The 72,089-nt window shown below is 37.7% G+C and overlaps 1 protein-coding gene across 1 annotated transcript, besides 2 other annotated features; it reads left to right on the top strand.

Annotated features, from left to right (window-relative positions):
* Nucleotides 1–36,842: 36,842 nt before the first annotated feature.
* On the top strand, nt 36,843–48,978 carry KCNV1 (potassium voltage-gated channel modifier subfamily V member 1). The gene is made up of 4 exons (NM_014379.4): nt 36,843–36,995; nt 37,422–38,686; nt 39,827–40,356; nt 44,015–48,978. Exons 2-4 carry the CDS (start codon nt 38,226–38,228, stop codon nt 44,524–44,526), a joined length of 1,503 nt encoding a protein of 500 aa, NP_055194.1. The 5' UTR covers nt 36,843–36,995; nt 37,422–38,225; the 3' UTR covers nt 44,527–48,978.
* Nucleotides 37,757–38,354: an enhancer, noted in NCBI's record as "H3K4me1 hESC enhancer chr8:110986489-110987086 (GRCh37/hg19 assembly coordinates)". NCBI's record gives its function as "activates a minimal SCP1, AML or CMV promoter by ChIP-STARR-seq in naive H9 embryonic stem cells {active_cell/tissue: H9 hESC(naive)}" and the evidence as "EXISTENCE:reporter gene assay evidence [ECO:0000049][PMID:30033119]".
* Nucleotides 58,295–58,796: an enhancer, noted in NCBI's record as "H3K4me1 hESC enhancer chr8:110966047-110966548 (GRCh37/hg19 assembly coordinates)". NCBI's record gives its function as "activates a minimal SCP1, AML or CMV promoter by ChIP-STARR-seq in naive H9 embryonic stem cells {active_cell/tissue: H9 hESC(naive)}" and the evidence as "EXISTENCE:reporter gene assay evidence [ECO:0000049][PMID:30033119]".

Below are 72,089 nucleotides of genomic sequence, written 5' to 3'. Positions count from 1 at the left end.
TCCATGCTCATGGTTAGAGAATAATCAATATGTTAAAAATGACCATACAGCCCAAAGCAATTTATGTGTTCAATGCTATTCCCATTAAACTACCACTGACATTCTTCACAGACTTAGAAAGAACTACTTTAAAATTCATGTGGAACCAAAAAAGAGCCTGCATAGCCAAGGAAATCCTAAACAGAAAGAATAAAACTGGAAGCATCATGCTACCTGACTTTAAACTATACTATAGGGCTACAGTAACCAAAACAGCACGATACTGTTACAAGGACACATAGACCAATAGAACAGAATAGAGGACGCAGAAATAGGACTGCACACCTACAACCATCTGATCTCTGACAAACCTGATGAAAACAAGCAATGGGGAAAAAATTCCCTATTTAATAAATGGTGCTGGGATAACTGTGAAGCCATATGCAGAAAATTGAAACTAGACGCCTTCTGTATTAGTCTGTTTTCACACTTCTGTAAAGAACTACGTGAGAGATAGTAATTTATAAAGAAAAGAGGTTTAATTGACTCATAATTCCATGCTTAACAGGAAGCATGACTAAGAAGCCTCAGGAAGCTTACAATCACACAGAAGGCAAAGGGGAAGTGAGGACCTTCTTCACATGGTGGCAGGAGAGAGGGAGATGAAAGGGGGAAGTGCCACACAATTTTGAACAACCAGATCTCATGAGAACATACTCACTATCATGAAAACAGCAAGAAGGAAGTCCACCCCCATGACCCAATCACCTTCCACCAGGCCCCTCCCCCAACACAAGTGGATTACAATTTGAGATGAGATTTGGGTGGGGGCACGGAGTCAAATCATATAATTCTGCCCCAGGCCCCTCCCAGATCTCATGTGCTTCTCAAATTTCAAAACATAATGATGCCTTAACACAGTCCCCCGAAGTTTTATCTGAGACAAGGCCAGACCCTTCTGCCTATGAGCCTATAAAATCAAAAGCAAGTTAGTTGTTTCCAAGACACAATTAGGGTATAAGCATTGGGTATTGGGTAAAGGGTCTCATTCCAAATAAGAGAAATTGGCCAAAATAAAGGGGCCACAGTTCCTATGCAAGTTTGAAGCCCAGCAGGACAGTCATTAAATCTTAAAGCTCCAAAATAATCTCATTTTATCTCCTTTGACTCCATGGCTCACATCCAGGGCACACTGATGCTAGAGGTGGGCCCCAAGGCTTTGGGTAGCTATACTCCTGTGGCTTTGAAGGGTACAGCCCCCACAGCTATATTAACAGGTGGACATTAAGTGTCTGTAGCTATTACAGGCGCAGGGTGTAAGCTGTTAGTAGATCTACCATTCTGGGGCCTGGAAGATGGTGGTTCCTCTTCTCCTAGCTCCACTAGACAGTACCCCAGTGGGGACTCTGTGTGAGGGCTCAAATCCCACCTATTCCCTCCGTACTGCACTAGTAGAGGTTCTCCATTAGGGCTCTGCCCCTGCAGCAGACTTCTGCCTGGATATCTACGAGGTTCCATACATCCTCTGAAACCAAGGTTTCCAAGCCTCAACTCTTGCCCTTGGTGCAACCTGCAGGCCCAAAACCACATGGAAGCCACCAAGGCTTGGGGCTCGCACCCTCTGAAGCAACAGCTGGAGCTGTACCTTGGCCACTTTTAGCCATGGCTAGAGCTGGAGTGGCTGGGATGCAGGGCACCATGTCCCAAGGCTGCACAGAGCAGTGAGGCCCCGGGCCTGGCACATGAAACCATTTTTTCCTCCTAGCCCTCTGGTCTTGTGATGAGAGGGGCTGCCATGAATGTCTCTGACATGACCTGGAGACATTTTCCTGGTTGTCTTGGCTATTAACATTAGGCTCCACTTTACTTACACCAATTTCTGCAGCCAGCTTGAATTTCTCCCCAGAAAATGGGTTTTCCTTCCTACCACATGGTCAGGATGCATATTTTCAAAACTTTTATGTTCTACTTCCTTTTTAAATATAATTTCCAATTTTAGACCATCTTTTTTTATGCATATAAGTGTACACTTTTAGAAACAGCCAGGTCGCATCTTGAGTGCTTTTCTGCTTAGAAATTTCTTCTGCCAGATACCCTAAATTATCTCTCTCAAGTTCAAAGTTCCACAAATCTCTAAGGTAGGAGTAAAATGCTGCCTGTCTCTTTGCTAAAACAAAACTAAAATAACATTTACGCCAGTTCCAAAGAAGTTCCTCATCTCCATCAGAGGCTACCTCAGCCTGGACTACATTGTCCATATCACCGTCAGCATTTTGGTCAAAACAATTCAACAAGTCTCTAAAGAGTTTCCACACCTTCCTGTCTTCTTCCAAGCCCTCCGAACTTTTCCAACTTCTGCCCATTACCAAGTTCCAAAGTCACTTCCACATTTTCAGTTATCTTTATTCCAATGTCCCACTTTCCTTGTACCATATTTCTGTATTAGTTTATTTTCACACTGCTATAAAGAACTACCTGGGCCAGGTGCAGTGGCTCATGCCTTAAATTGCAGCACTTTGGGAGGCCAAGGTGGGTGAATCACTTGAGGTCAGGAGTTTGAAACTGGCCTGGCCAACATGGCAAAACCCCGTCTCTACTAAAACTACAAAAATTAGCCAGATGTGGTGGTCCATGTCTGTAATCCCAGCTACTCAGGAGGCTGAAGAAGGAGAATCTCTTGAACTCAGGAGTTGGAGGTTGCAGTGAGCCGAGATCGCATCGCTGAACTCCAGCCTGGTGACAGAACGAGATTCTGTTAAAAAAAAAAAAAAAAAAGAAGAAGAAAGAAAGAAAGAGAGAGAGAGAGAGGGAGGGAAGGAGGGAGGGAGGAAGGAAGGAAGGAAAGACTACCTGAAACTGAGTAATTTATAAAGAAAAGAGATTTAATTGACTCAAAGTTCCAAAGGCTTAACAGGAAGCATGACTGGGAGGCCTCAGGAAAATTATAATGATGGCATGAAAAGAAGGGGAAACGAGGACCTTCTTGACATAGTGACAGGAGAAACAGCACAAAGGGAGAAGTCCCACACACTTTCTAACAACCAGAACTCATGAGAACGTATTCACTATCATGAAAACAGTAAAGGAAAAATTTGCCCCCATGATTCAGTCACCTCCCACTAAGCCCTTTCCTGATACATAGGAATTACAATTTGAGATGAGATTTGGGTGGGGACACAGAGCCAAACCATAACACCTTCCTTACATCATATACAAAAATTGACCGAAGATGTATTAAAGACTTAAATGTGCAACCCAAAACTACAACAACTCTAGAGGAAAACCTACGCAATTCAATTCAGTACATAGGCAAGGGCAAAGATTTCATGACAAAGATGTCAAAATCAGTTGTGACAAAATTAAAAAATGACAAACGGGATCTAAAAAGAGCTCCTGCACAGCCAAAGAAACTATCAACAGAGTAAACAACCCACAGAATGGGAGAAAATTTTTGCAATCTATCTGTCTCACAAAGATCTAATATCCAGCATCTATAGGGAACTTAAACAAATTTACAAAGGAAAACTAACAATCCCATTAAAAAGTGGGCAAAGGACATGAACAGACACTTTTCAAAAGAAGACACACAAAATAACACAGAGAAGGAATTCAGAATTCTATCAGATAAATTTAACAAAGAGATTGAAATTATTAAATAAAATCAAGCAGAAATTGCAGAGTTGAAAAATGCAATTGACATACTAGAGAATGCATCAGAGACTCTTAATAGCAGAACTGATCAAGCAAAAGAGAGAATAAGTGAAACTGAAGATAGGCTACTGGAAAATACAGTCAGAGGAAATTAAAAAAAAAGAATAGAAAAGAATAAAACACACCTATAGGATCTGGAAAATATCCTCAAAAGGACAAATCTAAGAGTTATTCTTTTTAACGGGGAGGTAGAGAAAGAAAAAGGTATAGAAAGTCTATTCAAAGGGATAATAATAGAAAACTTCCTAAAACTAGAGGAAGATATCAATATCCAAGTACAAAAAGGTTATAGAACACTAAGCAGATTTAACCCAAAGGAGACTACCTCAAGGCATTTAAAAAACAAACTCCCAAAGGTCAAGGGTTAAAAAAAAATCTTAGCAGCAAAAGGAACAAATAACATACAACGGAGCTCCAATACATCTGGTAGTGAACTTTTCAGTGAAAACTTTAAGTCCAGGAGTGGCATGACATATTTAAAGTGCTAAAAGCAAAAACTTTTAGCCTAGAATAGTCTGATGAAAAATTTTTTAAACATGAGGAGAAATAGAGGCCTTCCCAGATAACAAAAGCTGAGAGATTTGATTACCACCAGATCTGTCTTAAAACAAAAAAGGAAAATGGTAGAGGGAGTTCTTCAGTCTGAAAGAAAACAGCATTAATGGGCATTAAGAAATCATACGGAGGTACAAAATTCACTGGTAATAGCATACACAGAATATTATACACCAATCATAGTGTGTAAAATACTGTTAAGCAGGAAGACTGAAAGATGAACCAAGTATAAATATCAACTATGACAACTTTCCAGTTCATAGATAGTACAATGAGACATAAAGAGAAATAACCAAAAGTTAAAAAGTGTGGGAATGAAGTTAATATGTACTGTTTTTATTACTTTTCTTTTTATATGTTTGTTTATGAAATCAGTGTTTAGTTGTCATGACTTTAAGATAATAGGTTATAAGACAGTACCTGCAAGTGTCATGGTAACCTCAAATTGAAAAACATATAACACACACCAAAATAAAAAGCAAGAAATTAAATCTTACCACCAGAAAAAATCACCATCCCTAAAAGGAAGAAAGGAAAGAAGGAAGACCACAAAATAACCCAAAAACAAATAACAAAATGCAGAAATAAGTCCTCACTTATCAACAAAAACATTGAATGTAAATGGTCTAATCTATCCAATCAAGATACATAGAGTGACTGAATAGATTTTTTAAAAAGCAAACCTTAATGACCTGTTGCCTATAAGAAACAGAATTCATCTCTAAAGATTCACATAGATTGAAAATAGATGGAAAAATATATTTTATGCCAATTGAAAAAAGAAGAGCAGGAGTAGCTATACTTATATCATACAAATCAGATTTCTAGACAAAAACTAAGAAGAGAAAAAGAAAGTCATTATATAATGATGAAGGAGTGAATTCAGCCAAAGCACATAGCAATTGTAAATATATATGCATGCAACACTGAAGCACCCACGGACAGATCTTCCAGACCGAAAATCAGCAAAGAAACACTAGACATTATCTGCATTATAAAACAAATGGCCCCAATGGATATTTACAGATCACTTTATTCAAGCATCATTCTTTATTCAAAGAATGTGCAAAATATATATTCTTCAGCACATGGATCGTTCCGAAGAACAGACCATATGATAGGCCACAAAAACAAGTCTTAAAACATTCAAAGAAAATTGAAACAATATCAAACATATTCTCTAAACAGAAAGCAATAAAACTAGGAACCAATAATAGGAATTTTGGAAAATATATGAACATATGGAAATTAAACAATATGCTCCTGAATCACCAGTGGGTCAATGAAGAAATTAAGAAGACAATTGAAATATTTCTTGAAATAGATGGTAATGGAAACACAATATACCAAAACCAATAGCATACAGTGAAATCAGTAATAAAAGGGAAGTTTATAGCTATAACTTCATACATCAAAAAAAAAGAAAATCTCCAAACAAATAAAGTAATGATGTATCTTGAAGAACTAGGAAAGCAAAAGGAAATCAAATTCAAAATTAGTAAAAGGAAAATAGTAAAGATCAGAGCATAAATAAATAAATTTGAAATAAATAAAACAATACAAAAGGTCAATGAAATTAAAAGTTGGTTTTTGATAAGATAAAATTGAAAGACCTTTAGACAGACTAAGAAAAAAGAGAGAAGACCCAAATATTTAAAGCACAGATGAAAAAGGAGACATTAAAACTGGTACTACAGAAATTAAACAGATTATTACTGTCTACTATGAGCAAATATATGCCAACAAATTAGAAAATCTAGAGGAAACTGATAAATTCCTAGACACATACGACCTACCAAGATTGAACCAGGAAGAAATCCAAAACTTGAACAGATCAATAACAACTAACAAGATCAAAGCCATAATAAAAAGTCTTTCATTAAAGAAAACATTTAAAGAAAAACTAATATCAAGCCTACTCAAACTATTCCAAAAAATAGAGGACAGAATATTTCCAAACTCATTCTCCAAGCCCAGTATTATCCTGATACCAAAACCAGACAATGACACATCAAAAAAAGAAAATTACAGGCCAATGTTTTTAATGAATATTGATGCAAAATTCATCAATAGGGCTGGGCGCGGTGGCTCATGCCTGTAATCCCAGCACTTTGGGAGGCCGAAGTGGGCAAATCACAAGGTCAGGAGTTTGAGACAAGCCTGGCCAACATGGTGAAACCCTTTCTCTACTAAAAATACAAAAATAAGCTTGGTGTAGTGGTGCGTGCCTGTAATCCCAGTTACTCTGGAGGCTGAGGCAGGAGAATTGCCTGAAGCTGGGAGGCAGAGGTTGCAGTGAGCCAAGATTGAGCCACTGCCCTCCAGCCTGGGTGACAGAGCAAGCCTCTGTCTCAGAAAAAAATAAAAAATCCTGAACAAAATACTAACGAACAAAATGCAACAATACATATGTAGCTGTCACACAGTAGTATTATACTGAACAGGGGAAATCTGAAAGCCCTTCCTCTAAGATCTGGAACACGACCAGCTTGCCCATTTTCTCCACTATTATTCAGCATAGTTCTGGAAGTCCTAGCTAGAGCAATCAGACAAGAGAAAGAAATAAAGGGCATCCAAATTAAAAAAGAATGAGTCAAATTGTCCTTGTTTGCTGACGATATGATCTTGTATTTGAAAAAACCTAAAGACTTCAACAAAAAATTATTAAAACTCATAAACACTTTCAGTAAAGTTTCAGGATAGAATATCAACATACAAAAATCAGAAGCATATTTGTATGACAATAGTTAACAATATGAAAAAGAAATCAAAAGAGTAATCCTATTTACAATACCCACAAATAAAATTAAATACAAAAAATTAACCAAAGAACTGAAAGATATCTGCAATAAAATCTATAAAACACTTGGGCAGGAAATTGAGGACACACACACAAAAAAATGGAAAGATATCTCATGTTCATGGATTAGAAGGATCAGTATTGTTAAAATGTTCATACTACACAAAGCAATCTATAGATTCTATGCAATCCCTATCAAAATACCAATAACAATTTTTGCAGAAATAGAAAATCAATCCTGAAACACATATGAAACCACAAATCACCCAGAGTAACCAAAACTATTCTGAGCAAAATGAACAAAACTGGAAGAATCACAATATCTAACTACAAATCATAGTTTAGAACTATGGTAACCAAATCAAAACTCGAAGAATCACAATACCTAACTACAAATCATAGTTTAGAACTATGGTAACCAAATCAGTATGGGACTGGCATAAAAACAGACACATAGACGAATATAACATAATAGAGAATCCAGAAATAAATCCACACACCTACTGGTATGGTTTGGATCTGTGTCCCCAACCAAATCTCAAGTCAAATTATAATCCCCATTGTTGGAGGTGGGGCCTGGTGAAAGGTGATTAAATCATGGGTGTGGATTTTCCATTTGGTACTATTCTCATGACAGTAAGTAAGTTCTTGTGAGATCTGGTTGTATAAAAGTGTGTGGCATCTCCCCCTCCTCTATCTTGCTCCTGCTCTGGCCAGATAAGATAGGCCTGCTCCCCCTTTGCCTTCGACCATGAATATAAGTTCCCTGAGGCCTCTCCAGAAGCCAAACAGATGCTAGCAATGATCCTGTATATCCTGCGGAACCATGAGCCAACTAAACATCTTTTCTTTGTAAATTACCCAGTCTCAGGTATTTCTTTATAGCAATGGAAGAATGGTCTAATATAGAAAATTGGTACTGAGGAGTAGAATATTGCTATAAAGATACCTGAAAATGCAGCAACAACTTTGGAACTGAGTAATGGGCAGAGGTTGGAACAGTTTGGAGGGATCACAAGAAGACAGGAAGATGAGGGAAAATTTGGGAATTCCTAAAGACTTGAATGGTTGTGACCAAAATGCTGATAGTGATGTGGGCAGAGATGACCAGGCTGAGGTGGTCTCAGATGGAGTTGAGGAACTTATTGGGAAGTGGAGCAAAAGTCACTTTTGTTATGCTTTAGCAAATAGCTTTGCTGCATTGTCCCCCTGCTCTAGAGATCTGTGAAACTTTGAACTTGAGAGTGGTGATTTAGGTTATCTGGCAGAAAAAATTTATAAGCAGCAAAGCATTCAAGATATGGCCTGCTGCTTTTAACACCCTGTGTTCATACACATGAGCAAAGAAATGATCTGAAACTAGAACTTATATTTAAAAGGGAAGCAGAGCATAAAAGATTGGAATGTGATAGAAAATAAAAGCCCATTTTCTGGAGAGGAATTCAAGGAGCCTGCAGAAATTTGCATAAGTCAAAAGAAGGAGCCAAGTGCTAATACCAAGACAACAGGGTAAAGGCCTGGAAGATATTTCAGAGACCTTCTCGGCAGCCCCTCACATCACAGGCCCAGAGTCCAAGGAAGGAAAAATGGTTTGGTAGGCCAGGCCCAGGGCCCTGCAGCCCTACACAGCCTTGGGACACTGTTTTCTATATTCTAGCCACTCCAGCTCCAGCCATGGCTCAAAGGGGCCCAGGTACAGCTCAAGCTGCTGATTCAGAGGTGCAAGCCATAGCCTAGGTGTCTTCCTTGTGGTGTTATGGAGCACTGCCTAGTGGATCTGTGAGAGGGACATGAGATTTGGAAGGGGCCAAAGGTGGAATATCATTTGGATCTGTGTCTCTACCCACATCTCATGCTGAATTGTAATCCTCAATGTTGGAGGTGGGCCCTGGTGGGAGGTTGATTGGATCATGGGAATGGATTTTCCACTTGGTACTGTCCTCATGATAGTGAGTGAGTTTTCATGTGATATGGTTGTTCAAAAGTATGTATCACTGCCTGGCCACCTTGCTCCTGCTCTGGGCACATAAGATAAGCCTGCTCTGCCTTCATGTTCTGCCATGATTGTAAGTTCCCTGAGGCCTCCTCAGAAGCCCAGCAGATGCCAGCATGGTGCTTCCCACATACCCTGCAGAACCATGAGCCAATTAAAACATTTTTCTTTATAAATTACCTAGTCTCAGGTATTTCTTTATAGCAATGCAATAAAGGTCTAATACACCTACAATAAACTCATTTTTGACAAAGATGCCAGTTAAAATGGAATGCAAGGATGATTCAACATATGTAAATCAATAAATGTGATATATGATATCAACATATTGATGGACAAAAACCATATCATCTCAACAGATGCAGAAAAAGCATTTAATATAAATTTCAAATCACTTCATGATGAAATCTCTCAGATAATAAATGCTGGGCAAAGATGTGGAAAAAAGAGAACCGTTATATACTGTTGGTGGGAATGTAAATTAGTGCAACCACTGTGGAGAACAGTTTGAAGGTTCCTCAAAAAACTAAAATTTGAGCTACCATAAGACCTAGAAATTCTACTGCTGGGTATATACCCAAAAGTAAGAAAATCAGTATATCAGAGATATCTGCACTCCCATGTTTGTTGCAGCACTGTTCACAATAGCCAAGATTTGGAAGCAACCTAAATTTTGTCAACAGATGATTGGATAAAGAAAGTGTGGTACATATACATAATGGAGGACTATGCAGCCATAAAAAGGAATAAGTTCCTATCATTTGCAACAACATGGATGGAACTGGTGGTCATTATGTTAGGTGAAATAAGTCAGGCACAGAAAGACAAACTTCACATGTTCTCTTATTTGTGGGTGTTAACAATCAAAACAATTGAACTCGTGGAGATAGAGAGTGGAAGGATGGTTACCAGCAGCTGGGAAGATGAGTGGTATGGTGAGGGGGAAGTGAAAATGGTCACTGGGCACAAAAATACACAGATATAGTTAGAAAATATGAATAAGACCTACTATTTGATAGCACAACAGGGTGACTACATACAATACTAATTTAATCTTACATTTTAAAATAACTAAAAGAATATAACTGGATTGTTTGTAACACAAAGGATAAATGCTTGAGGGGATGGGACACCCCATTTCCCATTGTGTGATTATTACTTATTGCATGCCTGTATCAAAGTATATCGCATACCTCATAAATAGATACACATACTATGTATCCATAAAAAATTTTAAAAGCATAGACAAAAAATTGCTCAACAAAATACTAGAAGATTGAAGACAACACAGCATCATAAAGATAATACATCATGATCAAGTGAGATTTACCCAAGGAATGCAAGGATGATTCAACATATGTAAATCAATAAATGTGATACATCATATCAACATAATGAAGTACAAAAACCATATGATCATTTCAATAGATGTAGAAAAAGCATTTAATAAAGTTCAATATCATTTCATGATAAAAAAAACTCTCAACTAATTAGGCATAGAAAATGCATACCTCAAAATAATAAAGGCCATATAGACAAAACTGCAGCTAACATCATACTGAACTGGGAAATGCTGAAAGCCTTTCTTCTACTAACTGAAACTATACAAGATGCCCATTTTCACCATACTTACTCAATATAGTACTGGCAGTCCTCGCCAGAGCAATCAGGCAAAAGAACGAAAAGCATTCACTTTGGAAGAGAGAAATTAAAGTTGTTCCTCTTCACAGAGGACATTATCTTTTATATAGAAAACCCTAAAATCTCAACCAAGAAACTCTTAGAACTGATGAACAAATTCAGTAAAGTTGAAAGATAAAAAATCAACATCCAAAAATCAGTAGTGTTTTGATACACCAATAACAAACTAGCTAAAAAATAAATCAAGAAAGCAATCCAATTTATAGTAGCTACAATAAAAAAGTCCTATAAATAAATTTAATCAAGGAGATAAAAGACCTCTACAAGGAAAACTACAAAACACTGATGAAAGAAATTGAAGAGAAGCAAACAAATATAAAGAACATGCCATGCTCATGGATTGGAACAATTAATATTGCTAAAGTAGCCATACTAGACAGAGCAATCTATACAAGCAATGCAATTCCTGTTGAAGTACCAAAGACATTCTTCACAAAAATAGAAAATACAATTATAAATTTTGTATGGAACAACAGAAGACCCCAAATAGCCAAAACAGTACTGAACAAATAGAATGAAGGGAGAAGCATCACATTACCTGGCTATTCTCAAAAAGACAAAAAATAACCAATACTGGTGAGGATGTGGAGAAAAGAGAACTCTTATACTCTGTAAATTAATAAGGCCATTTGGAAAACAGTATGGCATCATCTCAAAAAACTAAAAATTGAATTACCATACAATGCAGCAATCCCACTACTGCATATTTGTCCAAAAGAAAGGAAATCAGTATATCAAAGGGATACCTACACCCCCATGTTCATTGCAACACTATTCACAATAGCCAAGATATAGAATTAGCCTAAGTGTCCATCAATGAATCGATAAATAAAATGTTGTATGTAGACACATTTGAATACTATTCAGCCATAAACTTTAATGAAATCCTGTTATTTGTAACAACATGGATGGACTTAGACATCACTATGTTAAAGAATATAAGCTAGGCACAGAAAGACAAATAGCACATGTTTTAACTCATATATCAGAGCTAAAATAATTGATCTCATGGAGGTAGAGTGTGGAATAATAATTATCAGAGTGGGAATGAAGTGAGGTTGGTTAATAGGTATAAAATTACAGTTAGATAGAAGAAATGAGTTTTCCTGTTCAATAGTACACTATATTTTAAAATAATATATTGTATATTTCAAAATTGCTAGAAGAGAAGACCTGAAATGTTTCCAACACAAGAAAAACCAATAAATGTTTGAGGTGATAGATATCTTAAATATCCTTATTTGATCATTACACATTGTATACATGTATCAAAATATCATGCATATCCCATAAATATTATGATGTATCAATTAAAAATAAAAACATAAATTAAAAAACTAAAAGTTTACAATTATCACACACTTATTGGTAAAATACTGAATGCTTTCTCCCCAAGATCAAGAAAAATTTAAGGATGTCTGCACTCTTAGTTTCTCCTGAGTATTTTGCAAGAGGTTCTAGCCAGTGCAGTATGTCAAGAAAAAGGAAAAGACATCCATTTCAGAAAAGTAAAACATTCTTTATTTATAAGTAACATTATCTACGTAGAATGTCTTCTGGAAACAAGAGAAATTAAACATATAGCTACATAAAGACTTGTATGCTACTGCTCATAAGCTGCTTTATTTATATTAGCTAAAAATCAGAAAAATCTAAATGTTCATCAGAAAGTGAGTGGATATGGCCAAGCAACACTATTGTAAGCACATGGGTATTCCACACCACAAGGTTGCAATTTCAACTGCAGGATGTTCATGCTTATGCTATTACAGCAGTAAGAAATAAACCTTTTTTTAAAAAAAATTTGAGTGGATAAAAAATCGTATATCCATAAAATGGCATACTATTCAGTAAACTGAAATGAACTGTGAATACACTCTCCAAAATAGACAAATCTCAAAACAGTATGCTTATAGAATGAAGCCAAACAAACCAAAAAATGCATACTGTATGATTCCATGTATATAAAAATCTAGAAAATGCAAACAAACCTATGGTAATAGAAACATACACACACTCTGTACCAACTTGTAGAGTTACCCTAACCACAAAAACAAAAACAAATTGACCTCAGCAGTGTGATTTTACAGAAAAAACAAGGTCTCTCAATTAATTATTGACCAGGTAAGAAAAAAAAATCCATTTTAACTCATTTTGTCTTTAAGAATATGTTTCCACTTCTTTTTCATAACATTTTTTCGAGATACAATTCTATTACTTACAATTCATTCATTTAAAGTATACACTTCAGTGGGTTTTAGAGTTGTACAACTATCACTATAGTCTATTTTAGAACACACTCATCACTCCCAGAAAGAAGCCCCATTCTCTCTGGAAATCAACTGCCCCCTATTTTCCCCACTATTTCTCCTCCTTATGCAAGCAAGAATCTACTTTCTGTCTTTATAAATTTCCCCATTGTAGATATTTCATGCAAATGGAGTCATGCAATACAGGGTCTTCTGTGACTACTTTTACACTTAGCATGTTTTCAAGGCTCATTCATGTTAATATTTAATTCCTTATTGTTATTGAATAATATTTTCTTGTATTGATATGTTGCATTTACTTTAACCATTTATCAGTTGATTAACTGATTTTTGTTTATGTCTATGAACATACACATGAAAATGTTTGTGTGGGCATGTTTTTCTTTCTTTTCATCTGTAACAACAGTGACTTGCTGAGTCACAGGGTAACTCTGTTAATCTTTTTAGGAACTGCTAGTCTGTTTGCCAAAGCACCTTTGCCATTATGCATTCCCACCAGCACAAATGAGGGGTCCAATTTCTCTTTCTTTGGTTCTCCTTGGTCAACTAGCGAGCCTTAGGTTTAGGTTTTTGCTCTCTTGGATCTATCAGCCTCATCTCAATTCCCACAACTATTTTTTAAGGTACTTTTATGTTTGAATTTTCTCACACTCTGTGTGAGCTTTGGAGCTCCCTGTTCTTGTTACAGGTAGTAGATAAGCATGAGCTGGGCAGGAGAGGGCTCTCCCCCAACCCATTAGGAATGTCAGGTTACTGTTTGACAATTATCACACTGCCTCTCTAAAAATGATAATTTGGCAGCCCACCCAGGGTGCCAGAGAGAGGCCATTTCCTGATGATCCACAGCTACTAACATGAAAGCCTTAACTGAATGCAGATACCAGGGAGAAAAAACTTCCTGGGCATGAGCACTAAGAGATAAAATGGTGAAGTATGACCTTCTGGGTGCATTCCACCAGAAAAAGGAAGAAAGCCTCAGACAGGCACGTCCTAAACACACTGCATGAGCTCAGTTCTCAAGGGTAAAGAGAGCACTGTACATGCAGGAAGCCCACCCTAAGGGAAGAATCATGGGAAATAAATGAGCCTATAATGCCTTAGGATCAAGGTTGAACACCCTTTTTTTTTTCTTTTTAATCTTTTTAATATTTTTTCTTTTTAATCTTCATGTGCCTGCTTGGGTCTCTTCCAAGCATACCTTCCTTTCTTTCCTATTCTAAATCGTGGAACCAACCCAAATGTCCGTCAGTCAAGGAGTGGATAAATAAACTGTGGAATATGTGTGTGTGTGTATAATATGATATATATATCATACATGTGATATATATCATATATACATATATATGATGGAATACTACTGAACCATAAAAAGGAATGAATTAACAGCATTTGCAGCGACCTGGATGAGACTGAAGACTATTATTCTAAGTGAAGTAACTCAGAAATGGCAAACCAAACGTTATATGTTCTCACTGATATGTGGGAGCTAAGCTATAAGTATGCAAAGGCATAAGAATGATACAATGGACTTTGGGGACTTGGGAGGAAAGGTGAGAGGGGGGCAAGAGATAAAAGACTACAGGCCAGGTGCAGTGGCTCACACCTGTAATCCCAACACTTTGGGAGGCTGAGGCAGGCGGATCACCTGAGGTTGGGAGTTTGGAGTTCGAGACCAGCCTGACCAACATGGAGAAACCCTGTCTCTACTAAAAATACAAAATTATCAGAGTGTGGTGGCACTTGTCTGTAATCCTAGCTATTTGAGAGGCTAAGGCAGGAGTATCACTTGAACCTGGGACGGGGAGGTTACAGGGAGCCAAGATCACGCCACTGTACTCCAGCCTGGGCAACAAGAGTGAAACTCTGTTCAAAAAGAAACAAAAAAAGACTACAAATAGGGTGCAGTGTATACAGCTCAGGTGATGGCTGCACCAAAATCTCACAAATCACTACTCAAGAACTTAGTCTTGTAACCAAAAACCACCTGTACTCCAATAACCAATAGTAAATACATAAATAAATAAAATTTTAAAAGTTATAAGGGATGTACTCAAAAAATAATGAAATAAAAATACAAAAATTTTTAAAAATGCCAGTCGCGGTGGCTCACGCCTGTAATCCCAGCACTTTGGGAGACCAAGGCGGGCTGATCACTTGAGGTCAGAGTTCGAGACCAGCCTGGCCAACATGGTGAAACCCCATCTCTACTAAAAATACAAAAAATTAGCTGGGCGTGGTGGCGGGCACCTGTAATCCCAGCTACTTGGGAGGCTGAGGCAGGAGAATCGCTTGAACCTGGGAGGCAGGGGTTGCAGTGGGCCAAGACCATGCCATTGCACTCCAGCCTGGGCAATAAAGCAAGACTCCATCTAAAAAAAAAAAAAAATTAAAAATATAGTCAGGCATGGTGGCTCATGCCTGTAATCCCAGCACTTTGGGAGGCCAAGGTGGGTGGCTCACCTGAGGTCGAGAGTTCGAGACCAGCCTGACCAACATGGCGAAACCTCATCTCTACTAAAAATACAAAAAAAAAAAAAAAAAAAAATAGCCATGCGTGGTTGCCGCACACCTGTAATCCCATCTACTCAGGTAGCTGAGGCAGGAGAATCACTTGAACCCGAGAGGCGGAGTTTGCAGTGAGCTGAGATGGTGCCACTGCACTCCATCCTGGACAACAGAGGAAGACTTAGTCTTGAAAAATTTAAAATATAAAAAATGTATATATATATATATATATATCCATTTAAAATAAACTTTCACTCCTGCTCTGAAATTTGCCTTAGTCTCTTTTTCTGCTTTATGCCCCTCAGGTGAATTTTTCTTCCGAAGAGGCAAGGAGTGAAGTTGCTTCAGACCTGCCAGTAACTCGGGGTACCTCGGATCTCTTCTATCTTCTCTAAAGATAACATTCTTATGGACTGCCTCTCTGAACCACTGCTGCAAAGAGCCTGCTTCTCTCAGAGCAACATCCTTGCTTTATGAGCAGGGCATGATCCAGGGGTAGTAGCCTTGTTCTTCTAGGATTGTATCTCCCAGCATGAAACCTCTACCTACAAGTGAGCTGTGGCAAGAGTGTTTGGGGTTCCAGTGTTCTCAATCTGCTTTGCAGGGGCAACTAAGGTGAAGCTTCCCTTCTATAAGTGGGGATGGAGTGAAGGAAGGGAAATCCTGAACTCTTGACTATGCTGTCACCTGGAATTTGGCCTCTGTAACACAGAGCTGTGGGTAATGAGAAATGCTGGTGCCCTGCCTTTCGTGGGGAGATACCATAGCCCTTGACTGGAACCTAAGAGTACAGAGGGCCCCTATCTTGTTGGCCATACCTGCCAGAGTAAAGCCTCCATCACACTGGACTGGAAAGGGACAGAGAGGAAGGGCGTTGTGGTTCAAATGCCACAGATTCAACAGTGTTGTTACAAAGATTTAGATTTTTTTCAATAAATATTTCTCCATTTGTTTTATGAACTTAAGACAATTTCCATAGACATTAAATTCTTGATTTTTAAAATAATTTTCACTTGTTCTAGATGCTTCCCTAGAAGTCATCCATGGAGCTCCTCAGACTATCTTTTGTGAACTGGAACTCACCTTCTGTTTCATTATGTGGCAAGAATGACATCTATAGGTATGATTTTTAAAATCATGTATCGTTGTTGAGTTATTGTGTTTTGTCCTCTGTCAGCTCACCAAAAAAAAAAAGAAGCGCATTTTCTTTTTTTGTAATTATGTGATTCAACTCACAAAAAAACTTCAGTTTTTACCTGACTGCATTAAAAAAGTATATTTTGTATTCTTATATACAAATGTATGGGAAATTCAAAACTGAATTATGAAGAGATCTCTCACTAATTTCTTGACCATACATGATTGTCATTTTTAAAGGAAGACAGGAAGTTTCCATCACAAGGATAATGCATTCAAATGAAATAACCGTGTCTCCTATCACAGAAAGATGAGCTATAGAAAAGCTGTTTCAAATTTCCTCCTACCCCAAAGTGCTGTCAACACCATTCTGTAGTCTTTCAATTACAAGACTCAAATTAGCAGCAATTGTCACTAATAGCTTACTAATTAATGCATATTCCCCTGGGGCGTCTAGTCTATCAGATAGACTTCAGCTCTGAAAAACATACTGGGCCCATTTGCCATACTATCTTATTCTATGAAATTCCTGTCATCAAACAATAATACCAGCAAAACTAGCCTACTTAGACAATTCCTTTTTTCTGTTTCCTTTGATTAGCACTGAAACTACACACCAAGGTTAATCATAGCTAAAATTTTGAATTAGATTAAATTTGCCCTTGAAGCTCTCTCAATTAACCTCACTGCATTTCTTTCTTAACTCCTGACACTCGTTTCTCTAAAGATAATGTCATCAGAGAGGTTTATTTTAACTGGAAATGTCTCTACATTCCAAAATTATATTTCCACATCTTGCTTCCATCTCTAGGGTACCCCAACTTTAACTGGATGATGCTATGTCACATAAAGCTGTACATGGACAATGACACTTCAGTGCTTTCCTCTTCTTGGGGCTATTTTTATTATTTAAGTAGACACATTATTGTATGCAAGGTACCAATGTGAAATACTGATGCTAGCGATGACAAAAATAGTCAAACTTTGTAAAATATTTGAAGAGATTTATTCTGAGCCAAATATGAGAGACCACAGCCCATGACACAACCCTCAGGAGATCCTGAGAACATGGAACGAAGGTGGTTAGGGAGCAGCTTGGTTTTATACATTGGTTTGGTCCAGAAAGTCAGGACAACTTGAAGGGGTGGTGTGCTTTCAGGTTATAGGTAGATTTAAATTTTCTTGTTGACAATTGGTTGGGTTTATCTAAAGACCTGGGATCAACAGAAAGGAAATGTCTGGGTTGCAATAAGAGGTTGTGGAGAGCAAAGTTTAATCATGCAGATGAAGCCTTCAGGTAAGGGCATCATACAGAATAGATTGTAAATGCTTCTTATCAGACTTAAAGGTCTGTATTGATGTTAACAATGGAGTAGTATAATGAGGCTTGTCTGAACCCCACTTCCTATCATGGCCTGAACCAGTCTCTCAGGTTAAATTCTAAAAGTGCCCTGGTCGAGGGGGAAGTCCATTCAGACGGTTGGGGTGCCTTAGAATTTTATTTTGGGTTACACTAGGAATTCAAAGATGAATGAAACAAAAATCTGTGACTTCAGTGAATTCCCCATTTTAGGAGAGACATCGATTTGTTAACAATAATAACAGTATCTAGCATTTATTAAGCCTCTATTGTGTGTGAGGCAATGTGCTAAGCTTTTCTTTGTATTACCTTTTTTTAAACCTCACAGCAACCCCTCAATGTGGGCATTATTTTTATTCCCATTTTACAAAAGAGAAAACTTCCAAAGAGTAAAGTCACATATCTAGTAGAAGCCCAGCCCAGAATTTGAACCTACATGCATCTGTTCTCGAAGTCAGAGTTCTTAAAGCCTGTGCTATACTATTTGCCATACAATAAAACTGATATAATAATAAGAAAAATGCTTAGTAGTTGCCAAGCAGTGTGCTAAGTGTTTTTATGTCTTACCACAAGCACTAATCATTGCAACCCTATTATGTGTTAAAAACGTAAGGCAAATTTAACAGAGTTTTATTGAGTAAAGAACAATTCTCAAATCAGGCAGTCCCCAGAAGAAGAATAGGTTCAGAATGACTCTGGGGCTACTGCATGATCAGGTAACATGAAAGGGCAGAAAAAGGAGAGTGAAGTTAGGTAAAGTAACATCTAGGATGGTTACAGTTCAGCATTTGACATCATTGAATATGCTTAGAACAGGTGGATACCTGTGATTAACTGAAACTCTGTGATTGGTACAAGAGTAAGCTACAGGCTCTTTACACGTCCATTTAGGTTACAGTTTACTATGTATGGAGAAATCGTTAGGCCAAAATTTTGGACTAAAGATTTATGTGACATAGCATCATCCAGCTAAAATATGTAAGACGGGAGCTTTAGCTAAACTTTATTTTAACATATGGAAGCACCATTATTTTCTAGAATTTAAAATGAGAATACTAAGACTGGTTGATTTGCCCAGAGATACAGAACTGTGTGGGATATGATGAGGTTTCTCTTCGAATAATCTGATCAATCTTTTATCCTTTAATTCATGCCCCACTTTCTCCTTTTTCTCCTTTTTTTCTTTGTTAGATGCCCAGGCACACCACAGTACCAGGCGTTATCAGTACCAGCTCACCTTCCTTTCCCTATTTGGAAAGAGGACTAACTTTCTAGCTCATTACAGACATCCCTTCCCCTTCCTCTCCACTTTCTTTTACATGCCCACCTTATCCAAAAAAAAAAAAAAAAAATCAAATGTTTAGCCAGCCGGGATTACTTTAGATTGTACGACCGGACCCCAGCCAACGAGGAAAGGGTACAGGGGCAGGACTTGCATCAGGAATAAAGGCTCTCATGTCCCTTTGTTCAGGTGTGCTCTCATGGCGACTGGCCAAGGAGGCACCCCTCTGCGCAGAAGTAAAATTGCTTTTTTAAGAATCCTTTGAACGAATGTTCAATTTCCTTAGGATTTTGAGCGTTATTCCTAACAACTGTTAAGTAGAAGAATTAGGATTTGAACTCAAGTTGAGACAGTGCAAGTGGCAGCTATATCAATAATCTGATATATTTAGAGAAAAAAATTAAGGAGGTATTAAAATACTATTTATAATATCTGAAAATCCCTTTATTTGTTGAAAAAAATACTAGGGGCCTATTGAGTGTCTATTAAGTGCTTGTCTCCAGAGTAAAGGCAAAGAATAAGAACTAAAAACACTCATTCCCTTTAAAGTGGGTGTTGCAGGTGCGACTGGCTGGGGCCAGTGTCGTCGTGGGTGGTAAAGGATTTTACCAAGACATTCGTAGGTGAAGAAAGGAAGATTTATTACAGGGAAAGTATGTTGAAGGGAAACAACAGGCAGCACAGCAGAGAAGGGGTTGTCTGCAAAGAGGCAGGGGCTGGAGGGAAGTTTTGTAGGCCTGTGCTAAAGAGGCTACGTGCAGAAAGAGGTGTTTGGGAACAGGATGTTGTGCCAGTAGGTTGCTTGCAATTAGCCATTTCTCAGAGCATTTGTTTTCCCTTACCTGGGACCCCTTCCTTGTTGTTGCTTACCTATCTTATCAGGACTCCACAGTGGACCTCAGTCTCCCATGAAAAACAGCAGATGGGTAAATAAGCAATCACTCTGGTGAGATAAACTCATAGGGGATATGGGACAACAAAGAAGGAGCACCTAGCTTAGACTGGGTGGAGGAAATACCTAGGTTGAAACATAAAGAGTCAGGTAGGTAAAAATGAAGAGGAAAGTTGCTCTACCTAGAGAGTGTGAAGGCCTAGATGCAAAAGACAACAGGACTCATTCTCAGAATTGGGGCAGCTTAGGATGGCAGAAAAAAAAAAAAAAAGAAATAAGAGATGAGACTGGGAGAAGACTCTAGATCCTAAGCCACTTTATTTGAGTCTTGACAAGAAATTAAGCAAGAATCTTGAGAGTTATGCAGAGCCCTTGGAGAGTTTTAAGCAGAATGGCATCGCCAGATAAACCATTTTAAAAGACTGCTCTGATTGCTAAGCAAAGAATGGGTTAGAAATTGGCAAAGAGTGAAATTTTAGACAGAGAAGTTAGAAAACTTTTGTGGTAATCCATGAAAAATATAGTAGCAGCTTAAAGGAAGAAGGTTGGCAGTGAGCCCTAAGATAAAGATAAATTTACTATATCTTTGATTCATTTTTTATTGTGCTGTTGTGGTGGATCTAGTCAGATATTAACATAACTAATAGAACTTTTGAAAGGGTGTACTTTTTTTTTTGAGACAGAGTCTCGCTCTGTCACCCAGGCTGGAGCGCAATGGCGTGATCTCAGCTCACTGCAACCTCTGCCTCCCGGGTTCAAGCGATTCTCCTGCCTCAGACTCCTGAGTAGCTGGGATTACAAGCGCGTGCCACTACACCTGGCTAATTTTTGTATTTTTAGTAGAGACAGAGTTTCACCTGTTGGTCAGCCTGGTCTCTAACTCCTGACCTCATGTTCCGCCCGCCTCGGACTCCCAAGTGCTGGGATTAGAGGCGTGAGCCACTGCACTCAGACAAAAGGGTGTACTTTTTATTATTAAAGATGAATATTCAATATGCAGTAGCTGGAATTTTTAGTAGTGTGAATTTTAGTGGGATTTATGTACATATAGACCTTCTCAAATTTTTATATAGTAGGTGTCTTATCGATAAATCAGAAAAGTTTTCTAGCCATAATTTGAGCAGTTTGAACTAATAATGACGCATATATTTAATGCAATGCTTTTATATTCCAAAACTGAGGCTGAATTACATATATAATACATACAATTAAAATTTGTGACTTGCAAACTAAGAAACAAGAAGTCCTAAATGTCAATGCAAGCCTTAATTGTAGATATAAATTGAAAAGATAATTAACTCTCTAGTACGTCTTAGAACGTCTTGTTACTGTTAATTTCAATAAAGTCTGTAGAAAACCAAACATTCATCATAATTGACTAAATATGAAAGACTATAAGGCATAGTTTAATCTTTACTAACATAACAAGTTAGATTTCCTATGGGTACAGTTTGAAAAAGTAATCCAAGAGAAATGAAAGTTAATTTACAACACAGTCAAGTTTGAAATTATGAACATAGAAAAGAATAATAGTTGATAAATAGCTTATTAACAAAGATGTATTTTCTCATACTTCCTCCTTCGATTCCTACCTATAGACTTATTTGAGCTTTGTGATAGAACATAATACTCATCAGGTAAGGCAGATTAGTATCTCACTTTTTTATTTCATTATACTTCACATTTTCCAAAAAATATTTAAGATTGCTTAAACAGATAAAAAATAAGACAAAAGAAAAAAAGTTTAGAAAAATAAGCTAGATGCAGGTGGAAGGCAATCTACTGAATTTGGCTGTGTTCACAATTTGGTTGCAATGTTTTCTAGTTATATGACTGTGGATGATTATTTATTCTTTCTGTTCTTAGTTTCTTCATTTGTAAAATAGGATTAATAACAATATGCATATCATAGGATTCTGAGAATTAAATGGAATAATCCATATAAAATATTTTATAGGATACTAGTGAGACAGCTAAGTAAAAAGGAGTCCCCAGAGGTTCTCCCAATAGCCTATGCACTGGGAGGATGGGGTGGAGCCTCAGGAAGTTTGCTCCCTTTGCATGGGGGAGAAGCCTGGCCTCTCCTGTTCCTGTGTGGTAACCTGGGATTCAATCTGTGAGATGGGGGCCTGTTAACAGGAACCGCTTTTGCTTTGCTGAGTTTTTTCCTTTTAGCTGAATAAATTCCATTCCTCCTCACCCTTCAAAGTGTCTGTGAGTCTGTCACGTAACAAGAACCCGTTTTTTTCTACAACACTACCTTGTGGTAAGCACTTCATAAATATTAATCATGTTTAAAAAACAAACCTCCATGAATAAATCTTCTATGCTCCAAAGCTCATAGAGCAAAACAAATCCATTGATAACAAGTATTCCTCTATTTGAGAGTGAAGAAAGTTGTATAGTGGAGATCCTAACAGAGAGGACAGTACGTAATGGAATGGGTCTCATCCTCAACAACATCATTTCATAAATACAACAATGACCTGCTTAAGACTCTTTATTTTAAGGCCCATTGACATAGGGCAGCAATGATAAACCAAAATGTAACTCAGTTAAAAATAAATTCTGCATCAAACCAATTTGGTATGATCCCAGTGAATGTCTTGATAATGACCTGACTAAATCAAAGTATAAAATATGGAATAACTAGATTAACAATGGGCTGAATATTTTTCAAGAAAATTTCCAGAAATATATTTCTCAGTATTGCTAAGCTCCTGAAAGATATTTAAGAGCACTGAGCTTCAGATTATATTCTATTATAATTGATATAACATAAATCTTATCTTTAAAGCCTCCTGGAGATTATTTACACCAGAAAAAAAGCATTGCTAGGAAGAGATAATGTATCTTTGCGATATTCTAAGAGAGAACAATAAGCAAGTCTTAACGAAGACAGTGGCCCCTGGTATGCTGCAATTTTTGGTTTAATATATGTGTATATATATATGAACACACATATATATGAAGTATCTATTTGTAAATTGTTGTATTTATATATATATGCACATAAACACACACACATAAACAAATATCTCCAATCCTGAATTTAAGAACTGCTACATTGCAGAGTAACATATTAAAATTGTAATAAATAATTGTCTATGCAATCAGTAAACATTTATCGAGTGCCAGTTATGTGAAAGGCCCTGTATTAGGCTCTGAAAACACAGTGGTGTACAATAAAGGTGAGACCACTATCCTCCTGGAGCTTACATGGTTGTGTTGGTGAGAGATGAGGAGGCATTAGGTATTAAAAATACCCTTTTCTTCCCCATCTTATAACTGATCCTAAATAAGACAGAAGGGATAGGCAGGAGAAGATCAAAATGACCAGACCATGTGGTTACAAATAAGTGGTGGGACAGGTCAATGAGAAGAGCAGAAGCCTTGAAGGTCATGGAAAGTAATTTAAATTTTATTCTGTGTGCAATGAAAAGGAATTAAAGGCTTTTAAGTAGGGATCAGTGTTACATAATTTAAATTGTGCAAATGTCATGATGTAGCCTATGGGAATTTGATAGATATCAAGAGTGGAAGCACTGAAGCTTTTAATGGACACAAAGAGTTGATTCTCAGACTAGAATAACAGTGGGGAAGTAGAGAAGAGGATGGATTAGAAAAATATTTTGGAGAGAAAACGAAGCTCTTTAATTTTGTTTAATGCAAACACACATTTGATTTTTTAAGAAAATATTTTACAGAACATCTTTTAATAGCCTGATAGAGTTCCAGAAGACTTGGGAAATGTTAACAGAAGCAGTTCATCCAAACTTTTTCCACCTCATACCACTGAGCAGCAAAAACAAGTAGGAAGGACTGTCGTTGTCAAACACATTCTACATACTGAAAATAACCCTCATCAATAATAAAATAGTCTGTTACTAAAATTAGAAGATAGGCAGCTCTGATCTACCTTCAGACCCCACTGGGTTAAGAATATGAGAATGATGGGTAAGGTAAGGATGCCCAGACATGTGATATCTATGGTGAACAGAAGCAGAGACAGCAAGAGCCGAAGTAAGAAATGGAGAACAGATATTGTTAAGAGTGTGCTGAAGCTCAGTTTCAAGCAATAAATAAGATTCGCTGAATGCTTACAAGGAAACACAATCAAGCAAGCCAGGTGTGCAGTAATCAGAGACCAACTGGCTCTTTTTGTGTCTAGAATGAATTTTAAAGAAAGACAGTCTCTGGAATAGAGGATGAAATCAAAAGGAAAATGACTCTTTTGTGTCTACAATGTGTTCCAGGGAGAAATGACTATTGAGAATTTACTGCTTCTTTTTCTTATCAGTCAAACACACAAATAGCAATTGCTAAATATTAGTAACACTTTGTATTTTATGCCCAGGAAAGAAAACAAAAATAAATAAGTAAAAATGAAAATAAATCTTACATCTCAAAATATTTCACAAATTACCTCACTTAATCCTCCGATATGCTGATTCCCATAAACACAACAAACTTTCACCACAAAAAAGTTTGGATGTCTTAATTTATAGACCTTATTGCTCTCTGCCTTTTCCTCCTTACCTATCTTTAGGAAAAACACTCCTATTTCATTTGTTTCATAGATTGATACTTAGTTGAACATTCTACAAATGCTGTTGCTTAGCAACCTATTCACAGCACCCCATCTAAGTCTTCATCTATTAACCTTTTCATCTGTCCATTAAGCTTGGTCCTTGTACTCCAGTGAATAAACAAAACTTTGCTAGATTATCATTCCTTTTTTTTTGTCAGTTTTTAAAAACTTCTGTGACTTTTCTGATTCAACTATCTAATCTGTCTCTCATTGCAGATTACTGAACAAGTGTCAGGGAGCAAAATGTATGAACGAGTTTCCAGTTCTGCATTGCTCATGAAAAATTTGAACTGTATGTTATAATTTCAGAGTATGCTAAAAAAAAACAATCATTTTACAGAGTTACCAGTGTCTTTGAATCCAAAATGTCAAACAAAATTTACTAAATTCATATTAAGGGTAACAGATCATGAACAGTAAAATAGTAACCAAAATTGTGAATACTGAAAACAAAAGAAAAACTACACTACAGAATCAAAACAAACTTCAACGGTAACGCAACTTCTGGCAGAGGCTATCTTTATTTTCAATTTGACATTTTACAAAAAAGCTAAAAAAGAGATCAATCAAATACAAAAATTCTAAAAGATGACATGAGCTTCTCTTATGATACTGGTGTCAATAAAATAGCTAATTCACCTCAAGCATGCTGTGAGGCAGAAGACATTTAGAGTATACACAGTGTACTGGAAATTGTTATAGTTTTTGTAACTTGTGTGATAACTCACACATCATTGCCTTTTTCTGAAATTAAAACATCTCCAAAGCTTTCACAGATTCTGAATCACTCCATATTAATTCACAACTCAAGAAATATTCATTATGCAACTTCTTTAATTTTCTCTACCAAGAAAAAGTCAAATTAAATGTGTTGCTCTCAGCAGACATGAAATATGCCCAGTACTAAATGTATTTTTAAGAAAAAAAATAGTAAAATTAAATGCAAACTATAGGATAGTTATGGGGGGATCTACCTTGGCAAATTTTTCACATTCCAGTGAAAAATATGCAATTTGAATTCTTTCAATATTATACATTTTCTAAAGAATCAATATCATATAAGTTATAGAGAATTCTGATTCCAAAACACAAAGCTTATCAATAGTTCTAGGAATTTTGTATATGACTATTATGCATATGATATACATTTTATTAAACAGAGTAAGATTTGGAATATTCTGAATGAACTATATCAAAAAATAACTAAGGGACATTTTATTAATTATTTGCACTCCATTTAGTTATTTTTACATGCAAACTTCTCACATGCAAGGTGGTCAGAAACTAAATCAATAAAAGAAGAACCAGATGAATAAAGTATAGAGAAGTGGATATGAAAGCACTGCAAAGCCATTCTGAAAACAATGAATCTTGTTTGCCCTTTTGGACATAAAGCTGGCAACTAGCAAGGAGATGGTTCAAGATATTCTGTCTCTGAGAAGGCTCACCAAAGATATTTTAAGAGTTATTTAAGCTTTTTATGAAGTCTTCCCAGAATCTTTAGATAAAAGTTCAGCTGCGGAGTATGTATGACATATTATCTCTATAATGTGTGCCACAGTCCATCCATTAGCATGTCTACTTCAGTGAAACCAGGTCTGTACCTTCTCAACAGTTATCACAATAAAACAGTGTTATTTTACTGTAGATTTTAAATATATGCATATTTATATATATATTATTTCTTGTGCTTAATGTGTCATCTCTATGCAACGATACTAGAAAAAAGATTACAAATTCAAAAGTCTAATGTATGTACATACTTTATAAAATGACCATAATACCTTCCGTTTTTCTGATCCATGACTTTTTTTTCTTGCAGTCAGTCTAAGGCTTTCATCTGGAGGGTTGTGGGAAGGTTTGACTAATTCGTGTTGCCTTGGTTATAGAGACCATGGCTAAGCTGTGAGGCTTTCTTCCCTGGAGTCTGAGGAATTTGTATCCTAGAGCAGTGTTTTTCATGAGAGTGCTATTAGCATTTGGGAAATGTCAATTCTTTATTGCCCATAAAGTAAAAGATGTTTAGCATCTATAGATCCAGGGTAGTACTTGTCAATAATATTCTCCAATCACTGTGACAGGTAAAGATACCACCCACCATCAACACCATGACCACATTTCCAAATATGTCTTTAAGATGGCAGTACTAACCCTGATTGAGGACCCCTAATTTAGAAGCAGAGGGAAAAAACACGTGACTAATTATTTAAAAAGATAGGTGATGGGAAGAGGTAGAGAATACACTTATTTTGACAATTTAAGTATAGGATTTATAATGTTTACATTGTTCAGGAATGAAAGAAAGACGTATAAGACTTGTCTTTCTATGGCTCAGCTACAGGACTTATGTATCCTCTATAAATACAAATACACATTGATGGGAAACCCCAGCAAGTCAGGGAGGGGCTTTTAGAAACTTCCAGAAGGTACTGGCCAGCCCAGGAACATGTGAGTTAACACTTTGCAATTGGTGTTAGTGAAAAGCTATAAGCTTTAGGAGATGCTCCATACCCTGCCACAATGAAGCAGTTGTCATTTTGTGGAAGCAATAGTAGATTACAGATAGATAAACCTAAGATAGATAGAAGTGGCCCTTTACACTGCTAAGGAGATACAGAGTTGAGGTGCTGGAGAGGCCTGATAAACCATTTATAACCTGAAGCCGATGGCAACAGGCCTAAGTGAGGAAGAATGTAGAGAACAAAAGCTAATGGCCTCTAGACTTCATACCCATAAATACCCCAGTAGCTATTAGTCCAGAAAGGCTGGACTAATAGTCCTGTTAACCGGTGATCCAACTGACCCCACTTAGACTAGACTAGAAAACATTATCTCTTTGGGCCACTCACTGCCCATTTGGAGAAGGGTAGAAAGGATACCAAAAATCTGAGAGACTGAACATTTTTTTCCCACAAGACTATGCATTACCGAAAGGAAATATTTAAATTGTTGGATTAGATTATATTTATTTAATTATACTAAAAATGTAGGATTTACCTGATATCTAGGGTGAAGAAGTTTATAAGAAATAGCTGATCAATTGGAGGTAAAATTAATCATATTTTTTCTGCCTGCCTAACAATATGTAAATATTCATATGCTCACCTCTCTCTCTCTCTGTGTGTGTGTGTGTGTGTGTGTGTGTATATATCTCTAAATAAGATATATTAGATACAAGAAACATTTTATTGAAACCACGCAAAGAAAAACATACAAGTCCTATACATCTTTCTTTCATTCCTGAATGATGTAAACATTATAAATCCTATACTTAAATTGTCAAAATAAGTATATTCTCTATAACAATAGTTTTCAACGTGTGCTCTATAGACTGTGGGGTTTGATTAGACCCTTTGAGGGGTCTTTGATGTTAAGAAAATGGTTGATTTCTTTTTATTTTAAGACAATATTTGTGTTTTTCACTGAGTCTGTTTTCACTGATGATGAAAATCAATGATTGGTACAACTGCTTGTGTTTTAGCACACCTCAAAGCAGTGGCACCAAACTATACTAGCTGCCACTCTGTTCTTCACATACTTTCGGGAAATAAAATTCCAGTTTCACTTAATAATGTTACCAATGAACAATAAGAAAAATAAATTTTATTACATTTCGTAATGGAGTACATGTCTTTTTAATGTTTTATTTGACTAAATTGGAAGTACACTGGAGGCCTTCTGCAGCATATCTCGGTAACATGCTTATCTCCCGACAAAGCATTAGTGTGGCTGTTTTGGGTTGCACAATGAGTTAGCCACTGTTTCCATGGATCACCATTTTCACTTGAAAAAAAAAAGGCTGGTAGATGAACTACGGTTATTCAGAGGTTTATAATAATTTCATAAAAATGAATGCATGGAACCTGTCACCGTCAAGGAAATCTAACAATATTTTTCTGCTGATGATAAAATTTGAGCTTCCAAGTGAAAAGTCGAGTTTTGGAAAACACATTTGTACTACCATATGCTTGATAACTTCCCAATCATTAAAAAATTGTCTGATTAAATTGGTAACATTAACAAAAGTAATTGTTTTGTTGTTGTTTAGTAAAATATGTCACCTTTGGGAAGGTCTGCATATCTAAGAAACAACCATTTTCTAAGTGACCAGTGCATGACATAACAAAATCATGTATGGATTCAAAAGAAATCATTCCAAGGACAGGATAGATCATGGATTTTAATGTAAATGGGTATGAGAAATTCATTGATACAGTTTCAGACTTCATATTGTAACTAATCTGTCAGGTTCTGGAGTAGTATCAAAGACAAATTTATGTAAAATATATGCCAAAGTTATCAAAATACCCTCTCTTTTTTAACTGCATATCTGTGTGACACTGGTTTTCTGCATAAGATTCAACCAAAATACCAGGTTGCAACAGTTTGAATACAGAAGCAGACATTAAGTCAAATATGAAAGTGATATGAAAAATTGTAAAACAACGTCACTCTTCTCACTAATTAAGGGGGGACAAATATATTTATTTTCAAAAATGTGTTTTTCTTTACAGGTATTGGGTTTGTTACTATTATTTTTAAATAATTTAATAAATGAATATTTTAATTTTTTTCTGTTTTAATTTGAATATAGTTAATATTAAGATATAACCCACATGAATAAAACCTTTTTGGGGCCCTCAATAATTTTTAAGAGGGCAAAGCGGTCTCAACGCTGCTGCTTTCTATAACAGCCATAATTTCAAAACCTAAAGCCATGAGAACAACTTTTTTAGTAGAGTACAAGTTCTATACTTCTTTCTTTCATTCCTGAGCAATGTAAACATTTTAATTCTTATACTTAAATTGTCAAAATAAGTACATTCTCTATAATAATAGTTTTCAAAGTGTGCTCTATAGACCCTGGGGTTTGATTAGACCCTTTAAGGGGTCTTTGATGTTAAGAAAATGGTTGTTTTCATCCAGTTTTTCTTCTATAAGAAAGTGATCTCTATCACTTTATTGGAGAGAGGCGCACTTACTTTAGGAGTCTTCTTGCTCCAGGGACAAGTGCTGATTCAAATACGATTTAAAAATGATGAACATGGATCATAATTTCACAAGCAAACATGGCTTCCATGTCAGGCAATGTTTGCCCATGCTGACATTGTCAGAGGCCACACACTGCTTTCTACAGTCTTATCCAAGCACCTGTATGTTCAAATACACCCAAACTTGCTTTTTGTTTTACATCTAGTCATCAATAAATATTTTACAAACAGCTACATTGCCAGCTATTAACACGTTATTATGAAAAAAAAGTGAAGCAGGCCAAAAGTTAACCATTTTCAAATAGGAAGTGTTTTTTTCTTACTTATGCTTAAAATTGTTTTGATACTTTCCTATTTATTGAACAATATTAAGTAATAAAATACAATTTTAGTATACCTATATTTATTTATTTATTTATTTTTTGAGACAGGGTCTCGCTCTTCGCCCAGGCAGTAGTGCAGTGGTGCGATCATGGCTCACTGCCGCCTTGACCGCCCTGGGCTCAAGTGATCCTCCAGCCTCAGGTTCCTGAGTAGCTGGGACTAGAGGCACATGCCACAATGCCTGGCTAGGTAATTTTTTAAATTTTTTTTAGAGACAGGGTTTTGCCATGTTGTCCAGGCTGGTCTTGAACTCCTAAGCTCAAGCGATCCACTCACCTCAGCCTCTCAAATTGCTAGGATTACAGGTGTGAGTCACTCCACCTGGCAATGTCTTAATTTTTAAAAATCAAATTAAAATACTTGCTCTCCACACACATATAAACACATACTCAAATTTTCCACTTGTTTAGTCAGTAATTATCTGTTCTTAATTTTTCATAAGCTTCTGCTATTAAAAGTAAGGGGCCCAGAGTCATCATAAATATTGAACCTATGACTACGTTGATGATTTCTTAAATTTATTTAAAAAGTCTTATTTATTTTTTTCTATTCTTTTACAAATTATTTGAGATTTATTTCCATTTTTTAAAAAATTATAAGTATAACGTGATATTTCTTGCTGTCACCTTAATAATAAAACATTCGCTTGTACTAAAATGGATAAATTTGACCTTATAGCAATCAAAAAAAAAGCAGGCCTGTGACAAATTTACTATGTTTTGACTTCCCTCTGGATTCTCATTTGGTTTAGATTTCCGGGAAATCTGTTTGTGGGAGAACTGTGAGGCTGAGTCTATAACTGAGATGTCAATCAGATGCAGTGGTGTAAAGGAGAAGCCATATGGCTCATTGCTACTCTTCATGTTGCAAGAATGACAAATTTGTATATTCAGTTGCCATCAATATAATTATACGGTGTAGAGAAAATATATTCTGGAATACATGCACTGATTCTGGGCTCTTTTTTAAAACAACAAAACAAGATTCGTGTGTACATTCCTTTTTTTTTTTTTTTTTCTTGGTACCAAAGAGAAAACTGTAAGAAAGTAGAACATGCTGCTAAGTTTAAAAAGCATTGCCTTGGGAGTTAAAACAGAATTGAGGTTATCCCATTTGTGTGCAATGATTTAATATGTATAATATTTACATTAGTGTTCTATGTGCTTAAACTGAGATTAGAATAATAGGTATTCTATATAGTTTCACAATTCGTTTAACAAAAATATTTCGGCACAGATTTTAGCATATGTGTCCTAAAAAGTTACTTCATATTTTTTTCTTTTATTAGATTATATGTTTAAAATGCCATGGAGATGCTATTTAAAAGGACTATACCATATATCTAAGAACCATTCTGCAGAGAAAAATTGCCTTTCCTCTTGCTTGTCTTTACTATTTTCCTTGCATTGTCAATGATTGCTCATTACTTTTCTTGCATAGAGTAAGAAAATGTAATCAACCAAACTAGTATTCATTATAAACTGTAATGTTAGTTTTCATATGTGTGTGTTGAATGTGTATATTCATATGTATTGTATATATGATATATGATACTTTATACACATATTTTATCTGTGTATTCTCATAACTACCCCCTGAATATTGTAAAAGTACATGTCCATAAATATTTACTGAGTGATACACTTCTCATAGGGAAAACCAAGGAAAATTAACATTAAAAACCTCGCGGGCCGGGCGCGGTGGCTCACGCCTGTAATCCCAGCGCTTTGGGAGGCTGAGGCGAGCAGATCATGAGGTCAGGAGTTCAAAACCAGTCTGGCCAACATAGTGAAACCCTGTCTCTACTAAAAAATACAAAAAATTAGCCGGGCATGGTGGCGGGCACCTGTAATCCCAGCTACTCGCGAGTAGAATCGTTTAAACCTGGGAGGCGGAGGTTGCGGTGAGCTGAGATCGCGCCATTGCACTCCAGCCTGGGCGACAAGAATGAAACTCTGTCTCAAAACAACAACTACAAAAACCTCATAACAGTATGGAGTGCAAAGGTTGCCTTTCTTCCAATTACAAGATAAAGTTCAAGTTTAATGAGTTCCTTAATAATGAAGGAAAGTACTAAATAGAATAAGTCTAAAGGCAATTTTACTTCTAGTATTAATGAATCATATACACTCAAATGACAGCCACAGTTTTTAATGGTTCCGTATGACTCCACCTTTCTTTATCAACATAAGGGAACTCTATAGAGCTGAGTAAAAAGTGTTTAATTGGAATTTTCAACTTCAATATTGGGTTCACATAACAGGTCCCAGAACATGATGAGCAGAGAACTTGAGATGCTTTTGCTCCACTGCTTCTAAATCTTGTTTATAAAAGTTTAATTTCAACGTAATTATAATAATTAATCTGGTGAACAATAAGTGTCCTGAGTCTATGCATTTCTCGATAATTCAAGAACAATTCAAAATGTCTTTGGTATATAGTAGTGACAAAGTGAAAAATCATTTAATGATCAATCCAATCGCCTATCTCCTTTGGAGAATGATGATTTAAAAAATTGAATTATTTAAATGTGAAATCACAGTCATATGTTGGTTATTGCTGATAAGTATAGTCATTTCTTAATTATTTGGAGCATATAATAGAAATGTTCATTTCTCAAAATTATTTGTAAAGAAGAGAAGAAAATGTCCAACAGTGATTTCTCATCATCACATTATTTTTATATCAATGCCCTTCAATGAATAAAGGCTTTGAGTCAAACAAATGTGTTCAAATCTACATCTACTATCTGTTTGACACTTGGAAAATTATTTTAACACTCTGATCCTGGTTTCTCATCTGGAAAACCAAAATCATAATATTACCTTCATTGTTGGGTTATGTAAAATATAAAGGAAATGAGATAATGTTTGTAAAGTTCTTAACATAATGTCTATCATCTCGCAGGTTTTTAGTTAGGACCTTGGGGGTAGGGGGAAGTACAAAAAAATTCCTGAAATGTAACAATAATAAAAGTGATAAGAATGACATTGCACTATACATTCTACATGGATTATCTCATTTAAGTTTAAAACAATAACATAAAGTACTATTGTTATCCCCATTTTACAGATGAGGAAAATGAGATTTACAGGGTTTAAGAAACTTGTTAAGGTCATGCAGCCTATAGAAGGCAGAACAGGGACTAAATACATAAAGGCAACAGCTATTATTATCATATTATTATCCTCACCATCACCGTCATCAACCCATCATGCTATCTCTGTAGCAGACTAGGCTATAAAAATGATTTCTTGGGTACTTCCAAAGATAATTGCCTTCCCTTGGAAGAAATCCAGAACAAGCCCACATTAAGCTAAATTCTGCATTAGAGTGGGCTGTCATACAGTTGGAAGGATTTATTCCAAGCGCCTAGAAGGCACATGAAAGATGAATAGATAGAATTTGTCATATTTTCTTTTACCTTTAAACATATCCCAATGCAATGAAGGAAAAAAAGATAAAGCCACTTTGTTCACACACAAAGACATTTTTAAACATCATCACAATTGGTACATCTATCTGGTTGTCAGTTCCTGAGAAATCAAAGACAGAGCCAAAGATACGCATACCTCACACAAAACATTGTCTGCATTGTTGATGAATGATAAAAATTAAAGGAATTTAGTGTAAATCTATGAAACTACAGTGAAGGAATTAAAAATAAAAATCTAGATTTTACTTAAGTTGAATTTTATAAAGCTGTTTATTCAAAATTATCCATTAATTATATTTCCCATGTCTACCTAATTATAAAAAAAGTTTGCAGTATTTTGGATATAAATTAATAATGAATGTACATTTTCCTAAAAATGTTTAATGACATAGCTGTGTAATTGTTTTAAACATTCATATTAGAGATAATCATTAATGATTTCACAGAAATATTATAATATATTGTTCAAAAGTATCACAGTTAAACAGAATATGATATTAACATAAATATCATCATGATTTCTTCAAAACCTAAATGAAGTGTTACATATTTTTAACAGTAGGATTTTCTAATAAGCTTAAAATGACTTTTAACTTTTATTTTCATAACTGTTATTTAGACGTTTAAAGTATGCCATGATTTTTCTTTTGATCTTATTTGTAACTTTTAAGAATATACACTATTCATTAATAAACTTAAAATACTCATAAAAATGGAAAGAATTAAAAATACTAGTTGTCGCTGGAGATTCCATATTCAAGTCAATACATGTAGAATTGATAGATGAAGCCAAAAGCAAGTAGAGTATTTCATAACAAGAGTCTTAATGGAAAATCACTCGAATATAACATCTGATGACTAGGGAATATACCCAAAGCCTTTAGACTGTCGAGTTTTCACATTGCAGTACTGAGCAACCTCCCACATGACAATCACATTCCTCCTATGCTATGTAGAAATGAAATGGAAAGCAAGACCTCACCACCCCCAACTACTTATCAGCAGTTCTCCTTTGACATGCCTCAGGTTATACCTCAGGTCAGGATTAGGGCTAAAAGAAGTATCTTTCAAGTGGACATGTTTCCCTTCTTATTCTATGTTATGCTCTTCCTTGGAGTCTCTTACTAAAATCTGGGCCATCAAGGAAGGAAAATCAACAGACTTAAGGGAAGGGCACAGAGCACAGGTGGGGATTTGTATTACTCAAGACTCTATATTTTAAAAAGGGGTCATTTATATTTATATACTCCATGTTGACTAATCATCCCTCTAGTTATGATTGCCTTGATGAGTGTAAATTGCTATAACTACAATCAGTGCCCAATTGAAACATTTACGCTGTTAGCAGTTGAGATAGAGTCAGAAGTCAGAAAGGGCCTGTTTCAAGCCTTTCACATACCCCTTTACATATTCACTATGTAAGGTAGAAAGTTACTTTCTTAGTGCCTATAAGCATCCAAGTTGAAATCTATAACTAAGGATTACAATGCTTACTTCATAGGATCATTGTGAGAAGTCAGATGTGTAGCAAACAGCCTGACTCTTAAGGAGAGGTTATTATAACTACTTCTACAGGACAACATTCATCATAACTGAGGTTCAGTGGCTTACTGGCAGGGGAGGAGACCTGGAAGCCTCAGTCATCTTTCACTAACCTCTGGTTACCTGTCCAAGATCTCTCTCCTCACCTAAAGCTGGCATTCTCCTTTGAATGCTTTCCTCTTTCCTCACCATAATCTGTAAAGCTAGTATAGACTTTCATTGCTAATCATGGTATGAATAAGCCTTAACAGAACTATGGCCTTTTGCTTTTTTTCAATACCTATATAATCTACAATTGAGATGCTGGAGGAGTTTTCTTGCTGTGCAGGGGAAAGCTCTGCTACATTAAAAAATAATAACGATACAGTACCTATACAGAATGAAGAACTGTTGACTGGGATAATTCTAGCATTTCTGTATTTACTGTATGGAAGAGTTCTTTAAGGAGAAAAGTTAACCAAATGGATGGCTGTCAAAAGAACCATGCTTATAAATATTATAGTTTAAAAAAGTTTATTGAAGTCCCCCATTTATTCTCAGAGGATTACTATAAGCTCCACAACAACAGAGATCTTGTCTATTCTTCATTGATACATCGCAAGTACCTTGAATAGTGCCAGTATATAGTGAATGCTCAGTAAACTTTTGTTGAAAGAGTGATGAAAATACCTCATTAAACTCCTGTCCTTCATTAGAAACTTGTAAACAAAGAAAATAAAAACAATCACACTGATTTATCAACAAAAAATAATGTTTCTAGAATTTTGTTTATGAAGGCAGCCTCTGACATGTAGTCCTGGGTTTGATTTGAACTGTGTGGCCCTTTGCAAATCACTTAATTTCCCTGTGCCTCACTTTTCCTTTCTGTAAAATGGATATATGCTACCTCATAGTGTTGTCATTATGATTAAATAAGGTACTGCATGAATAAAGAGCCTACAAATTTCCTGGCATAAAGTAAGCACCCATTAAATGTTGGGTGTTTTCATTAAAGCTTGAAATTTCACTGAGGAAGGCACTGAGACCCTCAAAGTAAATGATAGCTAGACGTCCCACAGCCAGTTGGCAAAGCTAGAACTAAACAGTCACGTTTCTGTCCAATCTATGAAAAAGCTTATTCTACTACATCAGGCTGCCTGCTTATGTCTTTATATATACTACCTAATACGTGTGTGTGTGTATGCTTTCTAATATATACTTATATATGTAAGTGTATCCATAATATATGCTTTCCAATATGTATTCTATATATACATACTAGAAAACAACGAAGATGAGTGTGGTTCACTCTCTCTGGCAAAGACTTGAAAAATGCATGATTCTGAGATGCCTGCTGAAAATGTGAAAACCTTGAACCATGCCAAATGAAGCAGTTAATATAACTGCCCTAACCTCAAGTTTAGCACACTGATCCAGTTGGAAATTTTGCTCTGGAGCATTTACAAAAGCACAGATCCGGGGAAACGGGAATCAAATGCAGTAATTCTGCAAGTGTATTCAGGATGAATGTAATATTGAGTGTCACCGGGCACCTCACTACCCCCCGCCTCCACCCCCGCCGTCTCACCTCCCTCCCTTAGATCCTGCCACTCCCCTCTGCTGGTGCTGGAAGCACTGGGCGAGTGGCTCTCAGAGCTAGAGCGGGCGGGGCGGACACGCTTAGCGTAAGCGCAGGGGCCAGGAGCCCGGAGGGAGGTGGAGGCGGGGCAAGGCAAGGCAGCAGGCGCTGGGTAGAGCTCAGCTGGAACACAGTTTCCCTCCTGGACCGGTCGAGTCAGACCTCACGTGTAGACTAAGAGGATCAAAAGAAGAGTACGTTACCTGCGGCGCCGGTTGTGCGCAGACCAGATGTGCCGGGAGCTGCAGGTGAGTCACTTGCTCTTCCCTCCCACCCCCACCTCCTCACCCCGAGTCCAACAGGTTGGCTGGAGCGCAGCTTCCAGGGGCCCCGTGGGTACACTTCTAGTCTCACCTGGGCGCTGGCCTCGGCTTCTCCCTTTACCGAGGGAGGCCGTCGTTACTATTTAAATTCCTGCCCCAGCCCACGCTTGTTCTATTCCTTGTCTTTTTGCCTTTCCTTCTAAAATGAGAGCTCCGCTGTGCTCAGAACACCTGCTCTCCGGGAAACTTGTAGGGACAGAAATGGTTAAAAGGAAGGGTGCCTCAAAAAAGTGCCTCAACACGAGGTGGACCCTCGACAGGGTGGGAGCTGACAGTGACACTCCTAGTTCTTAGTGACCCACTGGGTCTTCAATAAAAAGTCATCATTAATTATTCTTGTTTCTCAACCAGGAGGTCAGAACCTAAGGGAGACGGCGGAAGAAAATGGAGCGTCAGTGATCATCAGACTAGAATGAGAGTGAATTGGGAGAAAATGGTGCGGCCCCCTCACCCAGAGAACCCTCCCCCACCTGCTCACACCCCCAGCGAACACCCCGGGGGAGGCCTATGAAGCAGCAGTAAAAGAAAAGGGAGGAATATAAATTCTCAAGTTGGAAGGGACCCGGTTACCACTTCCTTTGCTTTCTGAACTTTTTGTTTTGGTCTCCTGCGGGCAGGAGTGAGTCTCGCCATCCCCCTTGCTTGCTTGCTTGCTTGCGTTCAGCTAAGAGTCATCTTCTCTCCTCTTCCTCCTCCTCCGCCCCACATCTCCCTCCTTCCTCCCTTCCCCAACCCCTCCACCCACCAAGTAGCGAGTCATTCAATCTGTACACCTCCTGGGCTGGGAATCGCAATTGCGAAGTTGGGAGGCGGGGTGACAACGTTTGGGAAGGGCCAGGGCGACCGGCAGTGTGCACAGGGACTGTGTCGGGCTTGGACCTCACCTGATCCTCTCTCTTAGCGCGACCCTTCCTCTGCTCCCTGTCTCCTCTTTCTGCCACTTGTGCGCTGCTTCCGCGCACTCCCGGCTCCCTAGCGGCAGGAGGAGGAAGGCGCACAGCGGGTGGAGAGGGTGCGCCAAGGAGAGGTAACCCCTTCGGGAGCCCGGGGAATCCCGGCCGCCACCAGGGGCCGTGCCACCGCCCTCGCGGGACCAAAGCTTCCGGCGTGTCCCCAACTTTGTGGCGCCCTCAGGCCGCGGCGACTGGGTTAGAGATGCCTTCCAGCGGCAGAGCGCTGCTGGACTCGCCGCTGGACAGCGGCTCCCTGACCTCCCTGGACTCTAGTGTCTTCTGCAGCGAGGGTGAAGGGGAGCCCTTGGCGCTCGGGGACTGCTTCACGGTCAACGTGGGCGGCAGCCGCTTCGTGCTCTCGCAGCAGGCGCTGTCCTGCTTCCCGCACACGCGCCTTGGCAAGCTGGCCGTGGTGGTGGCTTCCTACCGCCGCCCCGGGGCCCTGGCCGCCGTGCCCAGCCCTCTGGAGCTTTGCGACGATGCCAACCCCGTGGACAACGAGTACTTCTTCGACCGCAGCTCGCAGGCGTTCCGATATGTCCTGCACTACTACCGCACCGGCCGCCTGCATGTCATGGAGCAGCTGTGCGCGCTCTCCTTCCTGCAGGAGATCCAGTACTGGGGCATCGATGAGCTCAGCATCGATTCCTGCTGCAGGGACAGGTACCCCGGAGGCACGCGGCGGCTGGGCGGGGAGGCGGGCGCGGCAGAGAAAGAGAGGAAGGCACAGGTAGATTTGAGGCTTTACACAAGCTTCGCTGGAGCCAGGCCTAGCAATAAGGTGTGGCCACTTCTGGGCTGACAGGTGGGGTGGGGGTGGGGGACTGGAAAGCATCAACGCCAACTTTTGAATAGAACTTTTTGAATCTCTTTGTTCCCTTTTTTGAGTATGCTAATTTAACGTATAAGGCAAGGGACTTCAGGCCCACAATAAATATTTGGTGACTGAATAAATGAATCAGAAACGCCATGCTCCAAAAATGCATGCATAGGGATAAAAGATTTGGCACGCAGCATTATCATTTATCAAACCTAGAACACTGACTTTGAAAAACTTGAATGGAGAATTGTTTTAAATATAGAAGATAAAAGGTTGGTCCCTTGATTGAATGATTGTGGAACTCTGAGGTTACCTTGCTATTACTACCATTTCTTCATGAATACATTTCCTTTACACACACACAAAAAAGTTCCACCTGCCAAACATCTGTTCTTACCAGAAAATGGGTAATAAAATGTATTAATCCAAAGTAGCTTTACTATGTATACACTTCTACTAAGAAAGTGTCATTTTAAAAATTATAATCCAGGCCGGTCGTGGTGGCTCACGCCTGTAATCCCAGCACTTTGGGAGGCCGAGGCGGGTGGATCACTTGAGGCCAAGAGTTCGAGACCCCCCCTGGACAACATGGTGAAACCCTGTCTCTACTAAAAATACAAAAATTACCCGGGGGTGCTGGTGGTGCGTACCTGTAATCCCAGCTACTCAGGAGGCTGGGGCAGAAGAATCGCTTGAACCTGGGAAGCGGAGGCTACAGTAAGCCGAGATCACTCCGCTGCACTCCAGCCTGGGCGACAGAGCAAGACTCCGTCTCAAAAAAAAAAAAAAAAGGAAAAATAATCATAATTCTAAGGGAGAAATTCTGAATACTGTGGGTAAGACACAACCTAAGTAAAATATGAATAGACATTTTTCTGCATTTTGTTGAATGAAAAAGTCTGACCTCCCTGCCATGTTTAATTATCTTATACTTCTGTATTTTAATAAAGTTAGACTAATCACCAAATTGTTTTCTCTAAAAGATACTTCAGAAGGAAAGAGCTGAGTGAAACTTTAGACTTCAAGAAGGACACAGAAGACCAGGAAAGTCAACATGAGAGTGAACAGGACTTCTCCCAAGGACCTTGTCCCACTGTTCGCCAGAAGCTCTGGAATATCCTGGAGAAACCTGGATCTTCCACAGCTGCCCGTATCTTTGGCGTCATCTCCATTATCTTCGTGGTGGTGTCCATCATTAACATGGCCCTGATGTCAGCTGAGTTAAGCTGGCTGGACCTGCAGCTGCTGGAAATCCTGGAGTATGTGTGCATTAGCTGGTTCACCGGGGAGTTTGTCCTCCGCTTCCTGTGTGTGCGGGACAGGTGTCGCTTCCTAAGAAAGGTGCCAAACATCATAGACCTCCTTGCCATCTTGCCCTTCTACATCACTCTTCTGGTAGAGAGCCTAAGTGGGAGCCAGACCACGCAGGAGCTGGAGAACGTGGGGCGCATTGTCCAGGTGTTGAGGCTGCTCAGGGCTCTGCGCATGCTAAAGCTGGGCAGACATTCCACAGGTATTCACATTTCACTGATGCCTTTTAATTTGCCATTGCATGTAAGCATTCGTTTTTTGACCACAGTACAAGGAAAGTAACGCTGAACTGATATTCAAAATTACCAACTCCCATACTTTACCTGATCATGACCTCTAAGGAGATATTGGGAGGCAAAACATTGAAGTTGCTATCACAGGTATAGAGAAATGAGCTCTCACATACCTCCTCTCCATAAGAGAAATGTTGAGAGACAATTTGACCATTTGCTAACCTCAGTTTATTTGAAACCATTACCCAGAAGATATACAAAAATTAAACGCACTCTGCCTATTCAAGGTTCTGGACAAAACAGGCATAAATGACACATAAAAAGATACACATAAATTATATATGATATATAGGGACATAAGCCAATTTCTCTTCAGTATCCGAGAAGTGCTTGCCACATATGCTCCTTGGCAGAAGAGAAAGTCAGCCCTTCAGAGCCTTCTCTGGCCATGCAGAAAGAGAAATGACTAGGTGCAGGTGGCCTTTCCAAAATTTTCAAAGAAGCAATGAAAATATTTTGCTTTGGGAGAAAGCAAAATAAACTAATTAAATGCTTTATCTAGTATCTGAAGGTTTTCTTGTCCCTAACCTGGGATGTATGAGAGAGGGGAATACAGAAATCCCTTAGTTTTTTGTGTATCACAGAGCCTTTGAAAATCTAATTAATATTTTCCTAGAAAAGTCTCCATATAACACACACACAAACACATAAGATACGTGAAAATTATAATCAATATCAGTGAAAATCACAGGAACTGATTAAAAATGATTCTTGCATCCCCAACAGTAGTAGTTATCAGTGGCTGGCCTTGCAGCTGTCAGATATTGTGGAGTATATGAGTTTCCTTATGACATACCTTAATGAAAATAAGGATCCCCAGGCAAGCTTGTTGAAATACAGCTTCTGGCTCCAACCCCCAGAAAGCTTGAGATCGGGTCTAGGAGCACACATTTTATAAATAATAAGTTCACCAATGACTTTGATGTAGGTGGTTCTTGGACCAAACCTAGAGAAACACTGGAGTATGATGCCATATTAATTTTATATATGTTGATACAAATACATATTAGCACAAACAAATTGGCTAGATATCACTATCCTTATTTTATTTCCCTAGATATGTGCCCTGACTGACCACCTAAAAAAGGTTGATGGTAGTTGTCCTTCCTATAAATGTCAGGTGAAATTACTTCTGATATGTTTTTCTTCAACATTTCTCTGACAATTAGAACTTATTATAATATAATTTTGGTAGTGTATTTTCCTAGCTAGTCTCACATACCAGGAATTTGATAATGGGGTTTCCAATAACTTTTACAAGTACCACTCTTTGTTTTCTGACACAGATAATGGGATGCTTTCTTCAAGTATTTATAAACTCTTCACAAGACTCAATTTAAAAACACCCAGTAAAAACTACATTTTTTTCCAAAAGAAAGGAAAAGGAAAATAACAGTGATTTCCACAATGTCTCCTCTTCAAAGATTTTCACCATTCTAAAACAAGTATAAAGTTTTAGTAAACCCTTAATTATTAAAAAATATGTGACTTGCATATTTGACAATTTTGCCTCAACACTACATTTATTAAAATGTACACATAGATGACCTATTTCCCCATGTATTAATTATAAATTCAAATTGAGAGATGTTATAGGATAATGGGTTTTTGGCCAGAAACTAGGTTTAAATCCTGGCTCTGTAGCTTTCTACTAGATAAGCTATCTCTTTATGCCTCAGCCTCCTCGTCTGTATAATGGCATAACAATTACCATGTCCCTCTTATATCCTTTCTTTTGAAGATTCTCTGAGTTAATAGAGATAACATGCTAGAAATTCCACCCACTTTGTTTTCCTTTACAAAATTGTTTTGAACATTTTGCCTTTAAACTAAAACAGTGTTCCCAGACAAATGCTATGCATCTCCTCATATGCTGTGAATTTATTTAAGGAACATAATTCCATGTAGACACATCAAGGCCAGTTTTTTATAAAAGTAAAGGTATTATAAAGGTATTCTGAAAGATACTCTTTTGAAGTTAAACTTCAAAATACTCAATGATCTTTAAAAATAGCTGGTTAATAATTCAAGAATATCTCAAAATTTGAAGAGCAAAATTCAAAATCCTAAGAGTATGATTAGTATGCTAATGCCTTTGAAATAGTCTCTAGTGAGTGAATAAAAACAAAAAATGATTCTAAGAGGTATTGTTTTGGACTTCTGGGGCAATATCATTTTGACATCATGTTGATATAATTTCAAAATGTGGACAAACTTTAATAACCACCTCTCTAGTATTAGGGAATAAATCTTATGGTTCATTCAAAGCCTGGTTCCATAATGGGCTTTTCTTTCTTTCTTTTTTTTTTTTTTTCTTTTTTTGAGAGGGAGTCTCATTCTATTGCCCAGGCTGGATTGCAATGGCGTGATCTTGGCTCACTGCAACCTTCGCCTCCCAGGTTCAAGTTATTCTCCTGCCTCAGCCTCCCGAGTAACTAGGATTACAGGCACGCACCACCACGCTGGGCTGATTTTGCTATTTTTAGTAGGGATAGGGTTTCACCATGTTGGCCAGGTTGGTCTCAAACTTCTGACCTCATGATCTGCCTGCCTCAGCCTCCCAAAGTGCTGAGATTATAGGCGTGAGCCACCGTGCCCGGCCCATAATGGGCTCTTACTCCCCTTAGGCCTAGTGTCTTCAGAGACGGAATTGGACTATCGTGGTTCTGTCTCCCTGGGGTTTAATAAATCCTCAGATCTAGGAATGGAAAAGCAGCCAATGCTTCATAAAGAGTAAATTCTCTAGTGGTTCCATTTCCCATACCTTTTTGCAATGGAGGAATATTCTGTATTCAGGTCTATGTTATTATAGGAAAGCAGAAATTTTATGTACTCAAGGGAGATAATTTCTTACAGCTTTGGTATTAAGGAGTAGGGTTTCAGTGGGTGTCTTGGGAGTTCAGACCTCCTCCTGACATACTGCTGAGAATGTCCCCTGAATATACATGTGATGTTCTCATGTCAATTTTATCACCAATGCCTAACTTGCTTCTGCTGCTTCACTTTGTTGCTATGGTGCCCATTGTTTACTTTTTCTGGCTTTCCTGTAATCAGGTTCCTGATTGTCTTAAACTTTACAAGGAAGGTGAGAAAAACAGACACATAAAATACAAGACAACATAAAACTGGCATTTGAAACAAGTGCTAAAATGATGCATTGAAATGCAGGTGTGACCAAATATGCCCTCCACATGCAACACCGCAAAGGCCTCTTATTGTACAGACTAAAGTACAAAACTCCTATCATACCACCCCTGCCTGCCTTCAGTCTTACCTCTCGCCTTCTTTTTAATAGTAGAAGTTCAATAATTCTATAGGTGAATTAATGAATCTAATTATATTTCTCTCTAGCCTTCTCAACCTGGCCCCATCAACTAGACTGTGAACTTCCTGGCACAAGGATTATGATTTAATCAACTTTGTATCCCCAGAACATTGCCCAGTGCTGGGGACATTTAAGTGTGCAGTGCAGTTTGTGGGTGGCAGAGCAAGGAGGGAGAGGGGAGGGGAGGGAAGGAAGAGAGAGAAGAGGGATGCCAATGACTGACAGCATTTGTTCTGTTGCAGGATTACGCTCCCTTGGGATGACAATCACCCAGTGTTACGAAGAAGTCGGCCTACTGCTCCTATTTCTATCCGTGGGAATCTCTATATTTTCAACTGTAGAATACTTTGCTGAGCAAAGCATTCCTGACACAACCTTCACAAGTGTCCCTTGTGCATGGTGGTGGGCCACCACCTCTATGACTACTGTGGGATATGGGGACATTAGACCAGACACCACCACAGGCAAAATCGTGGCCTTCATGTGTATATTATCGGGAATTCTTGTCTTGGCCTTGCCTATTGCTATTATTAACGATCGCTTCTCTGCTTGCTACTTCACCTTGAAACTCAAGGAAGCAGCTGTTAGACAGCGTGAAGCCCTAAAGAAGCTTACCAAGAATATAGCCACTGACTCATATATCAGTGTTAACTTGAGAGATGTCTATGCCCGGAGTATCATGGAGATGCTGCGACTGAAAGGCAGAGAAAGAGCAAGTACTAGGAGCAGCGGGGGAGATGATTTCTGGTTTTGAATTAATTTTCAATTTATTTACAAAAGCTATGTACAATTAACTAAAATGATAAAGCAGTGATGTGGATTTCTGTATTCTGATGATGAGTCTCTTCAGAGTACTGCTCATCTTAATTAATTTTTGCTGATATATTGCTTCATCTACTAGAATATTTCACATCACCTATAACAACTGCACAGTGTTCTGACACATTTGAGTGTCCAAAATAGCCAATTAACACAACCAAATACAACTGGGCCAATATAAACATGTTTGAATTGTCAAATATAAAATAATGTTATTGCAATACATACAAAAAAGTTAAAGATTTTATGTATCACTAACATTAGAAGTTTTTTGCACCACTAATTTTTTAAAAATGGAAGGTAAACTGCATAGCCCAGAGAAAGATAAGTAAATATTTAAGAACATATTGAACAACTTTGCTATTTAAAGATATTATCCAAGTACATAAATTACTCCGTTCTCTATCAGTTAAAGCTATTGAATATAATACTTAGCTTTACAAGAGAAAACCCATATTTGATGGGCAGAGATTATATCCCTATCTTCTTTTTCATGTAAACCACTGGTCACAAATGAACTGATCTCTGTATCCCATTATTACTATAAGAGGTGGGAATCCCAAAACTGCTTAGATTGCAGTACATGAGTCTACACAAAGACTTCAACAATTGCACATCTTCATTCTCCCAACTGAGTGTAGTATGTGGAGCATAAAACAGCATATTTCTTAGTATTTCATGAATATCAGATGGTCTTTAAATGTCTCTTTATGGATGTATTGTTCACATTATGGCTTTAAAATAATGAATATGTAAAAGTGAGGTAGTGAACATCCTAAATTTCTACACTGGAATTACTAAATAATCTTATTTCATAAAATGGGAAATATATGTTAAATGACATCACTGGATGAACTTGAAGATCTTTTACTTGTTAACAAAAAAATACTATGGACAGCTTTCTGATTGTTGGGGTAAATAGCAAATGTTCAAACTTTGCAGGCATTTTGACATTCATCATAACAACACAATTCCTAGACATTGTATTATATAATTAAAGCCAAAACCTCTAAAGCTAAGAACTAGCTCATGATTCCCATTATTTTAGTAAATGAGATTCTACAACCTAAGAATAACAAGGAATGCATCACTTTAATACCTACATTTCCAATATAATAGAGCCCCCAAGGGGAAGAAAATTGGTTCTTGAGGAAAAAAAAATCTTATCACTTCATTTACAAAACACAGATAAGCATATTGAGTATATCTGTGGTATTAACATTTCATGGGGGTGAGATGTTAGGGAAAAAAGCCTAGAAGGCTCTTTGCCAGGGGTGAATGGTGATAAGAAATAAACATTGAGGACTGCTTTAATATATAGCTATAAGGTATTTCATAAACTCTATTTAAGACATCATATTATGCTATGCACTACCAAGAAAGAAAGATGCCAGTCAATTGTAAGATGCCATTAACTGTAAAATGCATCCGGATTTCAGATATGTAAAAATTTAAAATAAGCACCTTAAAATCAATGAAATATCGCATGTACTACCTCCTGTTTTCTGGTATGCATGGTTAAGCTCTGAAAACATTTTCACTGATGGCATGAGTTTTAGATTGTGTGCTAAAGTACTTTAATTCATTTAACTTGTTTCCACTTCTCCTAAATATTATAAAAGGTTCAGGAGATATGAATATTAGTAAGATAAATATTTTACTTCTTACACACATACATGGGTGCTAGATTGTGGCACAGGGCCACTAGTCATAGTATAAATCCCTTCCACAATCTGAAGGGAAAGTAGAAGTTAGACACAGAAGGTAAACTTACTCCAGCTTTTCTAGAACTTTCCCTAATAAGAATAGTTACTCTGATCCAGGACTATGCTCTGTATTCATCATGTATTATGCCATTTTATCCTCAAAATATCCCTATTATATAATTACTATTCTTATACTCTTCAAAATACATATTTTATATATTTATTAACTCAACAAATATTTATTAAGGATCTTTGGTGTTCTGGGGACTAGGGAGTCTTTCTTAAACAAGACTAGGTCCTGTTTTCTTGTAGTTAATATTCTGTTCAAAGGTGTGTGAGGAAAAGACAGCGAAACTGAAACATTAAAAGGTATAAACTTGCCTAAATTCACACAGGCTATAGATGGCAGAGCCAGCGCTGAATACCAATCTGCCTGACCCGGAAAACGACACTCCTAAAAGTCAAATTGCAGATTTCATTCTTCCTACACAAGCTCTGCATAGAAATTTATTTTTTAGGCAGGCAAGCCAACTTCTTGTGCATGGAGAAGTTCAATATGCCTTAAGTAAAATATCAGCTTATTCTCAGAGGTGGAATGGTGCTTTTAAGAAAAGGCTGTGGTGACACCTTATAGTCATTATTAGATTAAAAATATATTATCTTTAGAGTAAATAGTAGTTGGAAATAAAAAAAATTAAAAACTATGTGTATACATATGTATATATGTTTTTATCATGGAGGATCCTAAACATCTTCTCTACAAATGTGCTGTTAGCTATATAAATGTTGTCAAGATGTAGGTCTTCAGAAAGAAGTTTTAAAATATCATTGCTTACTCAATTTTGCTGTTAAATAAAATATCATTTTATTTATTCAATGAATGTATATATAAGCAAACCAAATTTCATTTAGGTAAAAAAATCAAGGCAGGAACTCTGCCAATTTTATAACCCATTATTTTAAAACAGTAAACACTTTTTAAACATCTAAGAATTATTGTTATAAAACAATATTTAATTTTTTAAAATATAAAATAATTGAATTATTGTCTTTCTCTAAGCTATTTAGAGAACACTACTTTCTTTGTTTTGTTTTGGTTTGGTTTTTTGAGACGGAGTGTCCGTCTGTCGCCCAGGCTGGAGTGCCAGTGGCGCGATCTCGGCTCACTGCAAGCTCCACCTCTTGGGTTCACACCATTCTCCTGCGTCAACCTCGCGAGTAGCTGGGACTAGAGGCGCCCGCCACCACGCCTGGCTAATTTTTTGTATTTTTAGCAGAGACGGGGTTTCACCGTGTTAGCCACTTTCTTTGTTAATTTAACTGTTATTTTAAGTTCAGGGATACATGTGCGGGTTTGTTATACAGGTAATCTTGTGTCATGAGAGTTTTTTTGCACGGATTATTTCATCACCCAGGTATTAAACCTAGCACCAGTTATTTTTCCTGATTCTCTCCCTCCTCCTACCCAGCACCCTCTGATAGGCCCCAATGTGTGTTGTTTCCCTCTATGTGTTCATGTGCTCTCATCATTTAGCTCCCACTTATAAGTGAGAACATGTGGTATTTGGTTTTCTCTTCCTGCATTAGTTTGCTAAGGATAATAGCCTCCAGCTCCATCCATGTCCCTGCAAATGACATGATCTCATTCTTTCATATGGCTGGATAGTACTTCATGGTGTATACATACATTTTCTTTATCCAGTCTACAGTTGATGGGCATTTAGGTTTATTCCATGTCTTTGCTACTGTGAATAATGCTGCATTGAACATACGTGTGCATGTATCTTTATAATAAAACAATTTATATTTCTTGGGTATATACCCATTAATGGGATTGCTGGATCCAGTGGTATTTCTGTTTTTAGGTCTTTGAGGAATTGCCACACTCTCACATGGCTGAACTAATTTACACTCCCAGTATCAGTGTATATGCGTTCCAATTGCTCCATAACTTCGCCAGCATCTGCTTTTTTTTTTTTGCTTTTTAATAATAGCCATTCTGACTAGTGTGAGATGGTATCTCATTATGGTTTTGATTTGCGTTTCTCTAATGATCAGTGATATTGAGGCTTTTTTTCATATCATTGTTGGCTGCATGTATGTTTTCTTTTGAAAAGTGTCTGTTCATATCCTTTGCCCACTTTTTAATGGGATTTTTTTTTCTTGTAAATTTGTTTAAGTTTCTTATAGATGCTGGAATATTAGACTTTTGTAGATGTATAGTTTGCAAATATTTTCCCCCAATCTGTAGGTTGTCTGTTCACTCTGTTGATAGGTTCCTTTGCTCTGACAAAGCTCTAGAGTTTAATTAGATCCCATTTGCCAATTTTTGCTTTCGTTGCAACCACCTTTTGTGTCTTCATCATGAAATCTTTGCCTGTTAGAAAACACTACTTTCAGACATTTAAATGCATATAGGCAATGCTTAAGTACCTAAAAAAGCAATTTTAAGAAATTACTGAGGTATCTCTATTAAGAGTGACATATTCATATTTTATTTTATGTATATATTATTTCTATAACATACAAGAAATTGTTGCATTTATCATTTTAATGCAAAGTAGTATCAAGTATAATGGATTAGATGCAAAAATAACTGAGGTAGGAATCTCAGTTCTGTGTTTTAATGTGGAATTCTTATGCTTATTAAAATATTTTGATTAGCTGTTGCAGAAAATATATATGCTGACCCAATTTATCTAAGCAAAACATTGTCATTGGATAAGCTTAATACTTTGAGAAATATTTTTATTGATACATTATGTTAACAAGAAAAGTCTCTTCTTTTGAAATATTAGCCATTAATAACTGTCTTATGAATCCTTCAGTTCAGATCCAACAAGATATTGGATAGCAGGCAAATGATGTGTTCTGATGATCTCCTTCATGATTTTTCTTTGCAAAGCATCACCACCCCAGAACTCTCTCCAAGCCATACTAATATAAGGAAGACAAATGTCACACAGGGAGAGCTTTACTCATCAACGGCAGTTGCCTACCTGGTACGTTTTTAGGGACGACAGGGAAACCTGGATACTCACCATCCTTATGTTCTCACTGTGCTTATATTACATTATATTATATTATATTATATTATATTATATTATATTATATTATAATCACTCCCTTGCTTGCCTTTTCAACTCTAGTGCCCCTCTCTTCCTTCCTGGTATTAAATTGGCAATACCCTGACCCTAATTAAATTCAATCCACTGCCTTCTTGTGCCTGCCCTTGTAGAGCAGATCATGCCCTACAAAGAAAAACACAATGCCTGCAGACTGCTCTCACTTTACATTCATGCCTACAACCCCAAATGGGTTCTTAAAGCTTCCAGGCAATCTCATACGGCAATTCCTGAGTCCATTCACTATCCGGAGACAAGTAAAAACCTCTAACACCTCCCTTGGATTCCGCTTTTACTCAGAAAATAGAATCAGAAGAGATTTTTTAAAAAAGAGTCATCACCCACATTTATCCACCTACCTCCATCTGTGCCTATTAACTCTGCCTTTCCTCACTTTACGAGGGTTGGATCGTCCATCCACACTTTATCTCCGACTCCAGGACGCTGCTACAGAGAGCTTTTCCCCTCTTCTTACTGTATTATCAAATTTTCCGCTTCCTACTTCCTGTCAGCACGCAAACATGATTTTTTTCCCATCTTAAAATTAAAAAAAAAAAAAAAACAAGCCGTCAAAATTCCTTGAATCTATTTCATCCTCTAGAATAGAAAACATCGAATTCTCTTCTCTTTTTTATGGCAAAACTCTTTGACAGCAGTATCCATACTCACTCTCTCCCTTTGTATATTCACTGTTTATCTTCTCATTCTTTCTGGAAAATTCACATAAGTCTACCACCCCTACAACTCCTGTAAAACTTTTCCTTAAGGTCAGCAGTGAGTCCATCATTGCCAAATCCAATCATTTCTTAGAACTCATATTGCCAGATTCATCAACAGCATTTTGCAAGATTAATTACAGATTCTTCCTTAAAACAATTCCTTTACTTGACTTCCAGCCCTTCATGCCTTCCTAATTTAATCCCCACTTCACTGTTCAGTCATCTTTTCTAATTGAGGTCATAAATCAGAGCTTAATCATCAGTCCTCTTCTATGCTTCATTTATTCTGCTCCCTTGACAAAAATCATCTGATTTCATGGCTTATGTATCATTGATTCTCGGTCAATTCCCAAATTCCTACATCCAGATTAGAACTTTCCTCTCACTTACTGTATTTCTAGATTTGTGAACTAACTGCCTATTCAAAAGATGTCTAATAAACATCTCGCAATTTGCACATCCAATATCAAATTATTTATCTTTTCCCCAAACTCTAAGTTCAAGTCCTCTGAGAGGCAGATGCCAATACAGGTGATTTTTACAATATTGATTATGTGCAAGATATTTACTTGTGGAAAAATGGTTATGAATAATAAAGAGAAGGAAACTATTGAAGGTGGGAAGAATCTTCAGACCATGATGCAGGTCTGACAGCTATGAAGAAGAGGGAGAAGGAGGACAATTGGCGGGGGGGGGGGGGGGGTGGGAAAAGCACTGATTACATCCCATTCCTAAGAAACTTCAGCCAGTTTGATGGAGAACACTTGAGAAAAAGTAGCCCACTAAGGAGTCCTACTTTTTTTTAGAAATGGGACTATTGGCACATCTTGGAGATATTACAGGTTAATTTCCAGACCACCCACAATAAGGAGATTATCACAACAAAGTGAGTCACACAAATTGTTTTGATTTTCCACTGCATATATAATTGTGTTTACACTATATTATAGCATATTAAGTGTGCAATAGCATTAGGTCTAAAAAACAATGTATTAACAATTTAAAAATATTTTATTGCTAAGAAATGCTAATAATCATCTGAACCTCAGCAAGTTGAAATCTTTTTACTGATAGAAGGTCTTGCTTTAATATTGATGGCTGCTGACTGATTAGGGTGGTGGTTACTGAAGCTTGGGGTGGCTGTGGCTATTTCTTTAAATAAGACAACAATGAAGTATGTACATCGATAATTGACATTTTCTTTCACAAAGAATTCTCCATAGCATGAAATACTGTGCAATAGCATTTTACCCACAGTAGATCTTCTTTCAAAATTGGAGTCAATCCTCTCAAACCCTGCTGCTGCTTTATCCTATATCTTTGTAATATTCTGAATCATTTGTTGTCATCTCAACAATATTCACAGCATCTTTGCCAAGAGTAAACTACATCTCAAGAAACAACTTTCTTGCTGCTCATCCATTAGAAGCAAATCCTCATCCATTCAAGCTGTGTCATGAGATTGCAGCAACTCAGTCACATCTTCAGATATCACTTCTAATTTGAATTCTCTAGCTATTTCCACCCCATCTGCAGTTAGTTCCTCCGCTAAAGTCTTGAACCCCTTAAAGTCATCTATTAGGTTTTGAATCAACTTCTTCCAGTCTCCCATCAAAATTGATAGTTTGACCTCCTCCTATTAATCACAAATGTTCTTAGTGGCATCTAAAGTTGTGAATTTTTTCTAGAAGGTTTTCAAATTACTTTGCTCAGACCCATTAGAGGAATCACTATAACAGCTATACTCTTATAAAATGTATTTCTAAAGTAATAAGACTTGAAAGTTAAAATTACTCCTTGATCCATGGGATATAGAATCAGTGTTGTGTTAGCAGGAATAAAAACAACATTAAACTCCTTGTACATATCCGGCAGAGTTCTTGAGTGACTAGATGCATTGTTAATGAGAAATAATATTTTGAAAGGATTTTTTTTTTCCTGAGCAGTGGGTCTCAACAGTGGGCTTAAAATATTCAGTAAGCCATGCTACAAGCCGACATGTTGTCATCCAGGCTTTTTTGTTTCACTTATAAAGCATGGCAAGAATAAATACAGCATAATTCTTAAGGGCCCTACAATTTTTCATATGGTAAATATGTACTGGCTTCAACTGAAGATCATCAGCTACATACATAAAAAGATAGCCTGTTTTTTGAAGCTTTGAAGGCAGGCATTAATTTATCCTCTTTAGCTATGAAAGTCCTAGATAGCATCTTTTTCCAATGCATGCCTATTTCATATATATTGAAAACCTATTGTTTAGTGTAGCTACTTCCATCAATTTTCTTTGCTAGACCTTCTAGATAATTACTGCAGCTTCTATATCAGCACTTGATGCTTCACCTTGAACTTTTATATTAAAGGTTTTAAAGTTTCTGGAGACAGTTTTTTTCCTTAAACCTCATCAGCCAAACTCTGTTAGCTTCAAATTCTTCTTCTGCAGATTCCTCACCTTTCTCAGCCTTCATAGAATTGAAAAGAGGGAGAGCCTTGCACTGGATTAGGCTCTGGCTTAAGGGAATGTTGTGGCTGGTTTGATCTACCTAGACCACTAAAACTTTCTCCATATCATCAATAGGCTGTTTAACTTTCTTATCATGTGTGTGTTCACAGGGATATAATTTTTAATTTCCTTCAATAGTTTTTTTCTTCATGTTCACAACCGGCTAACTTTTTGGCACACAAGGCCTAGCTATTGGCCCATCACAGCTTTTAACATGCCTTCTTCATTAAGCTTAATCATCTCTAGCTTTTGACTTAAAGTGAGAGATGAACAGTTAGAGAGGTCCTTTTAGGGTTATTAATTGGCTAATTTTAATATTGTCATTTCCTCAGGCCTAAGGAGAGGAAGAACGGCTGGTCGGTGGAGCAGTCAGAATGCGCACATTTATTAAGTTTGCCATCTTATATGGATGAGGTCTGTGGAGCCTCAAAACAATTACAATAATAACATCAAAGGTCACTTACCAGAGATCACTGTATTAGATATAATAATAATTTAAAAAATTGAAATATCGTGAGAGTTACCAAAATTGGACACAGAGACCTGATGTGATCACATGCTGTTGACATACATGCGAAGCTCAATAAAGCAAAGTGCGATAAAATAAGGTATGCCTCTACATTAATACTCCAAAAGGTCTACAGCTCAGGCTGTCAGTCAATTATACTTCATTCAGCAGGAGATATGAAAAGTACCTTTTTATTGCCACCACAGGTAATCCATAGAGCTAATGCAGGTTCAGAAGTAGCCCCACCATGAATCCCATGGCCTCTTCTGAGAGGAAGCTTAGTAAAAGAGCTTGCGAAATAAACTAGAGCCCTCATTGTTGCAGTTAGTCTCTGGACAGCAGCTTGTGGTCATTTGCTCCTTCTTCCACTGTCCACAGTACTCCATCAAAGCACATAATTGCTTCCACTATACCCCAGCATCGTAAAAAAGTTATAAAGAAAATTTTAGCCTGCCTATATTAACCTCAGAGAATAATTTTACATGCTAGAACACACTTTTTGTTGTGTACTAAAGCACAGCATAGTTTTCCTGCACAAGATTGTCATTGTCATGCTATTTACCTTTATTATTGAACAAAGAAATGGCATGAGTAAAAGTATTTCAGGGGGAGATTTTACAACCATCTAAATCTCATTTTTTTTCTTTTCTAAACTGGTAACATCTCACCCAGAGAAATATTGTTTCAATGGACACTAGTAATAATCCAATGACTGAAAAATAATTTCATGTTTACAAATTAACTTCTGGAAGGCCATTGAGATAAATAAATATATTCACTTTCAATAGCATGATGCAACTTAATTAATTAACGTATGGATTTCCTTCTCAAGTTAATTGGCAGTTCTTTCAATTATATGAAACCTTGCTTTACCTTCTTTAGAAAACTATGGTCTAAGAGGTTTGGTAAATAAAAAAGTTAATTTTAATGCACATACTTTCTACATTATTCTGTTGCCCAATACCCAAATTGTTTCCAAAGAAGTAGTAATTGAACTAAAGAAGATTTGAGAAGTCAGGAATGTGCATGTAAACATACGCAGCACAAGAGAAATGAAAAGTTTTGGTAACAAATGGAATTTTAAAATTATAGTAGGGAAAATGTCCCTTGACATATCTCAATAGTCATCTCAAACTTCACACTGGATATTTAGATAGAATTTCAGTCATCTACTTAAGTAAGAAAATCAAGTCTTTCTTAACAAGTAATTTAAGTTTCTCTAAACCAGAACTATTTTTCTGAAACCCTGTCTTTATACATGTCTCTGCTGTACAGAAAATGTTTTAGCTTAAGTGGTCTATAATTATTGTCAACTAATTCTAAATGGTACATGTGAAAATAAAAGACAGTTACAGTTGCCATGGAAACTATACTTCATAGGAAATTTATTTCAATGAGTCTTGCTTCTAAAATTAAAAAAAAAATTTACAAACAATAATACAACTCTGACCACAAGCTGTCAGGAAAAGAAAAAAAATGAATGAAAAATGTAAAAATAAAATAATTCTTCCACTGTCAGCTGAACTTATAGTTTCTTTCCTCATACAAGCTTTATTATTTATTTAGTTAGTTTTCTTTAAGATTTTAACCAAAGAAAGTAACTACTCCCTGAAAAAAAACCTCTAAGTATAACAGTACAATTTGTTATATAATTTTAATGATAGAATATCTAATTTTGTGATAATAATTTTAATAAATATATTATCAGAATATATTTAACAAATCCTTCTAATTTAGTATGCCTCAACTCTCCCTTTTCAATAAAATATCCTATATTATTTTTTACACAGGCTAATAAAATATGCTAAAGAAATAACCTAAATAAACCAATTTGTTTGATTTCAAAATCTGCAATCCATGGACAAATAGGTCCTATCTCTTCACTAAGCATCTATCTTATTATATTATAAATAAATCTTCAGAGAACTTTCAGCAAGTGTATCTTATAATTCAGTTAGAAAAATCATTTCTCACATATTGCTGACATTTATTTTCCAGAACTGTTCTTCAGAGCACAGAGCAAGACTTTTTCTTTTAATTTTATATGACACCCTTTTAAGAACATTGTACATGTTCAAAGAGAGGGGCTAGTTAATTGGTACAGATATGAATAATACATGATCTAGAAAAAAAAGAATTGTGGCAAAATGTGCCCAATTCATATTAGAACTGGCCAAGACAGTATAACAGTCTTTTTCTATCTTCTTTTAAATTTTGAAGAAAAATTTTGTAGATCAAACAATGAATAATGAAATGAAGCAATCATACATATTGGAGTCACATAAAAGTAATTTTTATAAAACAAACACTGGAGCTGTTTTGATACCTGTACAGTAAAGGTATAATTCTGTGTTATTTTAATAATAAGGAAAAGTTTCTATTAGAAGTAATTACATGGCTCTTACTCCAAGATTTGGAAACAGCTTGAATTATTTTAGCATACACACCATGCTATTTTTAAAACTGCAAATCAAAGGGAATTAATGGGCTATAAAATATATTTGAGTTGTGACTACTGCTTTTAAAAAATGGAGCTGAAATAAAATGGAATGGGTAGAATAGAACAGAATAGCATAGAATGGGATAGGATGGGATGGAATAGGCTGTATAGCATAGCATACAATAGAAGATATTAATTTGCACCTCACAACTTCTAAGCAAAAACTGAAGACATTGCAAAAAGCATTGTAGTAAGTTTGTGAAGGGATTTGGAAAGGGACATGCAGGGGATGTGCTCAAAGCACATATTGGCTAGGAGAGGATAACTTTATCTTATTTATTGATTATATGGTATATGATTTTGACTGTCATTATAACTGGGGTGTTCATATTTCACAGTTCAATTTTATATCAACATATTGCAGTGGGTTCTGAGGTAGGATAAGTAAATTTAACCTGCTATTGGCCAAAAAAAAAAAAAAAAGGATATCTGATACAACAGTCTTTATATTTATGGTAATAGAAATATGTTAATTTAATTGAAACAAATTACCCATAAAATAGATTGCTTTATTATCCTAAACAATTATAATGAGACTTATAATTTCTGATTCAGCATGTAAGGAGCTTGGAAGTCACCACTGTGTCCCAACAACAAATAAAAAGCTGAATATACAGAAAAATCAACTCTCCTTGCATTTGTAAGACAGGCAAGGACATAGGGCTAACTGCTGCTCCCAAAACTGGAGAGACAGGCAAAGACAGGCAGTCACATCCTACTGGAGCAAAGACTCATCACTGGAAACTACTGCAAGAAACAGTCCTGGGGTAGGAAAATCTGAACTGTAATTGATGAATTGCTGAAGACTTAATGTGGACACATCTGAGTGGGGGGAGGGGGGAGGGATAGCATTAGAAGATATACTTAATGTAAATGATGAGTTAATGGGTGCAGCACAACAACATGGCACATGTATACATATGTAACAAACCTGCAAGTTGTGCACATGTACCCTAGAACTTAAAATATAATTAAAGAGAAAAAACAAAACAAATAAACAAACAAAAACTCCAGGGGGACCCTGTCATGGTGGGAAGGGGAACACAGTGCTGTAAGATTTAACTCCAGGAGAGAAATCAAATTCTCACAGTAAATATCAGAGAACAATCCCCTCATGCTTTGGGCAGGGAGAGGAAAAATGAAACCATGTTTAAATACTAATACATCAGAGCGCTCTGTTCTTAACAAGGCCTGCCCTCAAGAGAATTAGTTTACCAGAGCCTGATTTGCTGGGCTATTCTTAGAGCCTAACTTACCGGTGAGAAGGGAAATACCCAACTCTAGTCCACTCTAGTAATCCTGTTCCACCTAAGGGTTGGGATAGGATGGGTGGCAAGCTGAGAAACACTTGTGAAGATAACAGTCAGAGGCATAAGTTTACTAAAAGACTAATACATAATCATAGCACAGTACAATGATTCCCCTCCCCCACATCATAACACCACATTATTAAAGGCCTATTTACTGTAGTTCCTTTTACCCAGTACACGATGTCTGCCTATCAACATAAAACTACAAGGCATACCAAAATACAAAAAAAGAAACAGACAAAAAAAGCAATTTGAAGAGACATAGCAAGCATCAAAACCAAACATGAAAAGGATGTTGGAACTATCAGGCCAGTAATTTAAAACAACTATGATTAACATACTAAGGACTCTAACAGATAAAGTAGATAGCACACAAGAACAGATGGGTGATGTTAGCAGAGAGATGGAAATCTACGGATGAACCAAAAGGAAATGCTAGGGATCAAAAACAACCATAACAGAAAATTTTAAAATGCCATTGATGGACTGATTAGTAGACTGGATATAGCTCAGAAAAGAATCTTTGTACTTCAGGATATATCGATAGAATGTTCAAAAACTGAAAAGCAAAGAGAACAAGGACTGGAAAATGTACTAGTTAATGTAATAAGACAAGAAAATAAGGCACACACAGTAAAGTTCGAACACACAGGGGAAGTTCAAAATGGCTGACTAGAAGCAGCTAGTGTGTGCCACTCTCATGGAGAGGAAACAAACTGGAAAGTAAATACTAACTCTTAAAGTAGATCACTTAAGAAATCATGTTAGGATTGATCAAGGGAGCCAGGGGACATAGACAACAGAGACGAGCGATGTTGGGCAGTCACCCACCTGGGACCAGCATGGAGCCAAGAGAAGCTCCCTAACACAGGAAAGGGGTGAGGGAGTAAGAATCCCCAGATGATTCACATGCCCTACAGGGACCTGTGCAATCCTGGGAATGAGAGAACCAGTTTTAGCCCCCTGGACCTCTAGACAGATACAGAGATCCACATGGAGTTTTTTGCAGAGGCACCACTCAAAATCACAGGAAGCCTCACAGGTCTTGTATCCCTGGGCAGCCCAAAACCAGCTGCCATAGCCCTGATGGAGGCCATAGTCATGGTGCCAGGAAGCAGTCAGACTGCTCCACTTCTTGCCAGACAAGGCTCAGCTCCTGCTTCCAGCAAAGTAGCCCCACCCCTTCATGAACTCCGCCAACAGGCACAGCTCTCTGTTCCCCCAGGAAAGACCTGGAGGTCAGTCTGTGCCACTCCACCCACTCCTGCTGCTGCTAACTAGCTGGGACAGACTCACAGGCTTGGGCTTCCAGCAGAGTGGCCCTACCCCTGCTTGAACGCTGCAGGTGGGCACAGCTCTGTGTTCCCCTGGGAAACACCTAGGCAGCAGATTGTGTGACTGCCCCCCACCTCACCCTGCCACTGCTCCTAGCAGGCAAGACTTGCCCATTTGGGTGGTGCCCATGCAGGGGAGGAGCCTCCATTCTCAGAACACAGAGAGGTGAGATGACCTGGTTTGTGGGCTGGCCAGGGAACAGGGCATGCCTCCTTTCTCTGGAAGGGAATAGCCTGTCTGCCAGCTGTGACCTCTGCCTGAGAAAGTCCCCAGGCCTGGAACACCTAACAAAGGAAACACGGGTATGGCACCAGTGATTGGGGAGGGGCTCCTCTGATGCCCAGTAGTGGATCTGGTGAGGGCATCGTCTCTCTCTTCCCACTATCACAAAGCACTACTATGGATGTGCTGAAATACAAAATTGCTGCCTAAGAACTGCCAGCCATTACTCTTAAGCACCATCTACTGGATTTCAGCCCAAATTACAACACCAAAAATATTTCGCTATTAAGTAAAATAAGTGTTACTTCAATTAAAAAAAATAACATATTTTGGCAGTGTACAAAGCCTGTGAAACCTATCGCAAAAATCCAGCCATATATAAAGGATCCGGTACAGAGATTTAGCAAACTGAAAACACCCACAAACAAAGCTAACTGTTTCTAATTCATCTTACATCATAAAGGAACACCAGCCCTCTCAGATGAGAAAGAATCAGTACAAGAATTCTTACAATTTAAAAAGCCAGAATGTCACTTTATCTCCCAATGAACACAATATCCCCAAGCAATGGTTCTTAACCAGATTGAAATGACTGAAAGGATATACATAGAATTCAGAATCTGGATGGTAAGGAAGCTCATTGAGATGCAGGAGAAAGTTGAAACCCAATCCAAGGAATCCAAGGAGTCAAGTAAAACTATCCAGAAGCTGAAAAACAAAATATCCATTTTAAGAAAGAACTAAAATGAAATTCTGTAATTAAAGAATTCTCTACAAGAATTTTAAAATACAGTCAGAAGCATTAACATCGGAAGGGACCAAGCTGACAAAAGAAACTCAGTGTTCAAAGATGGGTTCATTGAATCAATTCAGTTAGACAAAAACAAAGAAAAAAGAATTTTTAGAAAATAAAATCTTTGAGAAATATGAGATTATGTAAAGAGACCAAATCTACAACTCATTGGCATTCCAGAGAGAGAAGGAGAGAGAGTAGGCACTTTGAAAAACATTTGAGTATACAGTCCATGAAAATTTCACCAATCTCACTAGAGACTGAGAGGTTGACATGCACATTAAAGAAATACAGAGAAGCCCTGCAAGATATGATACAAGATGACCATCTGTGTTGAGATGAAAGTTTATAGTGCTAAACACCTTCATAAAGAAGTTAGAATAATATCAACTTACATGACACCTAGAGGAACTAGAAAACACAAACGAGCAAACCAACCTCAAAGCTAAAAGATGAAAATAAATAACTAAAATTAGAGAAGAACTTAACGAAATTGAGGCCATGAAATAGATCAATGAAACCAAGAGTTGGTTATTTAAAGGAATAAACCAGATTGATAGGCAGTAGCTAGATTAACAAAGAAAAAAGAAGATCCAAATAAATGCAATCAGAAATAACAAAAATGGCATTAAAACTGATCCTACAGAAATATAAAGTTCCTCAGAGACTACTATGAACACCTACATGTGCAAAAATTCAAAAATCTAGATGAAATGGATAAATTTCTTGAAACAAACTCCCAAAACTGAACCAGGAAGAAAGTGAAAATTGGAAAAGACCAATAACAAGCACTGATACTGAATCACTAATAATAATAAAAAAAAAACCTACCAACCAAAAGAAGCCCTGAACCAGATGGACTCACAGCTGAATTCTAGTAGACATACAAAGAAGAACTTGTGCCAATGCTGGTAAAACTGTTCCAGAATATTGAGCAAGAGTGACTCCTATTTAACTAATTAAATAGCTTCTTCATAGCAAAAGAAACTATCAACAGAGCAAACAGACAACCAACAGAATGGGAGAAAGTATTTGCAAACTATGCATCCGACAAAGGTCTAACATCCAGAAACTATAAGGAACTTAAACAAATCAAAAAACAAAAAACAATCCTATTTCAAAATAGACAAAAGGCATGAGTAGACACTTCTCAAAAGAAGATACGCACACGGCCAACAAACATATGAAAAAGTTCTCCGTGTCACTAATCATCAGAGAAATGCAAATCAAAACCACAATGGAATAATATCTCACACCAGTCAGAATAGCTATGATAAAAAAGTCAAACAATAACAGATACTGGTGAGGCTGTGGAGAAAGGAAACATTTATACATTGTTGGTGGGGATGTAAATTATTTCTGTCATTGTGGAAAGAAGTTTAAAGAATTCTCAAAGAACTTAAAACAGAACTACCATTACCTCCAGCAATCCCACTATTTGGTACATATCCAAAGAAAAACTAATTTATTCTACCAAAAAATACATGCACTTGTATGTTCATTTCAGTGCAATTCACAATAATAAAGATGTGGAATCAACCTACATGTCCATCAGTGGTGGACTGGATAAAGAAAATGTGGTTCCATATACATCATGGGATACCATACAGTCATAAACAAGAACAAAATCATGTTCCTTGAAAAAACACGGATTCAACTAAAGCCCATTATCCTAAACAAATTAATGCAGGCACAGAAAACCAAATACCACATGTTCTCACTTATAAGTAGGAGCTAAACATTGAATACACAGGAACATTAAGATGGAAACAATGGACACTGGAGACTACTAGAGAGCAGAAGGAAGGAGGAGACTGGCTGAACAATTACATACTGGGTACTATCCTCATTACCTGGGTGATGGGACCATCCATACCCCAAACCTCAGAATCACACAATATACCTACATAACAAACTTGCACATGTAATCCCTGAATCCAAATTTTCTTTTTCTAAAAAAGGTAAACAGATTGGGAAAGAAGAATAAAACTGTCTTTGTTCACAGAAGACACGATCATTTCCATAGGAAATCTAAATGAATCTTTTAAAACTCCTGGAACAAATAAGTGTTTATAACAAAGTTGCAGGACACAAGATTAAGATACAAATGTCAATCACTTTCCTATATATAATCCTTTTCTCATTTGCCCAAAGAATATTCACCAGTGGGGTTTGCAGCTGCAGCGTTTACTCCAAGCTAACTTTGCCACAAAGTATCTTGCTTTTATTATTTTCACATCATTCGAGTATATCAGCTTTGGAAACAAAAGACATCATTCTATTTATTGCATTCTCTTTTTAGTAGTGGTATTTCCACTTAGAAAATATAGTATATCTCAATCACTGAAAATGTCAAATCCTAGAAAATATAGCATTCCTACACACGATATTAACATCGTTCTTGAGTTGTAATTTGCCAAAGAATAATTTGATGAATCTGATTTTTCTGAAATAGACAATTCTGATGTTAGCTCTGTTTAGAAATAAATCCAAGAACAGGTTTTACATTTTATTTTCATATTGAAGATCAGTCAGATTTGTTTCAGCCTCAAAGAGTGTGTTTATGCAGAATTAAATGAGCACTGGCAGTGAGCTGCATTTTTTTTTCTAAACAGGAAAACAGATAAGCAAGGAACAAATGAAATTTGAAATTAAAACACAATGTCATTTACATTAGTACCCACAAAAATGAAATGCTTAGGTACAAATCTAACAAAATATATATATGATCTAATACATATTTATACAAAATACATGTAAGGTCATAAACTGATGAAAAAAATCAAAGAAGAACTAAATAAGTGGAGAGATATACTATGTTCATAGATACGAAGATAATATTGACAAATGGTCCGTTTTTCCCAACTTGATCTATAGACTTGAGGCAACCTTAATAAAAATCCCAGCAAGTTATTATGTAGATATCAAAAATCTGATTCCAAGGTTTATATAGGGGACAAAAGATGAATAGCCAACACAATATTGAATGAGAAGAACTAAGTTAAAGGATTGACACTATGTGACTTCAAGATTTACAGTAATCAAGACAATGTGGTATTGGCAAAAGAATAAAGAAAGCTGTCCGTGGGACAGAATTTGAGCCCAGAAATGGACTTACATAAATATAATCAACTAATCTTTGACAAAGAAGCAAAGGCAACATAATAAAGAAAATAGAGTATTTTTCAACAAATGGTGCTGCAACAACTATGTATCCACAAGCAAATAAATAAATTTAGGAACAGACCTCATACAGACAAACCCAGAATAATGTTTAGGCAAATATATGGGCACCCATTGTCCCTGTAAAGTTGATGCATAAAAATAACCATTATAGCATGTAAACAAGTGAAGAAGCTGGAGTACCCATAGACACAGAAATTTACCGAAGGCCACACAATAAAATAGGGATCCGAAAGACATTCTCTGGTTTACCTCTCAGTTCCTAATTCTTCTTTTTCATCATTCTGCCTTAAAGTCAAATAGAATTAGGTATTTTACAGTATTACATTAACGGACAGCATTAGGTAATGTCACGAAACATTTTTCCTAATAAAAAATTGCTCTTGAACTTTATAGTAATTACTTCTGGTATCTCTAAAGAAAATTACAAGTCCCATAAATTAAGAACCACCAAGGATATTCTTTCTCTAAAACTGTGATAGGAGTCTGTGAATATCTGAGTTTAAACCAGGATGAACATGAGTGTCAGATACTAAACAAACAAAGATAAAACAAGAGCTATTAACACTGATAAGGAAAAAATGTGCTATAATGAACGTCTAAGTGTCATTGTCACTCAAACTGACCCAGGTTTACCAATAAATTATTACATTATTTTTCATGTTTATCACTGGGACAGATAGCTAATTATTGTATTAGTCAGTGTTCTCCAGAGAAACAGAACCAACAGGATATGTGTGTGTGTGTGTGTGTACATGTGTAATTGCCTCACACTATTGTAGAGGCTGGCAAGTACAAAATCTGCAAGGCAGCCTAGGAGGCTGGAGACCCAGAGAACAGTTGCAGTTCAAGTCTGAAGGTAGTCTGCTGGCAGAATTTCCTCTTCCTTGGGGAGCTCAGTCTTTTTCTTAAGGTCTTCAGCTGATTGCATGAGGTGCATCCACATTATGGAGGACAATCTGTTTTACTCAAAGTGTTCTGATTTAAATGTTGATTTTATAAAAAAAAAAAAAAAAACCTTCAGAGAAACATCTAGAATAGTGTTTGACCAAATATCTCAGTACTGTGGCTTAGCCAAGCTGACATATAAAATTGATCATCACATTTTTCTATGAAAAATATATACAATATAATTTGTTATTAAGGGATTTCAAATTAAAACAACAAGATATCACTACATACTTAAAATCTGACAATGCCCAATGCTATAAAGGATTCAGAGAAACAGGAATTCTTATTCTTTGTTTGTGGGACTGCAAAATGAAACAGCCACTTTGGAAGACAATTTGGCAGTTTCTTGGCTTAAAAAGCTAAACGCAGACTGACATATGATCTAAAAATCACGCTGTTAGGTACTTACCAAATTGATTTGAAAACTTATGTCTACCTAAAAATTTGTATGCAAATATGCATAGCAGCTTTATTGATAATGACCAAAACCTAGAAGCATCCAAGATATCCTTTAATAGGTTAAGGTATAAACAAACTGTGACACATACATTCAATGAGCTATCAAAATACAAAAAGATTTGGGGGAACCTGAAATGCAGATTTCTAAGTGAAGCAATCAAATCTGAAAAGGATACATATGGCATGATTCCAATTATATGACATCCTGGAAAAAGCAAAAACTATAGAGTCAATAAAAAGCCAATAAAAAGACACCAGGGCTTGGTGGCAGGGGAGGGGATAAATATGTGAAGCACAGGGGTTTTCTACAGCAGTGAAATATTTCTGTATATTACACTGGTGTATATATGACATTATGCACTTGTCGATACTCATAAAGATTTACAAAACAAAAAGAACTATAATTTTTGCAAATTTAAAAAATAAAAATTTAGAAGGTTATTAGGAAGGAATGCAAACTCTGACAAATGAATCTAAGTATATTACAAATGTATGAAACTCTGAAGATAGAGGTAAAAGTGCTGACTTAAGTAACTTTAGAAATAAGTGGATTTCATAAGACTAAAAGCAAAAAGAACTGGACATAAGGACAGGGCTCTAGTAGATAAAGCTGTTCCCCATGAAGGTAGGTGTTAACAATTTTAATACTGCTACATATCTACATTGACTTTGAACAATTAAGTAAAAGCCTGGTGGATGGCTGCAGGTTTCTCAGTGTTGGAGGAAAGCAAGGGGAGGAGGCTAGAATAATCCATGTGGTAATTGATTAGAGTTAAACATATTAGTTTAATCTGAGTATACTAAAAGATGGTTACATAGTGTAATATTTATGGATATATATAAATAAATGACTTAGCACATACTCATATATCTATGCTTTGTCAGCTGAGAGGGTATATTAGTTCATTTTCATGCTGCTGATAAAGACATACACAAGACTGGGAAGAAAAAAAGGTTTAATTGGACTTACAGCTCCACATGGCTGGGGAGGCTTCAGAATCATGGCAGGAGGTAAAAGGCACTTCTTACATGGCAGCGGCAAGAGAAAATCAGGAAGAAGCAAAAGCGGAAATGCCTGATAAACCCATCACATCTCATGAGACTTACTCACTATCACAAGAATAGCATAAGAAAGACCGGCCTCCATGATTAAATGACCTCACCCTGGGTCTCTCCCGCAACATTTGGTAATTCTGAGAGATACAATTCAAGTTGAGATTTACATGGGGACACAGCCAAACCATATTATTCCACCCCTGACCCCTCCAAATCTCATGTCCTTATGTTTCAAAACCAATCATGCCTTCCCAACAGTCCCCCAAAGTCTTAACTCATTTCGGCATTAACCCAAAAGTTCACAGTACAAACTCTCATCTGAGAGAAGGCAAGCCCCTTCCACCTATGAGCCTGTAAAATCAAAAGCAAGCTAGCTACTTCCTAGATACAATGCGGATATAGGTATTGGGTAAATACAGCCATTCCAAATGGGAAAATTGACTAAAACAAAGGGGTTACAGGCCCCATGCAAGTCTGAAATCCAGTGGGGCAGTCAAATTTTAAAGCTCCAAAATGATCTCCTTTGACTCCAGGTCTCACGTTCAGGTCACACTGATGCAAGACATAGTTTCCCATGATCTTGGGCAGCTCCACCCCTGTGGCTTTGCAGGGTACAGCCTCCCTCCCAGCTGCTTTCATGGTATGGCATTGAGTGTTTGTAGCTTTTCCAGGCACATGGTGCAAGCTGTCGGTGGATCCACCATTCTGGAGTCTGGAGGATGCTGACCTTCTTCTCACAGCTCCACTAGGCAGTGCTCCAGTACGGACTCTGTGTGGGGTCTCCAACCCCACATTTCCCTTCTGTACTGCCCTAGCCGAGGTTCTCCATGAGGGCCCCACCCCTGCAGCTAACTTTTCCTTGGGCATCCATGCACTTCCATACATCTTCTGAAATCTAGGTGGAGGTTCCCAAACCTCAATTCTTGACTTCCGTGGACCCACAGGCTCAAGACCACATGAAAGCTGCTGAGGCTTGGGGCTTTCATTCTCTGAAGCCATAGCCTGAGCTCTACATTGGCTCCTTTCAGCCATGACTGGAGTGGCTGGGACACAGCACACCAAGTCCCTAGGCTGCACACAGCATGGGAACCCTGGGCCTGGCCCACAAAACCACCTTTTCCTCCTGGGTCTTCAGGCCAGTGATGGGAGGGGCTGCCATGAAGGTCTCTAACATGGCCTGGACACATTTTCCCCATGGTCTTGGGGATTAACATTAGGCTCCTTGCTACTTATCCAAATGTCTGCAGCTGGCTTGAATTTCCCCTCAAAATAATGGGTTTTTCTTTTCTACTGCATTGTCAGGCTGCAAATTTTCTGAACTTTTATTCTCTGTTTCCCTTTTAAAATGGAATGCTTTTAACAGCACCCAAGTCACCTTTCAAATGCTTTGCTGCTTAGAAATTTCTTCTGCCAGATACCCTAAATCATCTCTCTCAAGTTAAAAGTTCCACAAATCTCTAGGGCAGAGGCAAAATGCCACCAGTCTCTTTGCTAAAACATAACAAGAATCACCTTTGCTCCAGTTCCCAACAAGTTCCTCATCTCCATCTGAGACCACATCAGGCTGGACCTTATTGTTCATATCACTATCAGCATTTTTGTCAAAGCCATTCAACAAATCCCACATTTTCCTTTCTTTTCCTGAGCCCTCCAAACTGTTCCAACCTCTGCCTGTTACCCAGTTCCAAAGTCACTTCCACATTTTTGGGTATCTTTTCAGCAACGCCCCACTCTACTGGTACCAATTTACTATATTAGTCTATTTTTATGCTGCTGATAAAGACATATCCGAGACTGGAAAGAAAAAGAGGTTTAATTTGACTTACAATTCCCCATGGTTGGGGAGGCCTCAGAATCATGGTGGGAGGTTAAAGGAACTTCTTACATGGTGGCAGCAAGAGAAAATGAGGAAGAAGAAAAAGCAGAAACCCCTGATAAACCCATCAGATCTCATGAGACTTATTCACTGACCTTCACCTGGGTCCCTCCCACAACAAATGGAAATTCTGAGATATAAAATTCAAGTTGAGATTTGGGTGGGGATACAAATAAACCATATCAGAGGGCCCAGAAGAAACAGCAGTCCAGTAATTGAGCACAGGTAGTGTCCAGATCTTGGTTTCTAAAACCATTCTCAAAAAATAAAAATAAATAAAATTAAACAGAGATACTTGGATAAATGGCTAATTCTAGGCCAGGAAAGGAACTATACAAGATAAGCCTGGAGCATTTTGTAATGCCAGAGAGTAAAAAAGTGCACGCAAAAAAATTTATTAAAAACCCAAACCAGAAACACCATATACATTGTAGATCTATGTCAAAGGGAGCCAACTGCTATAAAAGTTCCCAATAGCTGAAGCTGAAACAATCTGAGCAACAATATATCAAAGAGTGTTGTATCGTAACTCACAGTATAAAATAAATATCAGTCCATATTGGCATAAATGTTTGAATAAATTAATAAATGTCAGAGAAAAGACAAATCTTTCCTGCAGAAAATAATCCAAATAATTTATTAAGATAATCCATCCCATAAAATGGGAAGCCTAGCTTCCCACTCCATAAATGTTGGCTTTTCATAGGGCTTTTCACAGAAAGTTTACAGCATAGACAATGGAAAAGAAAACAGATTACAGTAAAGAAACATAACAAACACTGTTTTAGCTATGTGTCCAGGGTCAATACCAATAATCATAAATCACATTGATAGTATATACCTGTGATGGTTAATACTGAATGTCAACTTGATTGAATTGAAGGATGCAAAGTATTGATCCTGGGTGTGTCTGTGAGGGTGTTGCCAAAGGAGATTAACATTTCAGTCAGTGGGCTGGGGAAGGCAGATCCACCCTTAATCTGGTGGGCACAATCTAATCAGCTGCCAGGGAATATAAAGCAGGGAGAAAAACATGAAAGAGAGAGAGACTGGCCTAGCCTACCAGCCTACATATTTCTGCATGGAATACCTCCTGCCCTCAAACATTGGACTCCAAGTTCTTCAGTTTTGAGACTCAGGCTGGCTATCCTTGTTCCTCAAGCTTGCAGACAGCTACTGTGGGATCTTGTGATTGTGTAAGTAAATACTTAATAAACTCATATATATATATATATATATATATATATATATATATATATATGAGGAACAGAGGAACAGAATATTAAGGATAAAGTTCTTTCATTGGTTTTGGGGTTTCTGGAGTTGGCTGCTTATGAATAGACCCAAAAATACTAAGGACTCTACTTCTAATAGTATAGAGAACGCTGATAGTACTTGGCATAAACTGTTTAGAGAGTTATGCAAAATAAATGCATTTGACACTTCTGATTCACTGCTCATGAGAGGCAAGAAATTTAGTGTTTAGTGACTCTATACATAATACTTTTGACCATATGTGGAGAACCAAGGAATATAATGTAGCTGGTTGGTTGCTCCTAAGTTCAGTGAACAAAGTGATGAAAGAAAATGATGAACTTGAGGATTCTGTCCTCCAGCTTCAAAAGCAGATACTGAGCCTCAAATCTGCTAAGACTGCCCTGAGAGTCTTATCGCCTGTAGAGAAAGAGCTGAAATTGTGGAAAGACAGACTCAAGCTCTTATTATGCGAGTGGCTGACCAGCAACGAAAGATGCACGCATGGCCTTGCCAGGTGTCTATTGTTAAAGTGAGGGCATTGATTGGAAAAGAATGGGACCCTGCAACTTGGAATGGGGATGTGTGGGAGGACCCTGATGGACCTGGGGACACTGAGTTTGCAAACTCTGATGAACCTTTTTTGCCAGAGAGAACACCTTCCCCATCCTCAGTAGAGGCAGCATCTCCTCCCCGATTCATCCCGCCATCAGTCTTTCCACCTTTGCCTGAGGAGATAAACTCTGTGCTGCCTGAAGCAACAGTGATGGCCTCCCCTGAGGCAATTGCCAGGCAAAATAATGTTGATTTTCCTCAGGAGCCACCCCAATACCCCGTTTGCTTCTAGACCTATAACCAGACTCAAGTCCTAGTAGGCTTCGAGAGATGAGGTTGACCCATGAGAAGGTGTGCTACATTCGAAAAGAACTGCTTGAGTTCTATAATTTATATAAACAGAAATCTGGAGAACAGGCATGGGAATGAATATTAAGGATATGGCATAAGCTCCTCTCTGTATGTCAGATCTAACAGTGGGAACCACAGTCACTCAACTATAAAATCTAAATACAATGGGAAAAATTGGATCATGAGGTAGCAGAAGCCTAGTGGTGGCACTCGACTATCAGAAACAAGGTTGGTGTGGCTACTGTAATGGACAGCAGAGACAAAAGAGCAATCAGAATAGTCTGACTCATGTAGAGCTCTGGCATTGGCTAATTAATCACAGTGCTCCTAGAAGTGAAATTGATAGGGAGCCTACTGCATTCCTGCTTAATTTATACAAGGAGAAAACTTCTAGGTCAAATGGACAAAAGACTAATTTGAATTATAAAAACAGAGAATCAGGGCCCCTCAATCAATTTCCAGACTTGAGCCAGTTTACAGACCCAGAACCCCTTGAATGAAGAGGAGGCCAGGTCCCCTTGAGGAAAGACCCCACTACATTATTGACAATTTATGCAGTGAATCTCTCTCCCATCCTTCTCAAAGGAGACCTCCAGCCTTTTACCAGGGTAATTGTGCATTGGGGAAAGGAAAATGATCAGACATTTCAGTGACTACTGGATACTGGTTCTGAGCTGACATTGATTCCAGGTGACCCAAAACGTCATTGTGGTCCTCCAGTTAAAGTAGGGGCTTATGGAGGTCAGGTAATTAATGGAGTTTTAGCTATATCTGACATACAGTGGGTTCAGCGGGTCCCCAGACTCATCCTGTGGTCATCTCTCCAGTGCCAGAATGTATAATTGGCATGGACATACTTAGCAGCTGGTAGAACCCCCATATTGGTTCCCTGATTGGTAGAGTGAGGGCTATTTTGGTGAGAAAGGCCAAATGGAAGCCATTAGAGCTACCTATACCTAAAAAAATAGTAAATCAAAAACAATATCACATCCCTAGAGGGATTACAGAGATTAGCACCACCATCAAGAACTTGAAAGACACAGGGGAGGTGATTCCCACCACATCCCCATTCAGGTCTCCCATTTGGCCTGTGCAGAAGACAGATGGATCTTGCAGAATGACAGTGGATTATTGTAAGCTTAACCAATTGGTGACTCCAATTGCAGTTGCTGTACCAGATGTGGTTTCACTGCTTGAACCAATTAACACATCTCCTGGTACCTGGTTTGCAGTCATTGACTTGGCAAATGCCTTTTTCTCCATTCCTGTTCATGAGGCCCACAAGAAGCAATTTGCCTTCAGCTAGCAAGGCCAGCAATATGTCTTTAATGTCCTACCTTGGGAATATAACAACTCTCCAGCTTTGTGTCATGATCTTATTCGGAAAGACCTTGATCGCTTTTCACTTCTGCAAGATATCACACTGGTCCATTACATTGATGACATTAAGCTGATTGGATCCAGTGAGCAAGAAGTAGCAAACACACTGGACTTATTGGTGAGATATTTGCATACCAGAGGACAGGCAATAAATCTGACTGAAATTCAGGGACCTTCTACCTCATTACAATTTCCAGGAGTCCGGTGGTGTGGGACCTGTCAAGATATTCCTTCTAAGGTAAAGAATAAATTGCTGAATTTGGCCCCTCCTATAACCAAGAAAGAGGCACAATGCCTAGTGAGCCTATTTGGATTTTGGGGGTAACATCTTCCTCATTTGAGTATGTTACTCTGGCCCATTTATCAAGAGACCTGAAAGGCTGACAGTTTTGAGTGGGATCCGGAATAGGAGAAGGCTCTGCAACAGGTCCAGGCTTCTGTGCAAGCTGCTCTGTCACTTGGGCCATATGACCTGGCAGATCCAATGGTGCATGAGGTGGCAGATAGGGATGCTTTTTGGAGCCTTTGGCAGGTCCCTATAGGTGAATCATAGCGGAGGCCTCTAGGATTTTGGAGCAAGGCCCCACAATCTTCTTCAGATAACTATTTTCCTTTTGAGAGACAGCTCTTGGCCTGTTACTGGGCTTTGGTGGAAACTGAACGTTTGACTATGGATTATCAAGTCACCATGACAGCTGAACTGCCTATCATGAACTGGGTGCTTTCTGACCCATCTAACCATAAAGTTGGTCGTGCACAGCTGCATTTCATCATCAAATGGAAGTGGTATATACATGATTGGGCTCAAGCAGGTCCTGAAGGCACAAGTAAGTTACATGAGGAAGTGGTTCAAATGCCCATGGTATCCACTCCTGCCACCCTGCCTTCTCTTCCCCAGACTGCACCAATGGGCTCATGGGGAGTTTCCTATGATCAGTTGACAGAGGAAGAGAAGACTAGGGCCTGGTTCACAAATGGTTCTGCATGATAAGGAGGCACCACCCGAAAGTGGACAGCTGCAGCACTACAGCCCCTTTCTAGAACATCACTAAAGGACAGCGGTGAAGGGAAATCTTCCCAGTGGGCAGAACTTCGAGCCATGCACCTGGCTGTGCACTTTGCATGGAAGGAGAAATGGCCAGGTGTGTAATTATATAGTGATTCATGGGCTGTACCCAGTGGTTTGGCTGGATGGTCAGGGATTTGGAGAAAGCATGATTGGAAAATAGGTGACAAAGAAATTTGATGAAGAGGTATGTATGTGAATGGACCTCTCTGAGTGGTCAAAAACCGTGAAGATACTTGTATCCCATGTGAGTGCTCATCAACAAGTGGCCTCAGCAGAGGAGGATTTTAATAACCAAGTGGATAGGATGACCTGTTCTGTGGACACCACTCAGCCTATTTATCAAGCCACCCCTGTCATTGCCCAATGGGCCCATGAACAAAGTGTCCATGGTGGCAGGGATGGAGGTTACCCATGGGCTCAGCAACATGGATTTCCACTCACCAAGGCTGACCTGACTGCAGCTACTGCTGAGTGCCCAATTTTCCATTAGCAGAGACCAACACTGAGCCCTCGATGTGGCACCATTTCTCGGGGTGATCAGCCAGCTACCTGGTGGCAGGTTGATTATGTTGGACCTCTTCCATCACGGAAAGAGCAGAGGTTTGTCCTCACTGGAATAGACACTCCAGATATGGGCTTGCCT

Source organism: Homo sapiens, chromosome 8 (assembly GCF_000001405.40).
Source record: "Homo sapiens chromosome 8, GRCh38.p14 Primary Assembly".
Lineage (NCBI taxonomy): Eukaryota > Metazoa > Chordata > Mammalia > Primates > Hominidae > Homo > Homo sapiens.
The sequence above is the reverse complement of the archived record's forward strand: the minus strand, read 5'-3'. Positions and strand labels throughout refer to the sequence as shown.

Excerpts from the sequence above, each read along its gene's own strand:
- KCNV1 (NM_014379.4), top strand. The coding sequence starts at position 38,226 with ATGCCTTCCAGCGGCAGAGCGCTGCTGGACTCGCCGCTGGACAGCGGC. Across the intron at positions 38,687-39,826 it reads GATTCCTGCTGCAGGGACAG|ATACTTCAGAAGGAAAGAGC; the intron begins GTACCCCGGAGG and ends TTTCTCTAAAAG. Across the intron at positions 40,357-44,014 it reads GCTGGGCAGACATTCCACAG|GATTACGCTCCCTTGGGATG; the intron begins GTATTCACATTT and ends GTTCTGTTGCAG.